The sequence below is a fragment of the Gopherus evgoodei genome, unplaced genomic scaffold, assembly GCF_007399415.2.
Source record: "Gopherus evgoodei ecotype Sinaloan lineage unplaced genomic scaffold, rGopEvg1_v1.p scaffold_34_arrow_ctg1, whole genome shotgun sequence".
Taxonomy (NCBI): Eukaryota; Metazoa; Chordata; order Testudines; family Testudinidae; genus Gopherus; species Gopherus evgoodei.
In genome coordinates, this window is record NW_022060016.1 from 1 (window position 1) to 59757 (window position 59757).

At 61.0% G+C, this 59757-nt stretch overlaps 3 protein-coding genes across 5 annotated transcripts; all 3 read right to left on the reverse strand.

The window, feature by feature from the left end:
• Positions 1 to 8394: 8394 nt before the first annotated feature.
• On the reverse strand, positions 8395 to 25627 carry DMAC2 (distal membrane arm assembly complex 2). Of its 2 annotated transcripts, none has more exons than XM_030544509.1 (6): positions 25153 to 25627; positions 16815 to 16981; positions 15218 to 15298; positions 14964 to 15103; positions 10265 to 10427; positions 8395 to 8839 (listed from the first exon to the last, which is right to left on the reverse strand). In XM_030544509.1, the coding sequence occupies exons 1-6, from the start codon at positions 25279 to 25281 to the stop codon at positions 8623 to 8625; spliced, it is 897 nt and encodes a 298-aa protein (XP_030400369.1). In that variant the 5' UTR covers positions 25282 to 25627; the 3' UTR covers positions 8395 to 8622. The 2 variants fall into 2 exon arrangements, with proteins under 2 accessions (XP_030400369.1, XP_030400368.1); XM_030544508.1 differs by lacking the exon at positions 25153 to 25627 and adding an exon at positions 22819 to 22896.
• An 879-nt stretch (positions 25628 to 26506) lies between these two features.
• Positions 26507 to 36788, reverse strand: PRSS16 (serine protease 16). Its single transcript, XM_030544507.1, has 12 exons — positions 36504 to 36788; positions 33292 to 33470; positions 32857 to 32956; positions 32112 to 32241; positions 31359 to 31482; positions 30594 to 30671; positions 30128 to 30175; positions 29314 to 29586; positions 28284 to 28425; positions 27741 to 27920; positions 27471 to 27616; positions 26507 to 26986 (listed from the first exon to the last, which is right to left on the reverse strand). Exons 1-12 carry the CDS (start codon positions 36565 to 36567, stop codon positions 26924 to 26926), a joined length of 1527 nt encoding a protein of 508 aa, XP_030400367.1. The 5' UTR covers positions 36568 to 36788; the 3' UTR covers positions 26507 to 26923.
• Positions 36789 to 50744: 13956 nt separating this feature from the next.
• CRX (cone-rod homeobox) lies at positions 50745 to 59453 on the reverse strand. Of its 2 annotated transcripts, XM_030544654.1 has the most exons (4): positions 59357 to 59453; positions 57150 to 57161; positions 53639 to 53844; positions 50745 to 51368 (listed from the first exon to the last, which is right to left on the reverse strand). In XM_030544654.1, exons 1-4 carry the CDS (start codon positions 59451 to 59453, stop codon positions 50745 to 50747), a joined length of 939 nt encoding a protein of 312 aa, XP_030400514.1. The 2 variants fall into 2 exon arrangements, with proteins under 2 accessions (XP_030400514.1, XP_030400515.1); XM_030544655.1 differs by lacking the exon at positions 57150 to 57161 and having other exon boundaries at positions 53639 to 53790.
• Between the last annotated feature and the right edge of the window lie 304 nt (positions 59454 to 59757).

The window sequence follows — 59757 nt, forward strand, 5'->3', positions numbered from 1 at the left end:
AACCGGGGCTGAGCCCGCTCCGAGCTGCGGGTAAGCGGGACCCTGGGAATAGCCACCGCGAAGGCGACGTGGCACCACAGAGGAACGAGCGACGGGCCCGAACGACACACGATCGGGCCCAGCCCCGGGGAACGTCGGAGCAGCTGCAGGCGGGCCCAGCCCGTGGGGACGGGCGGCTGCTGGAACCCGGGCCGGGCCGGGCCGGGCTGCGAGAGCGTCGCCGGGACCATCGTCACCAAGTGAGTTCAGCTGAATCGGTTATCAGCAAACTACCGACCCGCGATCCATTAGCCCTGGGTCGCTATTACCCGACCTAACGTGCTGGCCCCAAGGGCAGACGCTTTCGCCCGGCCACGCCCGGCGCAGGCAGCAGCCAGCCCGGTGTCTGCGGCAGCACCGTGGGTGGCGTCCACCTCCTCCAGGTCCTGCTGAGCAAGGCCCCGGGCAGCACCTCTAGCGAGGGCCCTCAGCCCCCCAGCCCTTCCCATGGGGCCGCGAGCTCCCCAGCCAGGACGCTGCCCCCTCCCCTTCCTCAGCCGGCCGGACAGCCAGCCCCCAGCCGGGCTTCCCGGGGGCAGAGCCGCTGTCCCGGGCTGCGGGGAGATGGGGGTCCCAGAGCCAGGACTTCCGGCTCCAGGGCCCTGGTGAGCGCCAGGAGCCTGAATCAGCATCCCCGGGCCGTGCCGCCCGCGTGGCCAGAGCGCCCGGTTGCCTGCCGGGCCCCGGCCCAGCCGCCAGCCACACCCCGCCGGGAGAGGAGGTTTGCAGCGCACTGGCCACCCCTTTGCTTCCCCCCCGGCGGGACCCTCACGGAAATTAGCAGCTTCATCAAGGCAAGCCCGGCCCGGCCCGGCCCCATCTAACCTGGCTCCTTTCCCAGCCCCGGGATCTTCCAGCCGCTCCTGGACCCACAGAACAACCCCGGAGCTTCCTGGCCGGCGCCTCGCAATGCAGCCGCGGTGGGTTGGGCTGAGATGGGGGGCTGAGAGATTCTCCCGCTATCAGCCCTATGGGAGCCCCCCACCCCCGGAGCGACTGGCAGCTCGGATTCCACCGCGCTGGCTCTGGGGGAGCTGGGAATAACGGCCCGGGCAGGGGCTGGCCAGACAGGGTCTCCGCCCCGGCCAGACCTGGCAGCCCGCGGGGGGAGCATCGCGGAGCAGAAACCCAGGTGCAATGGCCCTGGACTGGGACAATCCGTTCACTTCCGTGCGCGACTCAACACAGGGTTTCCTCCCCGCCTGGGGCGGGCCGCTCCCCTCGCTGGGCTAGGCCGGTCCCTGCGAATGGACAATCCCAGAGCAGCAGCCGGCCGCCCGACGCCTGCCTGGGAGCTCCCTTCGCCCGGCAGCGTCACAGCCCGGCAGCTCCCCGGGGAGCTGGGAGCTCGTTCTGGGGGAGCAGGACGGGCCGGGGGGGTCCCTTGGCCTCATCTCCGGAGAGCCAGCAGCACATCGCTGGTGGGACCTGCCTGGCCGAGAGAATCGGTCGGGAGAGCAGGGGCCACACGTTCATAGGCGCTGGCTCAGGACTGTATTCCTGCCAAATTCTGACCGGTGCTGAGCACACAGATGGGGCCAGTGAATAGAAACGCCCCCCCCTCCCCGGGTCAGACCAAAGGGTCCATCCAGCCCAGGGTCCTGCCGGTGCCAGGTGCCCCAGAGGGAATGAACAGAGCAGGGCGGCTATGGAGTGACCCACCCGTCGCCCCTTCCCAGCTTCTCTGGGACACAATCATCAATTTCATGGACTCGGGGGGGGGCAGTTTCCGTTTGTTCGGGAATTGGCCTGGCTACAACTGACCCTCTACGAAGTGGAGGCGTAAACCCAGCGGCTAGACAGAGCCTCAGCCCCACACTTTTGCCCTCCTCCTTCCTCTCAAACGTGGAACTAAAAAGCACCAACAAAAAGGTTTCAGTTAAAGTGTCAAGTTGCCCAACACTGGGGCAGGACGGGATCTCCTGCCATCTGACTCTCCAGCCTCCCTGACCTCTGGGCGGCTTTTCATGCCATCCACCACCACGTCCTTCCCAAGCGCCTGGGCCCCTTCGCTGGAGGCTCAGAGAACTGCCCCCCTTGGGTCTGCTGCTCCCAGCAGAGCCCCCCCTCCCAGCCCTGCAGCAGAGAAACCGGCGGCCAGGGAGTGGAGCCCTGGGTCCCCCCCGGGCTCCCCAGGACTGTGGAGAATCTGCCCTTTACTCTGTGTGCGCCTCAGTGCCCCATCTGTACAATGGGCACAACAGCCTGAAGGGCTGGGAGGGGAAATCGGTCCAGACACGCCGTGACGGGGCCCTGTAACTGCCATAGGCAGAGCGGGAACCTCCCTCCACGGCTGCTCGCGGGTGTGGCCCCGTTCTTTTCACCGACACCACCAAATCCCCCCTTTTCTGAACTAACCTTGGCTCAGGGGACTTGGCTGGATTTCCTCTATCTCCCCGCCCCCGATTCCTGTTTTACAGCCTCCAGAGCTGAATTTAACCCCACCCTTAATCTCAATCCCCTGCCCCAGGGCACAAGCTGGACGAGCCCCTCTCATGACCCCACTGGCCACCCCCAGGGCACAGGCCAGCAGAGCTCCTGTAGGAAACTGGGCCCCCCCCATAGCAGCCCTGAACTGCGCGTCCGGAGTGAGGGGCAACCGGCAGAGCTGGGGGGGAGCCCAGGGTTGGGGTAGCAGGGGCTGCAGGTTAGGAGTGAGGGCATCGGCAGAGCTGGGGGGGAGCCCAGGGTTGGGGTAGCAGGGGCGGCGGGTAGGGAGTGAGGGGCACCAGCAGAGCTGGGGGGGAGCCCAGGGTTGGGGTAGCAGGGGCTGGCGGGTTAGGAGTGAGGGGCATCGGCAGAGCTGGGGGGGTGCCAGGGTTGGGGTAGCAGGGGCTGCGGGTTAGGAGTGAGGGGCATCGGCAGAGCGGGGGGTGCCCAGAGTTGGGGTAGCAGGGGCTGCGGGGTTAGGAGTGAGGGGCATCGGCAGAGCGGGGGGGTGCCCAGAGTTGGGGTAGCAGGGGCTGCGGGTAGGGAGTGAGGGGCACCGGCAGAGCTGGGGGGGAGCCCAGGGCTGGGCTGGCAGGGGCTGCGGGTTAGGAGTGAGGGGCACCGGCAGAGCTGGGGGTGCCCAGGCTGGCTGGCAGGGGCTGCGGATTAGGAGTGAGGGGCAATCGGCAGAGCTGGGAGGGGCAGGGCTGGACTAGCAGGAGTTGTGGGTCAGGAGTGAGGGGCATCGGCAGAGCTGGGGGGGAGCCCAGAGTTGGGGTAGCAGGGGCTGCGGGTAGGGAGTGAGGGGCACCGGCAGGGCTGGGGGGGATCAGAGCTGGGCTAGCAGGGGCTGCAGGTGGGAGTGAGGGGCACCGGCAGAGCTGGGGGGGAGACCAGGGTTGGGGTAGCAGGGGCTGCGGTTAGGAGTGAGGGGCACCGGCAGAGCGGGGGGGGTGCCCAGGGTTGGGGTAGCAGGGGCTGCGGGTTAGGAGTGAGGGGCATCGGCAGAGCTGGGGGGGAGCCCAGGGCCGGGCTAGCAGGGGCTGCGGGTCGGGAGTGAGGGGATTGGCAGAGCTGGGGGGGGGGCTGTAGGGATGCTGATGCAGCCCTGGGGTGCCAGCACTGGTGGGGGCTGGGGAGCAGGTCTCAGCCCTCCCCCCCCCAGCAGGGCTAACCCAAGTCTGCTGCTCAGCTGGGCAAGTGGGGGGGAGTCCAAGGGAAGGTTTGGGGGGGGGCGGGGGGTTAGCGCCTCGCCCCGTCTCTCAAAGCGCACCGGCCTGTAGCCTGCGGCCGTCCCCGGGCCAAGCTCCCAGGCCCGGCCCGGGACAGGGCACGTCCCCGGCACCATGCGAGCGCCAGGCCTGCGGGCGGCGGGGAAAGGGGCTTGTTTCTGCCCCGCCAAAGGCCGCCAGGAGCCCACGGAGAGGGGCACAGGCGGGCCTCATTTTCCCTCCGGGTTGATCGATTCCCACCTGCGGCCCGGCCAGAGCCGCCGCCCGGCTCCGTCCCAGGCTGGCAGCCCCCGAGCTCCCGCCCGAGGAACCCGCCCTGGCTTCCCAGCAAGACGACGTTCTGAACGCCCGGCTGGGCCAACCTCTTCCCCGGGGGGCTCCAAGCCCTGGGCCAGCGGCCCAGGCCCCGCACCCGCGGCAGGAAGCAGCACCCGGTCCCCCGCTCACCTCGGGGCCATTCGCTCCTCCCGCGGGTTCTGCGCTGCCAGGCTCCCGGGCCGGGCCGAGCGACGCTCCCTCGGGCCCCAGTCCACGTGTGCGGGGATCCTGGCTGGTTCTGCTGCTCCAGACGCACCCGGCTCCCCTGGGAGTCACGTCCTAACCTCGGGGCTAAACCCGGCCCGGCCCCGGCCCCGCCGCCCGCGGGGAGCAAACGCGAAGCGACGCGCCAGCCCGCACGGACCGGCGGCCCTGCCCACGCGCAGGCAGCGGTGAGGGGCCTGTCAGCAAGCTCCCGCCGAGCTCATCTCCCATCAAATATTCATCGAGCTGCGGCGGCTCCAGCCCCTGCAGGAAACGCTCCGGCCCCGGCCGGCTCCGCCGAGCGCCAGAAACCACCCCGGGGCGCTGCCCCCACCCCGCCACGGGTTCCCGCCACACCCCGGCTCCGCCGAGCGCCAGAACCCACCCGGGGCGCTACCCCCACCCGCCACGCGGTTCCCGCCACACCCCGGCATCCGGCGAGCGCCAGAAACCCACCCGGTACGCTGCCCCCACCCGCCACGCGGTTCCCGCCACACCCCGGCTCCGGCGAGCGCCAGAAACCCACCCGGACTCTGCCCCCACCCGCCACGCGGTTCCCGCCACACCCCGGCTCCGGCGAGCGCCAGAAACCCACCCGGGACGCTGCCCCCACCCGCCACGCGGGTCCCGCCACACCCCGGCTCCGGCGAGCGCCAGAAACCCACCCGGGACGCTGCCCCCACCGCCACGCGGGTCCCGCCACACCCCGGCTCCGGCGAGCGCCAGAAACCCACCCGGGGACTCTGCCCCCACCCGCCACGCGGGTCCCGCCACACCCCGGCTCCGCCGAGCGCCAGAAACCCCCCGGGCGCTGCCCCCACCCGCCACGCGGGTCCCGCCACACCCCGGCTCCGGCGAGCGCCAGAAACCCACCCGGCGCCGCCCCCACCCGCCACGCGGGTCCCGCCACACCCCGGCTCCGGCGAGCGCCAGAAACCCACCCGGACGCTGCCCCCACCCGCCACGCGGGTCCCGCCACACCCCGGCTCCGCGAGCGCCAGAAACCCACCCGGGGCGCTGCCCCCACCCGCCACGCGGGTCCCGCCACACCCGGCTCTGCTGTTTGGGTCAGTGCTCTCAGCCCCCTCCCACTTCCAGCTCCCGAGCGAGGCGCCTGCCCGGGCAGGTCTGTGGCCACCGCCTGCCGCCCCTTTGTCTGAACACGTTCGGGCGGGGCGAGGAGAGATTCGGTTTGGCCATCCAGGGAGCCGGGAGAGTCTCCCGGGGGGCCGGGCCGGGCCGGGCGCAGCTCCCGGGCCCCGAGGCTGAGATTCCTGGGCCGAGTCCCGGCCGCTTGCGGGTTCTCGCCCGGCGTCCGTCCCCATCCCCGTGGCGTCAGGGCCCTCCCGTGTCAAAGCAACGGCAACGTTCCTGCTGGGTTTCTGCCTCTGGCCCCGCCTCTCTTCTGGGGTCAAAATCTAGCCTGGGCCTCGCCAAAGCACATGGCACAGGAGGAGCCTTGCTCCTGTGGGAAACTGAGGCAAGAAGCGAGGTGAGGGCTCGCTGAGGACGACAGAGCCCGGGCGCCTTCCAGCAGCTGTGAGGGCATCCGGGGCCAGGGGCAAGGGCGAAGTGGAACCAACTGGCTGCCACCGAGAGCCCCCCCGGCTACACAGCGGCTCCTGCCCCTGGCCCGTGCTGGCGCCCCATGGCCATGTGCGATCAGGAAGGCAGCCGGTGGGACTGATCCTCACCCAAGGAGCTGGGGAGGGAGGTGGGAGAAAGGGCTGTGAAATCACGGGGGCGGAGAAAGCGAGTAGGGATGTGTCACTTCGCCTGACACACCCACCGGCGTCACCCAGGGCCACAAACAGGCACCAGGTTGAAAAGAAACTGAAGGAAGGACAGAAACCTGTGGAACTCCTTGCTGGGGGATGCAGTGATGTAGAACTGGGTTCAAAAAAGAACAAGATCGGTCCCTGGAGGACAGATCCCTGAATGGCTCTTAGCCAAGCTGGTCAGGGCCACAGCCCCACACTCTGGGTGGCCCTAAGGTCAGACTGCCCCAGGCCGGCTGGATCATTGGGTAACTGCCCTGGTCTGTTCATTCCCTCTGGAGCAGCCAGCGCCGGCCACACTCAGAGACAGGACCCCAAGCCAGCTGGACCGTGGGTCTGACCCAGCCTGTTCCCCATCCCTTGAGGGCTTCAAATCCAGAGCTGGGGGAGACGCTTCAGCCAAACACCCGTCCTGCCAGAGGGGCCACTGGGCGAATGCCCCGACCCGTGTGACACAGCAGGTCCAGGCAGGGACAACCTGGTGGCCCACTTCCCCCCTGGGGCGGCGAGGCGAGGCTGGCTACCCCGGGGCCTCTTAGCCTGGTCACGGCGATGCAGCCAGCATCCCACAGGAAACCCCCCCTTCTTCCTAATGCAGCCTGCCCCCCCCCACCTGCCAAGCTGACCCAGGATCAGCCCCCAACCCACCTGCCTCGCCCCGGCCTCCGACAGCCTGCCAAGGCCACGAGAACTCACTGGCCGGGGGCCGGCTGGGCTGTCACCTCCCCCGCCCCCGCCCGAAACCCCCCAGGGCCCCACATTCGGGAGCCGGCAGCGCAGGGAGTTACGAGGCCTGTGGCTGAGGCACCCGGAGGGCAGCGTTCGCCCCAGCCTGGGTCACGGCCAGACAGGCGCAGGGAGGCGATAAGGGGGTTTGAACCAGGAATCTGCTGCTAAAAATAAACAGCCCGTCAGCACTTCCACTCCAGGAGCCAGCAGGGTCAAATTCTGGGCTTGCTGGTTAGCGCGGGGGGCTGGGCAGGAGGACTCCTGGGTTCCATCCCCAGCTCTGGGAGGGGAGTGCAGTCTAGTGGTTAGAGCAGGGGGGCTGGGAGCCAGGACTCCTGGGTCCTCTCCCCAGCTCCAGAAGAACAGTGGAGTCTAGTGGTTAGAGCGGGGGGGTGGGAGAGCAGGAGCCAGGACTTCTGGGTTCTGTCCCCTGCTTGCGAACGGACGCACTAGATGATTAGGAACAAATCACTCCTTGCTGGGCCCAGGGTTCCCCCCTCGCCCGTCTCGTGAGGGGTGTGGCTGGGTCGTACTGGTGAGGCTCAGACCCCACCACAGAACAAGCGGCAGGACCATGCCAGCCCCTTTCCCCCAGGCACGAGCTGCTGGACACGCTCCAGGCTCCTCCACTCAAACCCCAAACCACCAGCTGCAAAAGCACCCAAGGGCTTTCAAAACACACACCCAGGCCTGCGCCAGGCTCAGCACGCGGGCGCTGGGCACCCTGCAGCCTTCGCGGGCAGCTGGCGCCCGAGACAAGAGTTAACAGGGAACAAAAGCTTCCCCCAGCTAGCGGCCTCCCTTGGGGGCAGAGACACATGGACAGATCACTCGGCACCCACTGCAGCTGGCGCACAGCCCGGCACTGGGCAGGGGCAGGCGGGAGACGCCTCTCCCCAGGCTCCGTGCTGTCAGCGGCACCGTGCTGTCAGATGACATGTCCGGGCGACGGGCACCAGGGATCGGCGCCGTACCCGGCCGGAGGGACACGGAGGGGAGGTCAGAGCTGGTGGCAGACGCGCTTTGGAGTGAACACGGAGTTCTTCTGCGGGGCCCGTCCGGCGCCCCGGGAGGCTCCCAAGTGCCTCTCTCCCCCCAGCAGAAGTGGGTCCAATGAGCTGTCCCACATCCCAGGCCCCCCCAGCCCTCGCAAGTCTCGCTGGCAGAGGACCGCCAGGCAGGCCGGGAGGGAGGCGGCGTTGGGCCAGGCCTGCGGGCGGGAGAGGGGGAGACGCGGCCGCGACAGCCTCCCCCTAGGAATATGAAGGTGCATCCAGCTCTCTGCCCGCCCGCCCTCAAACAGGCAGGGGGGGTGGCAGCCGTCGCTTCTTCCCGGGATGAAGCTGGCCTGAACGGGGGGGGGAGGGACTGTTTGTTTTACGTTTCTTTCTGCTGTTTCCTGCCCGCTGCGGCGTGGGAAACATGCCACACGGTTGTGCTCTGAGAACTTTCTCAGCCCAACGCGAAAAATCTTCCCTTCTCCCAGGTCCCTTCGTGCCGCTCCAGGCTCCCGGCCGGCCCCGACGCCACCCAAACCAAACCACCCCAGCCAGGGGGTTCGCCTGCTGAGCTGCAAAGGCCCCTGGCCTCCCAGCCACTTCCAACCCGGTATCCCCACGTTCTTCTGGCGCTCGGGCCTCTCCCCACAAACAAGGAGATGGGAGCAGCACAGGGAGGGGTCTTTAATGACCACAGCGCGGTCCTGCTGATTGCAAGCCCTGTCCTAGGTGCAAGCAAAGCGGGAGGCCCGGACCGCCCAGCCACACCCACAAGTCTACGGCGACGCTGGGGTTCTTCATGGTCCGTGATCGGAGGGGAGCACGTCTTGCGGCCATCTCTTCCCACCCTCTTCCATCAGCATCGGGAAAAGCCAGGGGCAGGGCAGCCGGGCGTCAGGCAGGGATCTCGCCAGCTCTCCTGTCCTCACTGGGGACGCTGGGCTCCTCCCTTCCGTCCCTGCTCGTCTGGGCGCCAGAAACCGGGGCCAGTCCGTCCCCGGGGCCCAGCCCCACCACCTCGCACCGGGGCAGCATCTCCTCCACCAAGATGCGGATCAGCCCCGGGGTGGGCACCGAGGGCAGGTGCGAGAGGTCGAGGCGTCGCAGGTGCCTGGGGAGGGTGACGGGGAAAAGGGATAAGAACAAAATGCAGAGCAATGAGCAGCCTTGTGGCCAGGGCAACGCCGCTCATAAAAATTCCTCTGGGCCACAGACTGACTCAGCTAGAGAGGTTCCCCCCAGAGCTGGGATCCGAGCCAGATTCTCCACCCACCCAGCCCCCGGCGCCCCACCTCCTCTCTCCAAGCCCCGCAGGTCCATAAGCCGCGTCCTCCCCTCAAAGGATGCTCAACGCGAGAGAAGAGAGATTCCAGGGCTGGATTTTTGCCTTTCGGCTCCTCACTCCCACTGGAGATGCAATGGGAATCAGCTCCACCGGGAGACAGGCACCAGCGAACCTTTAAAAACCTGGCCCAGGCCCTGGCCCTTTGGCCTCAGGGGAAGGAGTGGTGTCTAGTGGTTAGAGCAGGGAGAAATGTGGTCCGGATGCCTGGGTTCTATTCCCAGGTAGCACAGACTCCAGCACCTCGCTACTCCCTGTCTGCACCTCAGTTTCCCTGCCGGGCAGATGGGGAGATTGGAAAGTGCTTTGATGCCTTGGGGCAAAGGGGACGGTCGGTGTCTGCAGGAGCACAGCTCCCCCAGGAGAGGCACCATGGAAGTGTCTTGGGTGGAAGAGGTGGGCACTGGTACAGTCCTTGGGGAGCCGGGAGGAAGGCGTCGTTTCCACACCTGGTAGGTGAGGACGAAGCAGGTTTCTCCGAGCCCCAGTAACGCTGCCTGGCCCTTGCGTCAGCTCCCCCGTGGGCAGGACACGCCGTTCTCCCCGGACAGGGGCAGCCGGGGCACAGCCACCCACCTTCACGGCACACGCTCGAGAGAGGCCCCTGCAGCCCTGCTGAGGAGGGAGAGAGGGGCCGGGATCTGCCCGCACCACACCCAGGCGATCCGTGGTGGCGCCTGCGTGCCAGTGTTCCCGAAGATGCCCACGGCTGAGCGCCGCCGGGGGATTTTACGTGAGTGCGACACGACGGATCCCCCGGCTGGCGCAGCTGCGCTGTCTGAGGGGCGGGGCAGGAATAACCATCACGCTCCTGGGCTCTTCCCGAGTGCCTCAAAGCCCTTTCTGGCTAATTAGCCGGACTGCTCAGCTCCCCCACAACGCCCCCGTCACAGAGAGAGGGAAACTGAGGCACAGAGCGATAGCAAAAGTGAGGGATAGCGCCCAGGAGTTCTGATTCTCCCCTGCTCTAACCACTAGACCTGGAACCCAGAACAGAACCCAGGAGTCCTGGCTCCTCTAACCACTATGCCCCACTCCCTTCCTAGAGCAGAGGGTAGAACCCAGGCCTCCTTGCTCCCAGCACCTCCTGCTCTAACCCCTAGCCCTCCCCTCCGTCCTAAAGCCAGCCTCTGAACCCAGGTGTCCCGATTCCCCGCCCCACGCTCTGACCACTGTGCCGCACTGCCCACTCACTCGAGCTGGTGGAGGCAAGCCAGGCCCCGCTCTGTGACCTGGGGGCACCCAGCCAGCGAGAGCTCCTCCAGGCTGTCCTTGAAGACATGCAGCCGGTTTAGGGTCCAGTCGTCAACATGGGGGCAGCGGCTCAGGTCCAGGGATTTCAGCGCCGTCAGCTTCACTGCAGGTGTGGAAAGGAAAAGGAGGGTGGAGCCACATGCCTCCAAGCCCGGTGGCAGCTGTCCAGCCCCAATCTCGGTACCCACCTGGAGTGAGAGCTTCCAAGGTGACCCCGGAACTTGAATTTTGTCTCCTCCCACAGGAGGTGGCGCTTGCCCACCTCCCTCTCGCCCGGCGCTCACACCCCAGTAATGTCTCTGGCAACGGCAGGCGCTCAGCCCCTCTGGAAACCTGCCCCTTTTCTCTGTGCCTAGCAGCGAATAGCTCCAGCGGCCGGGGATGCACGACTAGGCAGGGAGGGGTCTGAGCTACTACAGAGAATTCTTCCCCAGGTGTCTGGTGGGCGGGTCTCACCCACATGCTCCAGGTCTAACTGATCCCCAGATTTGGGGTCAGGAAGGAATCCACCACCACCAGGTCGGCTTGGCGGAGACCCTGGCAGGTTTTCCCTTCCTCAGCCAGAATGGGTGAGGGCCTGTGGCCTGCAATGTGCAGGAGGTCAGACTAGATGCTCCCTTCTGGCCTTGGTATCTCTGAGCCCACTACGTGCCCAGGTGAAGAAATGCCTGCCAAGGGTGGTAGAGGAGGTGGGCAATCGTAACTTGATGCAGCACAGGCCTCAAAGATCCTTCTGGCTGCTGCCAGCAACCTGAAAAATAATCTCTGCAAGGTTCAACATGGCCAGATAGTCAACATTCACAAGGAAAGGCCCCAATTCCTTCTCCCTCCTCCCGCAACTCCGGTCAGAGGCTGGGTCTCCTCACCGGGCTCCAGGGCAATAAAATACCAAACCCTCATTTTTAGGGGTGGCACAGAGAAGCGTGAGCCGGGGGGCTGGGTTCTATCTAGGGTTGGAAGAACTCGGCTTTGATCAGCACATGTGCTGAACGTCGATTTCTTGACAGGATGATGATCAACACCCAGAGCTAGACAACGTGTGAAAAGTGCTGCTTGAGCGTTCGATTTCAGGCGAGTGATTTTGCCTGTTTCGACACGTGATGCTGCCAATTTGTGATTTAACGGTTCTAAAGCGTTAACTTGAATCTCAGCATCTCCTGCCATTAAGTAACCATCGTCTGACCCCCCTTTGTCTGACCCCCCCGAGTTTCCCACAACAGTGAATATTCACATCCATTAAAAAAAAATAAAAATGCTTAAAATGACCAACCCTCCTCCATCAAACTGATCAAATAAAACCCGAGTCCCGCCTAGCTGAGTGACGTGAGACGCAGAACCGCCCAGCAACCATGGCCCCGGTGATGCAGAGCCAACGGTGGGAAGGACTGGCCTATCCCTGAGCTCCACTGAGGGACACAGAGACAGTACAAGTGATGCACCGAATTCCCCACCGCCTTCCAGCAGCCCGCAGCGGGGTGAAATGCCGTCCCCTGTGCCGTTCTGCTGCGACTACACGAGGCGCAGAGCGACTGAGAATCGGGCCCGGTGGCCGCGGGCGAGAACCAGAAACAAGCCGAGGGGTGGAGAAAATCCAACCCCCCCCCCCCCCCCCCCCGCAGCCAGAGACCAACCCAAACCTGGCTCCACTAACCAGAGACGCGCAGCGAGGTCAGGAACCAACCCCTGGAAATTAGGGGGCTGCGACAGCTGAAGGAAAAGGGGCAGCCTCCTCCTGCCTCTCTGTCTAGCAGCAGAGAAACCGAAAAATAACTGTAGACAAAGGGTCAAACTCCTCCCCGCTTCAAGCCTCGGCAAGTCAGAGCAGGGCTGATTTTGGCCCAGCGTGCTGTGCATTCCCTTACGAGGGAACCAGCTCTTCTAACTCGAGACGGGAGACCAGGGCGGGGAAACGAAGAGTCACTGACACAAACCGCTGGTTCCCAGGTGGCTTAGCACCATTGCAACCAGCGGCCATTCTGCCCTGTGTCCATAACAGCCACTGTTGCCCTGCCCTCTGGATGCTTTTAACTCCAAGTCCCCTGGCTAATGCTGGGTGGGCAAGGGGGCAAACCTCTCAAGAAGAGGGCTGTCTGGCTGCTGGGAGCCCAGAGCTGCAGTGGGCTTTCCAGGTTTGCTGTGCTGTTTTTAACCCCTCAGCGTGAGCCCAAGTCAGTCGACCCAGGCTCTGAGATTCAGCACCACGGGTTTTCCTTTGCAGTGTGGATACACCCTGAGGGGCCCATGGAATCACAGGACTCCAGGCACTGGGGCTTTAAAGACATCACCAAATCTTGCCAGACTCGCACTAAAATCCTGAGCTGGCAATGATGAGTCCTCAGCAAGATCAGACCAAAGCGACAGCTAAACACCAGACAACAGATCTCTGTGTAACCTGAGATCTGCTCTCAACAGATGGCAGCTTTATGTCTTTGGACACATCTGATTATTTCAGACTAACGCAGGCAGATGGATTAGGTTAATCAAATTATTGCCTGAGATAGCAGCTGCGTCCGACTGCCAGGAAACGGACATGCCGTCTCTCCAGCCGTGTGTTACGAAGGCTCTCACAGCGAGGAACACACCCCGCCAACACAGCCACCGGGAACTGCCCGTACGGCAAAAGCACCTGTAATTTACTAAAGGTAGCCGGCCACCCAGCCGCACACCAAGGCTCCCATCCTGCCTTTGGCTCCACCACGGAGATGCCGGGACCAACACGCACCAGCCGCGGGATCGTGGCGCTGGCCACTCACGGAAAAGACTGGTACAAAGTGAACACCAGGGGAGTCGGATTCTTAGACAAATGAGTCGGGGCTGGGATCGCTGGCACCCAAGTTGTACGCGCAGGAGAATGCTAAGCCAGACGCAGCAGTGACCTCCCCGGAGTTAGAGAAGAGAAAAGGGGTTGTCTCCCCACCTCTGCTCTCTGCGGTTTTGGCCAGTGACTCCGGCAGGCAGGTTACAGCCACTTCCCGTGGGAGATGATTTCTCAGCCTGATAAACCCTCAGCATGAGATTTTACCCAGATCCTCAGGCTCCACCTTCCTTGGCTCCCCCTTGCCCATTAAGAACGCGATGTCGCCATTGCGAACCCCGAGAGGAGCCCGCTACATTACTGCCTCCGACGGGCTCCCAGCCAGGGAACAGGATAAAATATTTAAAAGCACAGGAAGCAGGAAGGCAAAGGCCAAAGTGGATTTCAACAGCAAAAAATGGTGATGCTGAAATGGAGGAACAGATTGTAAGGCAGCACGTGAACAGCTGGCCTGATCTGTGTGCCACGGGCCAGAAAACAGCAGAGCTTTTAAACATACACACACAGGGCTGGAGAATCCACCCCGCCCTCCTTGGGAAACTGCTCTAGTAAATTACCCTCCCTGTGAACAATCCTCGCCTCAGTTCCAGTCTGAATTCGTCCTGCTTCAACTTCCAACCATGGGCTGGGTTCAACCTTCCTCAGCGAGACTGAAGAGCTTGGTATGAAATCGCTGCTTCCCGTATAGATACTTACAGACTAACCTCAACACCTCTGAACCCTCTTGGTGTTAAGCTTGATAGTCCGAGCTCTGTGAGTCTGTCACTCCAGGGCAGGTTTTCTAACCCTTCGATCATTCTCCTGGCTCCTTCGGGGACCCCCTCCCCTTGATCAACCTCCTTCCTGACTTGTGGGCACCAGAACTGGATGCCAGGTCCCCATAGCGGTCACACAGGGCCAGACACAGGGGGAAAATAACCCCTCTGCCCTGACGGGAGATTCCCTGGTTTGTGCCCAGGCCGGCGTTAGCCCTTGTGGCCCCAGCGTCACACTGGGCATCACGTCAGCAGATAAATAGATTGGTAGGTCCCTGAATCACCCAGCATCAGCACGGTCCCCTGGGATTAGTTAGTATGAAACCGGCCTGTCCTATCACTTCCCTGACACACGGCAGCTGTCTGAACCTTATAGCACCAGCCTTAAAGACAAGAAGGGACGGATGGTCTCTGAATCCAACTATCAATCCGCTCCTCCCAACACGGTCGATACATTAGACCATATGCTCTATGGGACAGAGATCGACTGTACAGCGCCTGGCACCCTGGGGCCTTGGGCCGCGGCAGGGGCACCTAAGCACTACTGTTGTATAAATTAATAATGAGAGCGCCCTGGGATTCCCAGAGGAGAGATGCATTGCTGCTGCTATTACAGTAAATGTCTAATCTTTTCTCAAACGTACTAATCTAGTTCTTCCAACAATATCCTGCAGCAGGGAGTTCCACAGGTTACCTGTTTGTGCCCTGAGAAACTCTCAATCCATGGAGGACTCCTGGGGACATTTAAGAGCTCTGGGACAAGGGAAATCAGCAAAACTTATCACCCCGGCTTCATCCTTTGAGCTCAAAGCTCTTTATAAAGGAGGTTGGGATCACGATTCCCATTTTACAGATGGGGAAATGGAGGCACAGAGTTGGGGACCACGCAGCAGCAGAGCTGGGAACAGAATTCAGATCTCCTGAGTCCCAGTCCAGGGCTCTATCCACTAGCCCGCACTGCCTCCTCCATAAGAAAAGCCAGTCTTGTGAGCCTGAGTGTTTCTGTGCCCCCAGCTGCACCAAAGATCCCCCAGACAAATGCCCTCTGCGGTGTCCATCGATTTCTCACCTAGGTTATCCAGCCCATCGTAGTTCAACACGGAGCCCGTGAGGTCGATGGCCACCACAGGCACGTCTCGGAGCTGCAGGAAATCGGAGCTGTACTTCCCGCGCTGGTCCACACAGAACCAGGTCTCCTGGCCTTGAAACCTGGAAGGAGAAATGCCAGCGTTAGGAGAACTGAGGCACCGGGAACCGGGACTCTGCCAAGGGGGTTCCCAGGTCAGACCCACGTCCCCAGGGCTTGGCCGAGAGCGTCAGTACCTCACTCTTCCTCTGTGGGACAGGACAAAGAAGGCAGCGGCAACGTTGTCTCCGTAGATGTCCTTGGTGTAACCGTAGTACCTGGCAAAAGGGGGTGGGGGGAAAAGGATCATAACACTTTTCAACACAAAAATGGTGCATTTCAAGGACTATTATTATGATGTAACCTCTGAACTGGAGCAGGGCCCTGGCGTGCTCGGAGCTGTACACACGCAGCCCTTGCTCCAAAGAGGTTATGATCTATTCGAAATTTTGCCCAGAAATATGCACATGGAGCCCGTTCGTTTCAATCCGTGCGGGTCTAAGGCGTGTAAATGGATAAGAGGAGCATGGATGGGTTTTTTTGCTCTGCGTTCGTGCAGCGCCTGGCACAGTGGGGCCCTGATCCACGACTGGGGCTCCCGGTGCTATGGTAACAACAAACAATATGATGTGGACTCAAATAACCGTCCTGAAGTTAAAAACCGCTGGAGAACAAAGTCCCAACAGCCAGGGCAGCTTCTCTCCCATACACTATGCCAGGACTAGAGCAACCCTGAGACTTAATGAGTCTTGTGAGCTGCTAGGAACTGGACGGAGACCCAGAAACCCCACTGACCGGGCCACCAGCTGGTAACAGCTTCTAGCCCTTGGGTGCAGGCGATGCCAGCTGCAAAGGGCTCCACAGCTCAGATGCAAGTCCCCTGTGCCTTGGGTCTCGAACCCAGGCCGAGAGTCACAGATGCAGCACGTTCCAACCCTCCTCCTGCCTGGTGTCCCGACCCAGCTCAGCTCCTGGCGCCTGACTTGTAGTTCCCAACCTCCAGTCTGTCTCCTGCCCCTGGTTCCCGACTCATGACTGCAGATGCTGGCTCCGACTACTAGGTCGCCCTGCCCATGACCCAGTCATAACAGCTGCGCCTTTGAGTTCGGCGCGCTCCTGAGAAGTGCCACATGAGGGCTGCGTATTCTTCTTTACAAGAGGGCCGGGCAGGAATGGTTTTCAGGCCCTGTGAGAATTTTCAAGATCTGGAAAACGTTTCTCAGACAGAATCGAGACAAAAGAGCAAAATCTCCAACACTTGTGAGTAGACAAACCGAACAGAAACATGCAGTTTGGCTCGGTGGAAACGTTTTCTGACTTCAGAGACATTTTGCTTCAGTTTTGACCTTTTTATTTTCTTTTAGTATCAATTAACTTTTGAATTGGCAAGACCAAATTTCCAGACCCAAAAGTTGCTTCCAAATGAAAAAAAAAATGAAACTTGCCAATTCAAAAGGTTTTCCCAGCATTTTTGTCCTGCTGGGAAATTCATCAAAACTGACCCTTTCCCACGAACAGCTTCGGTTAAAAAAAACAAACAAACGGCATTTTTCCACCCCAAAAAATACCGAACAATTCCCACCTAGCTCCGCTTTAGATCTCCCACGAGCGGTTGGTTCTGCACGTCTCCCCATAGGTACCTGGCAGTTCTTGGCTTCCATAACCAACCCATGTACAGTCACAGCTGCTCAGAAGTTTCTCTTTTCCAAGAAGTCAGTTGCTGAATCAAGTTCTAGCCATCTCCCCCCCCCCCCTTCTTGGTTCGGGAAAACCGGAGGCAAGGGCTGTACGTACGCGTTCTTCCTTCGCAGGTTTCTGAAGTGAAGCTTCGCGCTCCAGCCGACGAGGTATTCGATGTCATAGAACCGGTTACAGAGGTACTGAAGGATGCCGCCCTTTTGAGGGTCCGGGGAGGCGGCACTGCTGTACGGACGGCGGGCAAAGGCCCCGCATTGCCGGAGCTGCAAGACACACGGTTAATCACGTGAACTCCCAGACAGTCCATCGGATTTCTAAGGCCGGGGGTTTGGGGGCTGTCAATGCAAACAGCAGAATACAAAGAGAATCCTCTGCTAACAGACGCAGCCCAATTCCTCCCCATCCCCACCTCCCAGAGGGCTCTGCTGGTTCGAGGTTAACGGTGGCCTCTCTGCTCCCGAGGGGTCAGGGCAGCATGCTGACAGGTGACGGCCACACAGGAGACAGGGACACATCGTGTGTGATCGCACTGCACTGATTGGAAACTGGATTTCACACCTCGGATGGTGGCTCACAGTGTCACACCAGCAGACAGCTCAGCCACTGCGGAAACAGCTGGATTCCAGCCCGGGGGAGCACCTTGATACCTGCTTTTCATTTACAATGCTTTTTACATGGGGAGCGGGAGCCAGGACTCCTGGGTTCTAGTCCCTGCTCTGGGAGGGGAGTGTGTCTAGTGGTTAAAGCAGAGGTGGGACTAGGATTCAGGACTCCTGGGTTTCTTTCCCAGCTCTCCCACTTTGCCCTCTCCGTGCCTCGGTTTCCCCTGTGTATAAAGAGGATAATAAAGAGTCTGGGGGTCAAGAAACCAAGGTCCTATCCCCAGCTGGATCACCAATTGCTGCCAAATCGGGAGCAAATCTCTTCCCCAGTCTGTGCCTGTTTCCCTACAAGGAGACATTCACCTCCCAGCTTCATTCGCTAGCTGCAGAACCAGAAATTACACCTACAGGATTTTGGAAGCTTGAAGCATCTGTCTGCAGGAGAGACGCGAGTAAAGCAGCGCTCGCTACAGCAAAACACCTTCAACTCTCCCGCTGGAGATGCAGCCACGGCTCAGAGCAGCTGGCCCGAGCCAAGGAGACCTTCGCTCCAGCCCTTGCCAAGAAACATCCGCCCACACAGCAGCAGAGCAGCTCTGCCCCTCTGTGCATCTCCTGGGCTGAAGCCACAAATGGAGGGTCTAATGGGTCTGGGTTTGCAATACCATTCGCAAAAAGAGGAGGAGGGGAAAGGCCAGCAAAGAGCTTCAGTAAACCCAGGCAGCTGGGAAACTGGGCGAAGGGTGGGGAGACCGGATTTCCTTGTGCTGAACACGGGACACCTGGTCAAATCTCTCGCATTCGAGCGAGGTCGACGGCAATCGTCAGAACTAGGCAGGACAAATGTTCCAATTAACGTCGAGCTGACTGAGCCCCCGTGAAAAAATACTGCCTAGCTGGAGTCTTTAGTAACCTTAAGGCTTTACGGTTCACATGGGGATGGGTGACACACACAGGGAGAGGTGACACACACACACCCCTCTACCCCCCCACACACAGGGAGAGGTGACTGACACACACACACACACACCTAACCCCACACACACGCACACAGGGAGAGGTGACACACACACACACACACACACCTCTACCCCCCCACACACACACACAGGGAGAGGTGACACACACACACCCCTCTACCCCCCCCCACACACAGAGGTGACACACACACACCCCTCTACCCCCCCCCACACACACAGAGGTGACACACACACACCCCTCTACCCCCCACACACACACACAGGGAGAGGTGAAACACACACACACCCCTCTACCCCCCACACACACACAGAGGTGACACACACACACCCCTCTACCCCCCCACACACACACAGGGAGAGGTGACACACACACATCCCTCTACCCCCCCCCCACACACAGAGACGTGACACACACACACACCTACCCCCCCACACACACAGGGACAGGTGACACACACACACCCCTACCCCCCCACACACACACAGGGAGAGGTGAAACACACACACACACACACACACCCCACACATTCCTGTACATCTCTCTCACACAAGTGGGTGACCAACCGACCCGACCCTCCCTGCCAGACCCTCTCCGTCCTCCTCCCTTGTCTGGCTGGGCCCCCGGGACAGACCCGCCTCTCCTGCTACCACATCTTCCCGAGGCAACACATGGGGGGGCAGGCAGGGTCTCACATCCCCCCTCCCTAGATTTCTGCCAGGGGTCGCAGCAGAGCGTGAGCAGCAGCAGCCTTTCAGCACCATGCAGGAGGGAAGGGATGCGCGGGGCTGGGGGGAATGACCTGGCCCGTGTCTTGGCAGAGTTCATCTCCCGCCCCCCCCCCCCCCCCAAGCAGCTTGTCCCTTGCTGCCCGCAGTGTGGAAAGGCAGCTGACACCCCCAGGCTGCTGCGAGCTACCCACATAACCCAGCCACCTCCTGTCCCCCGGCCCCAGCGTGGGCAGGAAGGGGTTACGCCCTAGGAGCATTGTGCCCCAGGAACCTGTCTGCAGCGGAGCAGAGAGGTGGCTCAGCAGGGGAGGTGCCCGGGGACAGAGCAGCCCCACGGCAAGTGGGGAGGTGGCTGCCGCGGGAGCTGCTGTGGAGCCTGCAGGGTTGGGATGTGAATAGGTGGAAATCGCTTCCTCTCCCACCCCCCAACTCCAGAGCTGAGCTGAGGGGCGGAGAGGCTGCCCCATGCCAGCACTGTGTGGGGCTTTGGCACACACAGGGCTCGAGGGTTGTGGGCTTTCCAGGGCGCCGGCCCAGCCAGAGGCAGTGGGGGAAGGAAGGCGCCTGCCGACCAGGAGCTGGTTCTCCGCATGGCGCTGGGAGCGAGATGCGCCCGCTGGGGGGGACACGGAGGAGCAGCAGGGCTGGGGGGGTGAAGAGGCGAAGCAGAGAGAGGACAGGGCGGGGGGGGCACAAAAAGGGCTGATGAGTGGGCAGCAGAGGCACCACGTAACCGGCTGCTGCCTGGTGCCTGCCCGGGCTCACCAGCCACCGCAGCCAGTAGCGCACAGCCAGTGCCAGCTGGAGATGGGACGGGGGTGGGGGGGCTGCTAGCCGAGAGCCGGCACCCAGCGGGGGCTGCGCTGACTGAGCAGCAGGGGGAGCGGACGGTCCCACATGCTGCATCTTCGCCCCGACACCAGCCTTGCACCCCCACCCCATCATCGGCCACTACAGCCCATCCACTCACCACTGGCGGGGGGGGATCCAGCGGTGCCAACTCTGATGGGTTTAATCAGAGTCTCGCGCTATGTGGTGTTTGTCTTAATGTCCCAACTCCCGAAGCCAGGGGAATCTCAGCTTTCGTTTTCAAAAACACCTGCAGCTCCAGCCCTCCGGCCTGAGCACACCCCCGAGGCTCAAAAAACCCAATAAACCACCCAGCAGGTGAACCAGAGGAACTCCAAACTCGGGATTTTAAATGCCCTGATTCTTAAGCCAATCTCCCAATCTTTGGGAGATTTTTTAAATGCTTGAGGTTAGCGCTCCTGAGGCTCCCGCGTGGCTCGCAAACACCGAACACCTTTCCTTTATTCTTTGCCATTTTCACCTGTCCGGTTACTGTTTTACAGGTAACTGCAAAGTTAAGCAGGCGGCAAAGATTTCAGCCAAGAATCCACTTCTTCACCCGAGGACGTTAATGTCACAAGACCAAGATGAGGTCTGTCAAGGCTAGAGCATCCTTCACAGCATGACCAAGGTGTGTTTGCAGGGAGAGACAGCTCAGCTTGCCCAGGCGTTCAGTCACCTCGTACAGCTAACGTAACGCGGGGACCATCGAACTGGAGTTTTAGGTCACTACTGACCAGGGCTGAATCCAACCCTTTGACCCAGCCATGGAAAGCACCAGGGTTCCTCCGGAGCTTGTCCCAAAGAGATCGAGTGACATCTGCTGGCCAGTGCTCTCAGCTCCCTCTTCCCCTTTCGAATTCCAAATCCAATTTCCCAAACCCTTCTCCCTGAGCCTACCCTTCCTAGCAAAGGCTGCCATCAGCCACCACCCACATGCAGCCCAGCCGCTGTTTCAAAGGGAAACTGTCAAGGTGATATTTGGCCCCAAAAATATTGAAGGGGGAGGCGGTTCCTAAAAAGCCACTTTTATAAGCAATCCCAAAGGAGGCAATTTTAAACTAGGGTGACCAGATGTCCCTATTTTATAGGGACAGTTCTGATTTTTAGGTCTTTTTCTTATATAGGCTCCTATTACCCCCCACCCCCAGCCCAATTTTTCACACCTGCTGTCTGGTCAGCCTATTTTAACCAAAGGTTGCGTTTGCAGGGCCCTCCAGCCAGTCCACACCTCACTGCAACAGACCAGCCAGTAACAGCGGCTCTGCGGTGACACTGACTAGAAATCCACGTGCAATTGACACAACCCAGCGAAGAGCTGGATAACCTGAGCCACCCCGGGCGGGCGTGGAGGTTTCGCAGGCCGGCTGCCAGCGCTGGGAGCTGCTTCCCAAGGCCTGGCTCTGCCAATGAATCTACCGCATCGCACCAGTGAAAACTGGACATTCGGGCTGGTATCTGAGGTCGCAGGGACCACAGTCCTTTCCCAGATCCAGCATCTGGGGCCTTCTCCACGCTCTGCTACCATGGGTCTTTTGCACAACCTCTCACTGCTCGCCTGACCCCAAGGCAGGGTCACTCCCTAGCTCTGCGGATGGTATTGAGTAGCCTCGCACACGAGCGGTGTCCCGCGGTCACACGTGCGAGGCAGCCTCCCACCAGGCACCTTCGTTTAGCCAGGCAGGCTCGGGCGCCCTGCAGCATGTGCCCCCGGGCAATGTGGAACCAGCCCCCCAGTGTGTTCAGCCCCCGGCAGAACCAGAGGCGGCGAGAGCGGGAGGGTCCCGGACGCCGAGCCGGGCACGGCCGGAACAGAGTTTGCGGCGCGCTCTGACCAGGGACGCACTCAGGTGGAGCAGGTCTCGCCGAGGCTCCCACCCAGGTGCCACCGGCAGCAGTGGGGCAACGTGGGGGGGGCACTGTGGATCAGGGCGGGTTACTGGGGCCCTAGAAAGCAGCAGTGGGGACACCGGAGAGCAGGGACACAGGCTGGGGACCCTGGGGGGTTGTTATGGAGGTGGGGGGGCAGGACCCAGGCACTGGGGACCCGGGGGGGTGACATGGGGGTGGGGGGGCAGAGGAGGGGTTATGGGGGGCAGGATCCAGGCACTGGGGACCCCAGGGGGGTGACATGGGGGCGGAGGGGCAGAGAACGGGTTATGGGGGGGCAGGATCCAAGCACTGGGGACCCCGGAGGGTGACATGGTGGCGGGGGGGGGCAGAGGAGGGGTTATGGGAGCAGGAGGGGCAGGACCCAGGCAGTGAGGACCCCAGGTGGTACATGGGGGCGGGGGGGCAGGATCCAGGCACTGGGGACCCCGGGGGACATGGGGGCGGGGGGGCAGAGAAGGGGTTATGGGGGGCAGGATCCAGGCACTGGGGACCCGGGGGGGTGACATGGGGGCGGGGGGGGCAGAGAAGGGGTTATGGGGGGCAGGATCCAGGCACTGGGGACCCGGGGGGGTGACATGGGGGCGGGGGGGGGTTGAGAAGGGGTTATGGGGGGGCAGGATCCAGGCACTGGGGACCCCGGGGGACATGGGGGCGGGGGGGCAGAGAAGGGGTTATGGGGGGCAGGACCCATGCACTGGGGACCCCGGGGGGTGACATGGAGGCGGGGGTGCAGAGGGGGGGTTATGGGGGCGGGGGGGGCAGGATCCAGGCACTGGGGACCCGGGGGGGTGACATGGGGGTGGGGGGGCAGAGGAGGGGTTATGGGGGGGCAGGATCCAGGCACTGGGGACCCTGGGGGGGGGTGACATGGGGGCGGGGGGGCAGAGGAGGTGTTTTGGGGGCGGGGGGGCAGGACACAGGCACTGGGGACCCGGGAGGGTGACATGGGGGCGGGGGGGCCGTTAGGGGAGCGGGCGGGAACCTGCCCCCCCCGGGACGCTCTGCCGCGGCGGGGGCGCGCTGACATCCCCCCCCCCCGCTACCTACCGCCCTGGGCGCCGCCATCTTGGATCGGCCACGTGACTCAAGGCCCCGCCCGCCGAGCAGCCGGACCCTTCCCCCTCCGCTCTGCCCCGCCCCCTCCTCTAGCCCCGCCCCCTTGGTCCGCCTGTTACCCACCCCGCAGTGATCTGGTGGCTGGACGGGTGGGAGGAGCCTGGGAGCCAGGACTCCTGGGTTCCTGCCCTGGATGCGGGGGGGGGTGGAGCTGGGAGCCAGGACTCCTGGGTTCCTGCCCTGGCTGGGGGGGTGGAGCTGGGAGCCAGGACTCCTGGGTTCCTGCCCTGGCTGGGGGGGTGGAGCTGGGAGCCAGGACTCCTGGGTTCCTGCCCTGGCTGGGGGGGTGGAGCTGGGAGCCAGGACTCCTGGGTTCCTGCCCTGGATGGGAGGGGAGGGGCAGGATCCTGAGCGCTAGCTGCAGCTCTTACTCCTTGTGCGCCCCTGAGCCACTTGTGTCCCTGCTCTGTGCCTCAGTTTCCCCCACAGCTGCCTGTGGGAAGTGCGCCGTGCCATTGTCACGCAGCCCAGCTGCACCCGGCTGGTGGGTAACGGCCCCGCTGCCCAGCTCTCAAACAGGGGGAGCCCCCGGCGCCAACCCGCAGCTGGGCCCTCCACCTCACTGGGGGGAGGGCGCGTAGGGTGCAGTGGGTGACACACAGCATAGCTCCAGGCCACCACGTCTGTTTCCCCTCCAAGGTCCAGCATGGACCCCTGGGGCTGGACTCCAGCTCCCCAGCCAGTGCCGTGCGCAGGCAGGGGCCTGCATCTCACTCCTCTGAGCCGGGGGGTGTCCAAACCGTCCTCTGCATGAGCCCCAGCAAAGCCGCTCGAAGCAGCCCCACCTGCGCTCTCTTTGAGCCGCGCCATGTGCTTATGTGCCCCCTTCGTACAGCTTGGGGGTCCCAGGAGCAGGCACCGGGGTTTCCTGCCCAGGGCGTGTGGCCTTTCCCCTGGGAATTTCTGCTCGGACGGGAGGGAGTCGCTGGAAGGGGCAAGCCAGGTGGCCGCATGCCAAAGGGCGTGGGGACAGACTGCTTCGCCTGCAACCTTTGAGCCCACAGCTCCGCTGGATGCTTGGGAGCCTGGCACGTTTATTACCGTTGGCCAGGCAGCGCCCAGAGCCGCTCCCTGCACTGGAGGTCCAGGCTGGGCTCGGCAGCTCCATGGGACAGAGGGGAAGGGAATCGGCGCTGCAGCTTTCCTGGTGGCTCGGTAGTGCCCTCCCGCTCGCTCGGTAAGAAGGGTCCCTTCAACTGCCCCATCGTGCTGGGGAACGGCGCTCAAATGCCAGCTTGTCCTTCCGTCCCCTCCTCCCTCCCTTCCAACAATCAGTGGCGCAAGAGCCTTCTCCTTTGCAATCCCCTACCAAAGGCAACAGATGCCTGGTTTCTCCCTCTCGCCACGGCCACGCTCCCCCTACCCAGGCCCTTCGCCGGCTCAGCTCCCTCCCTGCACCATCCCAAGGGCTCTGCTCATGTTAGAGATGTGCTAGGAAAGACTCGGGCCACCCACCTCAATTCTCGGACGCAAGGAGGGGGTGGTCAGGAGGGATCAAAGGAGAAAAACTTTGGGGGGGAACATCTGAGAGGGGGGAATCGACCCCCTGTGCAAAAAGCCTGGGGTGACAGCCATAGTCCACATCTATGATAGGACCCTTCGGAGCATGACTGTTTCAGGGGGACTCTAACAGAGGTTTCCCTGACACCCCAGGCCAGCCTCAGGGACCCCGATGGCCAAGTGCTGCTGGATGGAGGAAGAGGGGTCTCTCTTCAAGGGGCTGCCCCCGCTGCCACCGGTGCTCTGCACCCCCCACACACATGGCCCTCTGGCGGCAGGGGAGCGCCAGGAGGCGCTGGAAGAGCGTGGGACAAGCAGCCAAAGGGACAGTGCTCCGGGCTCCAGCCTCCAGGTCGGGATCTCTTGGGTGCGGAAGGAGCTGGTGAGTTCAGACTGGTTTTTCAGAAGGGGTTTGGTGCTGGCCGGCGGGCCCTGGTGACGGACTCCTAAGGGGGGAACTGGCAGCAGTAGAAGGCCGTTATCTTTTCTGTGGACCTGCACTAGAGGGGGATGGAGACGCCCGCTTCGCCAGCGGGTTTCACCGCTAGCGATTGGCTTGACAGGAGCGGCCGCAATTCCCAGTCATGGAGGGGAGCAACCTCTCGTGGTTACAGGCCCTTCCTTTCCCTTCAACGCCAGCAGCCCGGTCAGGACAGGCTGGCGCCAGGGTTCATGGGTAACTCCCACCGCCCCGTGAAAGTCACCAGCCATAACTCACTCCCTCTCCTCCCATCCCCGTCCCAGCTCAGCCTGCAGGTGACCGACCTGGCGCTTCTCTGGCAACTGGACTCCATCGCCCAGGAGATCCAGGACCTGCGGGACCTGCAGCTGGACATGGAAGAGTTCTTTGCAGAACGGGAGCTGCTGGGACCAGCCGCCTCCTCCCACTGGCATCTCTGCCCCTTGAAGCTGAGCGGTGGGATGGAGGGGAAGGCCTTATAAACCAAGCGGGTGAAAGAGCTGATTGGCTAGATGACCTGTCAATAGTCTAGATGCAGGGGAGGGACTTCCTTTCTCTGCAAAGGGTTCTGGGTAGGGAAGCCCTTTATATAACCCCTGCTGGGCCTGCCTGGGGAGTGGGCATTGCTGGGCTGGACAGGACCTGTAGGATGGAAGGTCCTGGGCCTGTTATGTGCTATCCGGGGACTTTGGACGGATGGGATGAGACGGAGAAGGAGCCCGTCGTGTTCTTTGGTTTGGGGTTTTGATCCCTCCCCTACCACCGCCACTTTAAAATAAAATGTGTTCGGCCTTTTCCTTTCTTCTTGCTGCAAGTCCTCTGAACTGGGCCCTGCGGATTTGTTTGGAGGCTCTGGTGCCTGCGTCCTGCCCACCCGGTCCCGCCCCGGGAACTGAGTGGACAAGAGAGAATCGAACCTGCTACTTCCTGCATGGCATTTCTGCCGTCGCCTTTCTCACGAGTCACGTGCAGCGAAGAGAAATCAATGGCGGTCACAGGGCATTGTCCTGCCATGTAAAGGGGGCAGAGGAGAGAGATTTTTTTTCGGGGGGGCATGCTGTCTCTCCCTATGGGGGAGGCCACAGCCCCTTCCTCCTGGGGGGAGACCTGATTCTGGAATGAGCTCTGCCCTCCTGTTGCAGGGGGAGAGCCCCCGGTCCCCAGCTTCACCGTTGTGCCCAGAGAGGTAGGTGCGAGAAACTGGGTGTGATTCTCAGTCACGCCTGGGCCCCTCTGCACCCCTCTTGCAGCATAGTGGGGCAGAAACAGCCTGAGAATCCCCACACGCATGGGGCTCCCCCAGCTGGGGTGGAGTTGGGGTGATGGTCCTGAATGCACCCTGCTCCCAGGCCTGGCAGAGAGGGTGGACCTGCAGTGTGGCCGGAGCGCACTGTGCCATGGCTATTCTCTGCCCCCCAGGGCCCACAGTGGCCAGAGTTCAAGTTAGAGCAGCCCCAAGGCTGCTGTAACTGATGCAGGGTCCAGAATACAAGGAGCGCAAAGGAGGTTTAAGAGCAGGCCCCACGCTGGTCACCTGGTCCATACTGAAGCAGCGAGAACCTGCCCTGTGGGGTATCGCTAAGGGCTCCGCACACCCTGGTCCTGATCCTGGCGATTGGAGCCTCGTCAAACAATACGATTTACACAATCAGACCCAGCAACAGGCTGATCCTGCTTCATTCGCCTTGGTCGCTGCCATGAAGGAGCTAACGGCTTCACAGAAACGTCCAGAAAAACCATCTTTCATTGGATAAAAGAATGAAAGGACCCAAACCAACGCAGCAGGGGGAATGAAGCTGTCCCCAGAAAATCCCCAGGGGTTTGGCTGGCCCCAGCGCAGCAGATTTCTCAGCGCCCCTTTGGTCCTGTGGATCATGATTTGTTGTGTGTCGCGGCAGCAGCTGGGAGCCCCCATCGCGGAGCCGTTGCGCTGGTTGCTGGAGGAATGCCGAGCAGAAAGCTGGTCCCTGCCCCGATGAGCTGGCAATCAAAGTAAATCTCTGCTGGAAGGAAGATCTCGCTGCGGCCCTCCGCGGGCAAAGTCCGCACAGCGTCAGAGGGCGAACGGCTGGAGACTCAGGGGGCTGAAGGCGCCTTCCTTGCCAAGCTCAACCAGTTGCCAATGTGGTAGTCGATCCGCTGCAGAAGCAGGGAGGGGGACACAGGGAACGAGCTGGATGGACCCCGCCAGGATACGGAGATCCCACCCCACTGGGCTCCTCGTGCTGCCGAGGGGCTTCAGGGGACACTCAGCTGAGAGCCTGGCCACCACATAAGCCCAGGTCATGCACGTCGAGGGGCACTTCACCCAAAGGGCTCGATCTTCAGTCATGCTCAGCTGTGGGACCAGCCCCTTGAGAACCCCCCACGCAGGGACCACCCCACCCCCCAGCTGGCACAACGGCTCTGCACCCACTGGCATAGGGACAGATCGAGGGCATGGCTGGAGCCCACTTGCTCTGGCTGTTCCCTGCCCCCTGGGTCCTTCACAGGGTAGAGCATGCATTAGAGCAGCCCTGAGGCCGCGGGGAGTCACTGGAACTTAGCAAGAGGTTCTGGGGTTCACATCTGGGTCGGTTCCGATTCCGTCCCCACCGGGTCGGGCTTCCCGGCGGGCTCTTACCTGCCGGGCCGAGACGAGGGGCAGGGGGTCGGAGGGCCTGGAGGGGTTCATGTTGGCACAGTGGGAGGTCCCGTTGATGAGGATGGCCAGCTCCGAGCGTGACTGGTTTTTCAGGACGCTCAGGGCGTGCCAGGGGTCGATGTCGCCTGGGCAGGGGCGAGAGGAAAGGGTGCTTAGCTCCGGCGTGGCACAGGAAGGCGATGCCAGGCCTGGCCCGCAGGTCCAATCTCACGACTGCCCCCTCCCCAGCTGCCGCCCCCCCACCCGTACCATTCACAAAGAGGATCCTGCTGGCCTTGGGGTGGTCGGCCCCGTAGTATTCATTGGTGAAGGTCACCGCCTCCTGCACGCGCTCGGGGCCGATGCCGAACACCTGGGAGCAGAGGTCGAGCTGGGCCGACAGCGTCAGAAGCCGGGAGAAGGGGCAGGTGGCATCTTCGCAGGTCTGGTCTGGAGGAGGGGGGACAGCGGGAGATGTCAGCACCGCAGTTCTTTGGGGTGCCCACCCCCGAGATGGACAAAGAAACGGGGTGATCGGGGGGAGAGGGTGCTCCAGGGCCGGGGGGAAGAGGAAGGGGGTTCCTCTCGAGGCTGCGAGACGCAGCCAGACCCCGCGGTTGCTCTGCATCTCAACCTTCCCCGCTTGGCGCCCCCATTTCCAGTCGCCCTGTCTTGGGGCAGGGACTGAGAGGGGCTATAAGCCCCATTTGCTCTCCCTAGACTCTGCCCCGGCCCGTAGGGTGGGGGTAGAGGATGCCTGGAGGTGGGGGATCGCATGGGGGGCAGCAGGCAGGACCCACGCAGTCAGCTTACAGTATCCGAATTCGGTGCAGGTCTGGAAGTACCACTGCCGCTCGCCCACGCCGCTGAGGGTCAGGTTGGCACTGCGCAGCTCGGCCAGGGCACGCTGGCGCGAGTTCTCCACGCAGGGCAGCGCCATGCTCTCCAGGAACCCCTGCCACGGGAGGAGACGCATGGGACAGTCAGCCAGGGCCACCCCCGCCCCTCGGGGACCCATCTGGCTCCGTCTCCAGCGGCTCTGGCACATGGGATTGAGAGGAGGGGGTGCCCACAGCACACTGGCGAGGGGGCAGGACCCCTCCACTCATAGCTGACCGGAGAGAAACTGGGCTCCCCCCTTCCTTTAGCCTGTCGGGACTGCTGTACCCCCCGCCAGGGTGCATCATGGGAGGTGTAGTTCCAGTGCTTCATTCTTTGTGGTCTAGGCTTCCCAGCAGGACTTCATCTCCCATGATTCACAGTGGTCACTGCCTCACCTCCCAAGACTGCAGTGCCTCATGGGAGACATAGGTCCAGTGCACCATACCCTCCCCCTACTAGTTGGGCTTCCCAGCTGGACTTCATCTCCCACGATGCACTGCAGCTACCACCTGCCCACCCTTCCCCCATCCACAGTGCATCATGGGAGATGTAGTTCTGGTGCCTTGTTCTTTACTGGCTGGACTTCCCAGCTGAACTTCATTTCCCATGATGCACAGAGGTGACTGCCATGAGGCACCGCCTTCCTCCTCCCTCAGATTGTGGGGCATAATGGGAAATGTTCCAGTGCCTCATGCCCCCACTCTTCTCTATAGGTCAGCCTTCCCAGCCAGACCTCATCTCCCATGATGCACTGCAGCCATCACCTCTCCGCCGCAAGACTGTGGTGCATCATGGGCGATGTAGTCCAAGCAGGAAGCCTGGCCCACAGAGGAGAACAGGAGCTGGAGGCCACCTGAACTACGACCCGGCTCAGCAGTGACGGTCCCTGGCCCCTGTGTGCAGCGGGTGCTGGGTCTCAGCCGGGCTGGATCCAGACCGCCCCCGCCCCCACCAGCCTTACATTATTGACGGCGATGAGTCTCTGGTAGGCGGACCCCAGGCCCGTGTCGTTCATGATGCTGCACAGCTTGGCCACGGTGCCACCCTGGAACCCCTCATCGTTGTACTGCACGGCGCCCATGAAGATGTCGGCCAGGTTGCTGGCGAGCTCCCCGCGGTCGTCGGGCTCTGTCAGGGGCCCACAGGAGCGGAAATCCTTCTCCAGCTCGGCCAGCCGCCCGGCATGCAGCCTCTGGTCCACTGCGGAGAAGGCCTTGGCCACGGCCTCGCGGCACTGCAGGGGGGGAAAGGAGAGGCACTCGCCTGCCAGGGCGTTCGCGGCTGCGGGAGATTTTGCCTGGTGCGTTAGATGTGGGGACTGGGAGCCAGGACGCCTGGGTTCTCTCCTCAGATCTGGGAGGGGAGTGGGGTCTAGTGGTGGAAGCAGGGGGCTGAGAGCCAGGACTCCTGGGTTCTCTTCCCAGCTCTGGGAGGGGAGTGGGATCTAGTGGTGAGACGGGGCTGAGAGCCAGGACTCCTGGGTTCTCTCCCTGGCTGTGGGAGGGCACAGGGCCTAATTCTCCTCTCATTGACACTGGTGCCGGTTAGGAGCAGCTCCTCACATGCCAACGGAAGGACACTGGTGTGAGCGGGCCCAGTGGGGCCGGGTGTCAGAGCTGTGGGGCAGAGAGTCCTAGATGTCAGAGATGGGCCCTACATACCAGCTCTCTCGGAGCATCCCACCCAATGCTGGGGGCGGGGAGGGGACGGGACCCACAAATCTCTGGGATTTCCCCCCGCAGGACCCTGGAACCCGCCCCGAGCCATTCACCCACCTGGGCAGAGCCCCCCACCACCGGGTCCGACAGACTCGCTGCCACCACCTGGAGGAAAGACAGATGCGCCGCGCGGGGTTAATGAAGGCACTGAAAGGGTTAACTAGGAGTCACTGGGTCCCTCCCCGTCCCGGGGCCATCCTGCAGCCCCCCAGCCCCCTCTGCAAGAAGGTGCCCGAGAGCGACAGGAGCCTGGGAGTGCCCCCTGCAGCCCCCAGTCACTTCCATGCCGGCGGAGCTCAGGGCAGGATTTCGGGGGCAGCGCAGGCTGGGGAGCCCGGGAGAACCCCAGAGACACCCCCCCGCTTCTGCTCCCCCAAGCTCTTCGCTGCCCAGATCCAAAGTCAGGAGGCCACAGGGGGTACAGCTGTTGGGGGCGAAGGGAGAGCTGCACCGAGGACATTCCCCTCCCGCAGGTGAAAGGGGGGTATGGATGCTGCCCCCCCCGTGGGCGTTGCCCACTCACCTGGTTGTAGCCGGTGAAGTCCAGCTGGGCCTGCACCGGGGCGGAGGACGCGATGGCGGCAAAGACCAGGTGGGGGAACTAGGAAAGCAGAGAGAGGAGGGGGAGATGGAGAGAAACCAGCCCCACCGTCGCTCTGTCTGCCTGGCAGGAAATCCACCCCCCCTTCCCACGACCCCATAGGAGCAGGGGGGATGTGTGGGGGATGGGCTCCCCTGCAGTGAAGGGGTTCTGGGGTGGACCCCAGAACTGACTCAGTCCCCCCTGCTGAGTCCTCCCCCCTCAAACACTCTAGACCCCACATCCCTGCCACAGCTGGGAATAGAACCCAGGAGTCCGGATCCCCAGCCTCCCCCCGAGTTCTACCCCACTAGACCCCCTCCTGTCCCCTCCCTGGCTCCCAGCCCCCCTGCTCTAACCACTAGACTCCACCCCACTCCCAGAGCCAGAGAGAGAACCCAGGCGTCCGGGCTCCCAGCCCCCCTGCTCTAACCACTAGACTCCACCCCACTCCCAGAGCCAGGGAGAGAACCCAGGCGTCCGGGCTCCCAGCCCCCTGCTCTCACCGCTAGACCCCGGGCTATCACCACCTGGCTCCGTGTCCCCCTCTCGTGGCTGGATCGTGTATCGACTCTCATGGGCCAGGTCCCGGCTCTACGCCAGCGAAGCGGCACAGGTCTGTGCTTTCAGATCCCGAGGTTGTGGGTTCGATGCTGGCGAGGGGTCCAGCAGAGCCCCACAGCCCCCCAGTGCGCCCCAGGCCGATACCTTAAGCCTGAACCAGGCAGCGAGGGAGCTGGGGTAGGAGCCCCCGAAGCAGATCCAGGTGTTGTTCCGTGTCAGGTTATACTTCTGAGTGACGAAGAGGTGGAAGGAGGCCAGGTCAGCCAGGCTGCGACAGGACCGAGGGGGAGATACCGAGAGAAAATCCCACACCGGTGAGCTGAGCACAGAGCTGGGACCCCGGGGTTCCCCCAACTCATGTGACTTGCTGTCAGACCCCTGGAGGGAGTCAGTGTAATCATTCCCATTTCACAGAGGGGAAACTGAGGCAGAGAGTGGGGCCATGGCTTGCCTGAGGTCATAGATCAAGCCACTGGCACAGCTGGGATAGAACCCAGGCGTCCTGGCTCCCAGCCCCCCCTGCTCTAACTACTAGACACCACTCCCCTCCCAGAGCCAGGGAGAGAACCCAGGAGTCCTGGCTCCCAGCCCCCCCTGTTCTAACCACTAGACCCCACTCCCCTCCCAGAGCCAGGAAGAGAACCCAGGCGTCCTGGCTCCCAGCCCCCCCTGCTCTAACCACCAGCCCCCACTGCCCTCCCAGAGCCAGGGAGAGAACCCAGGAGTCCTGGCTCCCAGCCCCCCCTGCTCTAACCACTAGACACCACTCCCCTCCCAGAGCCAGGGAGAGAACCCAGGAGTCCTGGCTCCCAGTCCCCCCCCTCGGCTCTAACCGTGTGGGCACCCCCCCGATACTGAGCATAGCGTGCCCAGGGCCCGCCCTGCCCAGGGACTCACGCCTGCTGGCTGGACAGGAACCGGAGGTTGGCGTCCCGCAGGCCATCGGGGTTGATGCTGGCGCCGTAGAAGCGATGCTCCAGGGCCACGGCCAGCGCGCCGTATTTCTGAGCCAGCTCCATGTGGTGCCCTGGCACCAATGCCAGCGTTAGGGCACGGGAGCCGGGCAGGTGCTGAGCCCTTCCCTCCCGTCAGCCCGTTGTGGGCACCAGGTCCTTCCCCGCCCTGGGGCTGGATGGGAGCCAGCACCCCCTAGAGGGGACAGGCCCCTGCCCCATTCTCACCCCCGTGAGCCAGCCAGTCCCCACCCTGGGGCTGGATCAGGGCCAGCACCCCCTAGAGGGGACAGGCCCCTGCCCCATTCCCACCCCCCTGAGCCAGCCAGTCCCCACCCTGGGGCTGGATCAGGGCCAGCGCCCCCTAGCGGGATGGGCCACAGGCCCCATTCCCTGCCCCCCAAGCCAGCCACTCCCTGCCCTGGGGCTGGATCAGGGCCAGCGCCCCCTAGCGGGATGGGCCCCAGGCCCCATTCCCTGCCCCCCAAGCCAGCCAGTCCCCACCCTGGGGCTGGATCGGGGCCAGCGCCCCCTAGAGGGGACAGGCCCCTGCCCCATTCCCTGCCCCCCAAGCCAGCCAGTCCCCACCCTGGGGCTGGATCGGGGCCAGTGCCCCCTAGAGGGGACAGGCCCCTGCCCCATTCCCCATCCCCCCTGAGCCAGCCAGTCCCCGCCCTGGCCCCACTTACCCGCCAGCACAGCGAACTGCGACAGGGAGCTCTCACCCCCGATGTACAGGAAGACGGGCCCAGCTGGGCGGTGCCAGAACTCCTCATTGATCCAGAACCTCTGCGGGGGGAGAACGGGCCGGTGGGTACGAGGTAGGGGGCCCCTGCCCAGGGGCAGCTCGGGGGCTCGGGGGGCCCCTGCCCGGGGGCAGCTCGGGGGCTCGGGGGGCCCCTGCCCTGGGGCAGCTCGGGATCGGGGGGCCCCTGCCCTGGGGCAGCTCGGGGGCTCGGGGGGCCCCAGCCGGTAGCGGGGTCAGTGCATGGGGCAGGTGCGTGCGTTTCACGGGGGGGTGTGCACACCTGTGCACCTCTGGGCGGCGGCACCGCCCCGGCAAGGCTGGGGGGATCCGGGGGGGTCGCCGGGCTGGGCCGGTGACAGGGCTCAGCCAGTCTCACCTGGTTAAAGCCCCGCCCCTCCTGCCGATCGAAGTGGTCGAGGGGCTGGCGCAGGGCGCCCTCGCTGGGGGCACGCCAGGGTGCCGGGTGCGGGAGCCGCCTCCGGGAGAGCGTCTCCTTCATGGCCTGCACCTCACGCGCCCGCAGCACCTGCTGCCTCAGCAGCCGAAAGTTGCGCCCTGGGGAGGCAAAGGGAGGCGGAGGTGGGGGCCAGTTCTGATCCAGCCCCCCAGCCCCGGGCAGGGTGGACCCAGTGCCACTCCCCGGCTGGCAGGGAGTGGCTGGGCCTCGGCCCCCTGGGTCAAAGGAGCAAAACCCATCGGCCAGGCCGGCATCGACCAGCCCTGAATGGGTTCGGGGCACTGAGCCGCCCCCTAGAACGGAGTCTGTGCAGGGTGGGGGAGGCGCGAGGGGGGGGTGTCCCTGTGTGTGTTTGGGGGGGGAGGGGATCTTTGCCCAGTCCCTCTCCTTGGGCACAGGCGAAGGGATCTAGTCTCCAGGGGTCGCCGTCCGTCCGTCCGTCAGGCTAAAATTGCATTTGAAGAAGTGAAACCATTTCACTCAGCAGAAGTGGGGGGGGGGGGGGAGAGACAGGTCTCGCCCCACTTCCTTTGGGTCACATGCAGCCCGGGCGAGAAACGCTCCCACCGCTGCTTCGAAGAAGCCAGGCTCAGCAGAAAGCTTCCCGCAACGCGCTGGCTACAGAACCCGCTCTGCTTCAGAGCTGGAAATGGGACCCAGGAGTCCTGGCCCCCAGCCCCCTGCTCCAATCACTAGCCCCTACTCCCCTCCCAGAGCCAGGGAGAAAACCCAGGAGTCCTGGCCCCCAGCTCCCACCACTAGACCCCACTCCCCTCCCAGAGCTGGGGAGAGAACCCAGGAGTCCTGGCCCCCAGCCCCCCCTGCTCTAAGCACTAGGCCTGGCTCTCTAGCAGGTTGGGATCCCAGCAGGGAGGGACAGGCCCGAACAGGAATGCAGGGTTTCCAAACTCTTGCCTCCAGGCTGCTAAACAAGGGAGATCCGACCTGCCCCTCCCCGCACTTCACCTCAATTGGGTGTGAACGCCAGAGCCTAACTACTGGGACCATTAACCACAGATCTCATGGGCTGCTTGGCCTCGCTGAGTCCTCCCTGCAAGCCCCCAGCTGCTCCCCCTCCCGCTTTGCAGGGGCCCATTTCTCCCTGAAGGACCCAGCGCACTTTACAGACCCTGCATGCACTCAATTCGCTTAGCTCGGCGTCAAAACGCAGCCATCTCTGGGGTGAGGCCCAGCGGCTGTTAACACTCCCCTCTGAGACAAAACATGGCCCCCGTTTAAATAGGGATCCCTCACTCGGCACAGACATGCAGCCATCTCTGGGGTGAGGCCCAGCGGCTGTTAACACTCCCCTCTGAGACAAAACATGGCCCCCGTTTAAACAGGGATCCCTCACTTGGCACAGACATGCAGCCACCTCTGGGGTGAGGCCCAGCGGCTGTTAACACTCGCCTCTGAGACAAAACATGGCCCCCGTTTAAACAGGGATCCCTCACTCGGCACAGACATGCAGCCATCTCTGGGGTGAGGCCCAGCGGCTGTTAACACTCGCCTCTAAGGCCATGTCTACATCTAAAATTTTGCAGCGCTGGTTGTTACAGCTGTATTAGTACAGCTGTATAGGGCCAGCGCTGCAGAGTGGCCACACTTACAGCAACCAGCGCTGCAAGTGGTGTTAGATGTGGCCACACTGCAGCGCTGTTGGGCGGCTTCAAGGGGGGTTCCGGGACGAGAGAGCAAACCGGGAAAGGAAACCAGCTTCGCCGCGGTTTGCTCTCTCGGTCCCGGAGCCAGCCAGCAAACCGCAGGGAAGGAGACCTGCTTGCTCGGGGTTCCGGGACCGAGAGAGCAAACCGGGAACGCCGCGGTTTGCTCTCTCGGTCCCGGAGCCACCCAGCAAACCGCAGGGAAGGAGACCTGCTTGCTCGGGGTTCCGGGACCGAGAGAGCAAACCGGAACGCCGCGGTTTGCTCTCTCGGTCCCGGAGCCACCCAGCAAACCGCAGGGAAGGAGACCTGCTTGCTCGGGGTTCCGGGACCGAGAGAGCAAACCGGGAACGCCGCGGTTTGCTCTCTCGGTCCCGGAGCCACCCAGCAAACCGCAGGGAAGGAGACCTGCTTGCTCGGGGTTCCGGGACCGAGAGAGCAAACCGGGAACGCCGCGGTTTGCTCTCTCGGTCCCGGAGCCAGCCAGCAAACCGCAGGGAAGGAGACCTGCTTGCTCGGGGTTCCGGGACCGAGAGAGCAAACCGGGAACGCTGCGGTTTGCTCTCGCGTTTCCGGAGCCACCCAGCAAACCGCAGGGAAGGAGACCTGCTTGCTCGGGGTTCCGGGACCGAGAGAGCAAACCGCGGCGAAGCTAGGTTCCTTTCCCGGTTTGCTCTCTCGGTCCCGGAACTCTCCGGTCCCGGAACCCCGAGCAAGCAGGTCTCCTTCCCTGCGGTTTGCTGGGTGGCTCCGGGACCGAGAGAGCAAACCGGGAAAGGAAACCAGCTTGATTACCAGAGGCTTCCTCCTTCCACGGAGGTCAAGAAAAGCGCTGGTAAGTGTCTATACTTGATTACCAGCGCTGGATCACCAGCGCTGGATCCTCTACACCCGAGACAAAACGGGAGTACGGCCAGCGCTGCAAACAGGGAGTTGCAGCGCTGGTGGTGCCCTGCAGATGTGTACACCTTCAAAGTTGCAGCGCTGTAACTCCCTCACCAGCGCTGCACCTTTCTGATGTAGACAAGCCCTAAGACAAAACATGGCCCCTGTTTAAACAGGGATCCCTCATTCGGCACAGACATGCAGCCACCTTTGGAGGCTGGGATGCAGCAGCTATTTATACAGGGATCCCCCAGCATCGAGATGCAGCCACCTCTGTGGTGGAGCATGGGGGTTCTTTATACAGGGACTGCTTGCCTGGTGCCGAGATGCAGCCACCTCTGGGCTGAAGCACAGGGGGGCCGTTAAACAGGAACCCCACAGGATGAATTTAGGGAAGCAGAACATTATCCTAAGCAGGCCACTGAGGTGACATCCCCCCGTGCCGAAGCAGCCCTGACTCGGCTTTCCCATCCCACCGGGCAGATTGTAAACACGGCTCTCCCTGCGGCCTGTACAGCACCTAGCGCCATGGTGCCCAGCTGCTCACGGGACTACGTCCAGCCGGATCATTAACCAGCTTACCTGCCTCGGCTCCAATCAGCAGTGACAGGAGCAAACCCAGGGCCCAGGGAACTGGCCGCCCCATCTTCAGCCCAGCTCTCAGGCAGCTTCCTGGTGGCCTAGCCTGAAAACTTCCTGCTGGAGGCCGGGGGCCGTACACAGAGCTGGCAGAGAGACTGGCTGCTCCCTCCCTTCCCCAGCTAGCCCCACAGTCACTAAACCCGCTTCTCCCCTGGCCCCTCACATGACCCACTGCTCTTGCCCCTGGCCTGGCCCCACAATGAGTCAAGGGGTGGGGCCAGGGAAGAGGGTGTGAACTTTCACTTTGCGGGCTGAGATGATCGAAAAGCAGCACCCGCCCCCTCTGGTGCAAGGGCCGGCCCCTCTGTATCTGAGAGCCCCAGGGTACCCGGCCACACTCTGGGCAGGGGCTGCTGGAGGTGTTTCGGGGAACTGAACCCCAATCCACCCCCCTGCTCTAGGCACGAGACCCCCCTTCACAAAACAGGGCATAGAACCCAGGAGTCCTGGTGCCTGTTCCCTCACCCCCACCCCCCCATGTAACCATCAGACCCTGCCCAGAGCTGGGCAGAAAGCCAGGAGTTTCTTCAAATCTGGCCCAGGCCCAGGATTTCAGTGGATTTTACTGACGTGGGAAGTTTGTGGAATCTGCTTTTTCCCATCATAAGGGTCACTCAGGACAAAGCGCCAGAGGCTAAATTGCTTCCCAGACCCACTTTCTAACGGCGTTGGGCTCATACCCTTAGTGGTGGCTTTGGTATGAATTCCCAGAAAGCGCCCGTGGCGTCCGGACAGCAAGTCCTGGCTGCTTGGGGCCACCGGGCTGCGTTTCTCATCCACGGAGGCCGAGTGGAAGCTGTAACGTCTCAGCAGAAATCAGCCCTTAGCCCACTGAGCAGGGCCTGGGGCGTTCAGAGGAAGCCACACAATTAGATACATCATTAATTGTCCTTAAATATTCACACTACTCAGTCTTTTAGTGTGAGTCATTAATCGCTCCGCTTCGTTACCAGCAAACACAGCCCATGCCTGAGATTTTAATGAGTTTTACCCGCACAGGAACTCTGAGCAATGCGTGCCATTCTACCGCTCAGATCCTTCAGACTGCGAGGAGACGTTTCGTAAGGGGCCCATTTCAACCGACTCAGTTGTAACCTGCAAACTGCTGACCCGATTTATTTGTGAATTCTCCGAATACTCCAGCCGGTGGCCAAAGAGGAACTGCTGGGAGCTGCAGAGGGACAGGAGGTACATGGAGCTTTCCACACACACCGCAGAGGGCAGCTCTCTCCTGGAAGTGCCAACGGCTGCACCCCGGACAAAATTCCACTTCGAAACAAGGCCCAGATTTTTACCGGGGGGTGTGGTTACCTTTGGAACAACTTAGCACGGCATTCGCCATCTGGTGATTTCTTCAGACACTTTAGTGGGAGCGACACAAGGTCTGGACTCAGCTCCGGGGTGACGGTGACTCTCTGGCCTGGACGGGAGGTCAGACAAGAGGAGCTCAGGACCCTTCTGCCTTAAATATGTTAAAATGCAAGAACCGAACTGGAGGCTGGCGCTTCTTTCATATTTTCACTGGTCAGTCAACCCTGGCGCCAGGTTTTACACAAACCCAGGGAGACCCGGAGCCGCTGGGACGGGCGCGGGGTCTCCGAAACCTCAAATACCAGCCCAAATGTCCAGCTTTCATTGGTGCCGTTGGGCAGCTTTTCGGCCCACAGGCCTTGTTGCCAGAGCCAGGTCTCAGGAAGCAGCTCCCAGTGCTGGCAGCCGGCCTGCGAGACCTTCTCCACGCCCGCCCGGGGTTGGCCCAGGTGCCAGGTTTATCCAGCTCTCTGCTGGGTTGTGTCAATTGCACGTGGGTTCTAGTCAGTGTCACCGCAGAGCCGCTGTTACTGGCTGGTCTGTTGCAGTGAGGTGTGGACTGGCCCGAGGGCCCCGCAAACGCAACCTTTGGTTAAAATTGCCTCCTTTGGAATCATTTATAAAAGTGGATTTTTAGGAATTCCCCTAATTCGGGGCCAAATTTCACCTTGACAGTTTCCCTTTGAAACAGCGGCTGTTTTCCAGCCCAGAGGGGGCTGCATGTCATCGGTGGGTGACGTGCATCCCTGGAACCATTCTGGCAGCCCTTGCTGGGACAGGAAGAGTCAGTTTGAAACATGACTTGGGTTTATTTTATAGTCACTCCAGGGGGATTGGGAGCTGGGAGCGCCGGCCAGTAGATGTCCCCAGATCTCTTCGGGAGAAGCCGCAGAACTGTGGGGCGAGATCACAGCCTGCCTGGCCGGCTGCGCATCCAGAACGAGACCTGATGCTTTTCAGCGCTGGGTCAAAGGGCTGATCCCGCCCAGATCGGCAAATAAACCCCAGTGCCGAGCCGATGGCCTCTCTGTGAAACGAGTTTGCTTGGCCTCAGCCCATGGCCAGGCAACAGCAGCACGTCTCTGTCCAGCCAGTGAAGCTGCCACTCTGACAGGCAGGAGCTGGGGGACGGAAGAATTCGTCTGCTGCCCTGGCCATGTCCACACCAGGGATTTGGTGGATCTAATTTTTAAGTGTCGGCCTTGTCTCCAAATACCCCTCTGCTGTCCCAGTGCTCCCAGAAGACCCTACAATAACAAGCATGCTCAGCCCCAGGGCTCACAGGCAGCCTTTCCATAATAAACACAGTGCAAAAACAAGAGCGCTCACAGGCAACCCTACAAAACAAGCTCACGTACCCAGCCTTGCCAGGCGACCCTACAAAAACAAGCCCACGTACCCAGCCCTGCCAGGCGACCCTACGAGAACAAGCCCACGTACCCAGCCCTGCCAGGCGACCCTACGAGAACAAGCCCACGTACCCAGCCCTGCCAGGCGACCCTACGAGAACAAGCCCACGTACCCAGCCCTGCCAGGCGACCCTACGAGAACAAGCCCACGTACCCAGCCCTGCCAGGCGACCCTACGAGAACAAGCCCACGTACCCAGCCCTGCCAGGCGACCCTACGAGAACAAGCCCACGTACCCAGCCCTGCCAGGCGACCCTACGAGAACAAGCCCACGTACCCAGCCCTGCCAGGCGACCCTACGAGAACAAGCCCACGTACCCAGCCCTGCCAGGCGACCCTACGAGAACAAGCCCACGTACCCAGCCCTGCCAGGCGACCCTACGAGAACAAGCCCACGTACCCAGCCCTGCCAGGCGACCCTACGAGAACAAGCCCACGTACCCAGCCCTGCCAGGCGACCCTACGAGAACAAGCCCACGTACCCAGCCCTGCCAGGCGACCCTACGAGAACAAGCCCACGTACCCAGCCCTGCCAGGCGACCCTACGAGAACAAGCCCACGTACCCAGCCCTGCCAGGCGACCCTACGAGAACAAGCCCACGTACCCAGCCCTGCCAGGCGACCCTACGAGAACAAGCCCACGTACCCAGCCCTGCCAGGCGACCCTACGAGAACAAGCCCACGTACCCAGCCCTGCCAGGCGACCCTACGAGAACAAGCCCACGTACCCAGCCCTGCCAGGCGACCCTACGAGAACAAGCCCACGTACCCAGCCCTGCCAGGCGACCCTACGAGAACAAGCCCACGTACCCAGCCTTGCCAGGCGACCCTACAAAAACAAGCCCACGTACCCAGCCCTGCCAGGCGACCCTACGAGAACAAGCCCACGTACCCAGCCTTGCCAGGCGACCCTACAAAAACAAGCCCACGTACCCAGCCCTGCCAGGCGACCCTACGAGAACAAGCCCACGTACCCAGCCCTGCCAGGCGACCCTACGAGAACAAGCCCACGTACCCAGCCCTGCCAGGCGACCCTACGAGAACAAGCCCACGTACCCAGCCCTGCCAGGCGACCCTACGAGAACAAGCCCACGTACCCAGCCCTGCCAGGCGACCCTACGAGAACAAGCTCATGTTCCCAGCCCTGGCAGGCGACCCTACGAGAACAAGCCCACGTACCCAGCCCTGCCAGGCAACCCTACATAAACAAACCCCAATACACAGCCTGCACTCTCCCCACCCAGCCCACAATAACAAACAAGCCCCTGCACACAACCCCCTCCGCCGGTCTCGGGCCTACCCTGGGGTATGGGGACTGGTACCGGCGCTCAGCCGTTCACAATCCCTGTGCCAGGGTGGCGGATACGGGGGATTTACACTCTTGCCGCAGGCTTCTGGGCTTAGGGTGACCAGCCAGCAAGTGTGAAAAATCGGGACGGGGGTGGGTGATAATAGGAGCCTATGTAAGAAAAAGACCCAAAAATTGGGACATCTGGTCACCCTAGGTGGGCTTAGCTTTGCAGCAAAGCATTGTGGGTGACGTACACCTTCCCTGCGGCTCAGCAAGGATCCCCACACAGAGCATGCTGGGTAACAGAACCTGCACAGTGACCCTCAGGGGTTTTGCTTTGCAGCCTGTTCTCTTCACCCAGGCACCTGGGCGGCTGCTCGGAAGCAGCTCGGTCTCAGGTGGGGCAAAGGCCACGAGGAAACGCCCCTGGTGGGAGAGCCCAGACTGCGCCCGTCCGTCCACGCATCTCTTCCGAAAGCAGCGGCCTGTCTCTTTAAGAGATTTAAAGGGGCAGCTCACAGACGACCCAAATGGACTGTCAAATGCATGCGGCTGAGGCTGCCAAGGGCCCTTTGATCCAAACTCGATCAGAGCGGCCCCACGTGGGTCCCGCTCCAGGGGTCCCCGACTCTGCCTCAGGGTCCCAGCTGAGAATGACCCCCAGCTCCCAGCCAGCCCAGCCTCAGGCACCCCCCACCCCCCAGCTCTGCCGGTGCCCCTCACTCCTGACTCGCAGCCCCTTCCAGCCCAGCCGTGCCCCCCCCCCCCGCCTTGCCGGTGCCCCTCACTCCCGACCCGCAGCCCCTGCTAGCCCAGTTCTGCCAGTGCCGCTCACTCCCGACCCGCAGCCCCTGCTAGCCCAGTTCTGCCAGTGCCGCTCACTCCCGACCCGCAGCCCCCTACCATCCACCACAGCACAGGCTGGGCAGGGGGGTCTCCTTTGTTTCCAGGCCTGGCAGCCCATGGCTCACTCACCCTCCTTATCCACTTTATTAGGAATTTTAAACCAAGCTTAACCTTCTTTCCCTCATCCGTCCCCTATCTCCCCCCGCCATTGACCGACCCCCGTTCCTTGGTTCAGCTTTGCAAGGTTTCCAGCTTGGGCATCGTCTCCTCCCATCTGTCCCCGGGGATCAGGGCAGATTAGGGTCCAATCTGTCTGTCTAGTTTGCTGCTTTAAAACCTGCTGACAGGTTCAGAGATTAAATTTACCAACCTCCCTCCCCGCCCCGCGTGCTCCTTCCCTCCCCACTCCCGGCCTCCGCCCGCCCGGGATCATGGGATGAACCTGTGTGGGATGGAGGGGGGGGACATGCAGCTTCTTTTGGGGTCACCCTGGGGCCCCTGTTGCTTTAAGGAACCCATGCTGCTGCAGGGAGTATGAGGCCCTAGCAGAGCTCGCGGGGAGGGGAGTGGGGGGCTCTGTGCATGTGTCTGTCTGTCCCCTGGCAGAGCCAGGGTGCCTGTATATCCTCATCGGGGGGGGGGTGCCGACATACATCACTTTTGGTTGTGCCTCAGTTTCCCTTTCTTGGCACCATTCAGGTTGTGCCTCAGTTTCCCTGCTCCCAGTAGAGTTCTGGCTCCCAGTGTCCCCTAGCTGTACTAGGCATCTCTGCTCCCAGCAGGATTTAAATTTGGCTACAGACTCCCGCCGCACTGACTCGGTTTCCCCAGTCAGGGCAGACAGCGCGCTCGCCCCCTTGGCCCTGGGTTTGAGCTTAGTGGGTTTGCATGTGAGCCCTTTGGGTTCAACCCTGTGACATCAAGGGACGTAACTTCACTCCCATCCCCACCCCTGGGTCCCTGACCCTCACTCCCCACCCCACAGCAACCTCTCCCCGCTTCAGCGCAGCTCAGCTGGTCCAGCCCTCAGCCTCCCTGAGGGGAACTATTGGTGCCGACGGTGCCGGGCGCTCCTGGGCCATGGGACTGGGCTGAGACCTGGCAAACTCGCTTCATGCAGGGGCACCAAAAGACTGGCATTAATAGGCGTCACATGGGGCGCCCGCCTGGTGTCTGCCAGGCCCGGCTGTGTGGGGAGCAGCCTTCTCTGGGCTGGCAGGACGCCCCAGGGGCAATTCACACCATTCACAATTCTCGGACCAGCTACCCCAGTGTAACCCAGCACCCTCCCTGGGGACTGCTGCCAAGCGGCCTCCTGCTCTGAGCTCCAGTAACGCACGGGCCCACCTAGACCCCAGAAATCCACCGGCTCTTTGTGGTGGTCAGCGGGGGTGTGTCTGGGGCCCCAACCTGGGATCAGGCCCAGCCTGTGCCAGGTGCTGTACAAATAACCCAAGCGCTTCCCCTGCTCCAAACAGCTCCCGGTCTAGAAACCCCCTGCTTGTCTGTGCAGCACCTGGCGCAACGGGGCCCTGATCTTGGCCAGGGTCTGGGCAGCGCCCGGCCCGACGGGTCCCTGATCTCGGTCTGTGTCTGTGCAGCGCCTGGTGCGATGGTGCCCCGATCTCAGCCGGGGTCTGGGCTGCACCCAGCACAATGGATCTGAATCTGCTTCCTGTTGGAGCGCATCATCTGCTAATCCCCTCCAAGCCCCCCAGTCTTGGGACGAGCGTGACATGCCCTGGATGCAGGTTTCCGAGGGATTGGGGGTACCCCCCATGTGCAGATCTCCTGGAGGTTGGGGGTGCAGCTGTCCTGGGGTTCCCGGAGGTCCCGGAGGAGGCCGGGCGCGTCCGCGGGGGATTTGCCAGGCATGACCCACATTGTCCCAGCGCCCCCAGGCCTGGCGCAGGTCACATGGGCGCTGCCATCACCAGCTTAGAGCCGAGTGGATTTGCAATGTCATCTGAGGGCGGATTTAGGGGTTAAAGGGAAATGAATTTTTTCAAAACACAACATTCATTACAGGGGGAATTAAAGATCCTCTGGGAGCAGAGCAGGGGCCAGGCGGGAGGCGACTCCACCCACCCCTCACCCGCCCCCCTCCCACCCAGCCGGCTGCAGTGCCGGGACCTGGGCTGGCAGCTCCTGGCGGGGAGACCATGTGCTCTGGCCCTGGCACTCTCCTGCTCCTCCACACAAGCACAGAGGTGGGGCTGGGAGCCAGGACTCCTGGGTTCTCTCCCAGCCCTCGGAGGGGAGTGGGGGCTAGTGGTTAGAGCAGGGGGGCTGGGAGCCAGGACTCCTGAGTCTCCTAGAACTTAGCCAGTCTTAGCCAGTTGGGAACTACAGAGGCTCTGCCACACATGGAATCATTTCTAGGCCAGCAGAGCCTGGAGGCCCCAGCCGAGATCAGGGCCCCATTGCGCTAGGGGCTGCCCAGACCCCAGCCGAGATCAGGGCCCCAGCGCGCCGGGTGCTGCCCAGACCCCAGCTGATATCAGGGCCCTGTCGCGCCGGGTGCTGCCCAGACCCCAGATGAGATCAGGGCCCCGTCGCGCCGGGCGCTGCCCAGACCCCAGCTGAGATCAGGGCCCCGTCAGGCTGGGTGCTGCCCAAACCCCGACTGAGATCAGGGCCCCATCGCGCCGGGTGCTGCCCAAACCCCGACTGAGATCAGGGCCCCATCACGCCGGGTGCTGCCCAAACCCCAGCCGAGATCAGGGCCCTGTCAGGCCGGTTGATGCCCAGACCCCGGCCGAGATCAGGGCCCTCTCAGGCCGATTGCTGCCCAGATCCTAGCCGAGATCAGGGCCCCATCGCGCCGGGTGCTGCCCAGACCCCGGCCGAGATCAGGGCCCCAGCGCGCCGGGTGCTGCCCAGACCCCAGCTGAGATCAAGGTCCCAGCGCACCGGGTGCTGCCCAGACCCCGGCCGAGATCAGGGCCCCAGCGCGCCGGGTGCTGCCCAGACCCCAGCTGAGATCAAGGTCCCAGCGCACCGGGTGCTGCCCAGACCCCGGCCGAGATCAGGGCCCTGTCACGCCGGGTGCCGCCCAGACCCCAGCTGAGATCAGGGCCCCGTCCCGCCGGGCGCCGCCCAGACCCCGGCCGAGATCAGGGCCCCGTCGCGCCGGGCGCTGCCCAGACCCCAACCGAGATCAGAGCCCCGTCGCGCCGGGCGCCGCCCAGACCCCAACTGAGATCAGGGCCCCGTCGCGCCGGGTGCTGCCCAGACCCCGACCGAGATCAGGGCCCCATCGCGCCGGGCACTGCCCAGACCCCGGCCAAGATCAGGGCCCCATCGCGCCGGGTGCTGCCCAGACCCCGGGCGAGATCAGGGCCCCGTCACGCCGGGCGCTGCCCAGACCCCAGCCGAGATCAGGGCCCCATCGCGCTGGGCACCGCCCAGACCCCGGCCGAGATCAGGGCCCCATCGCGCTGGGTGCTGCCCATACCCCGGCCGAGATCAGGGCCCCGTCGCGCCGGGCGCTGCCCAGACCCCAGCTGAGCTCAGGGCCCCGTCGTGCCGGGTGCTGCATGGACACTGAGACAAACTGACCCTGCCCCAAACAGGTCACAGTCATAACAGACAAAAAGGATCATTATCCCCATATTATGGATGGGGAAACTGAGGCCCAGAGCAGGGCAGTGACTTGCCCAAGGAGCCAGTGACAGAGCTGGGAATTTAACCCAGATCTCCCGAGATCCAGGACAGCCTCAACCACGATCTTCTGGGAGCAGGACTCCTGGGTTCTCTCCCTGGTTCCACCACTGACTCCCTGGCACAACCCTTCGGGAAAAGAGCCCTTGAGTCTTTAACCACCGTCTCCCTGTGGCCCAGCGAGGGCCAGTCTCTCTTTAACTAAAGCCGGTTCCCCAGGGTGCCCCGCGCCCAGGCACCGGTGGCAGCTGTCAGCCGGCATCGCGGAACCAATTTGTCATCTCTCCTGGGCTCCCTAATCCGCTAATTCAGTTACCCAGCTGCGCAGGGGGCAGCGGCCTTAAGCCGATTGGGACATTTGCTAAATTAGATCAGTAAAAATAACAAATTGTGTGTGGGTGTGCGGCAGGCGGGCAGGGCGCTCAGCCTGGCCCTGGGGAGATGGCAGAGGGGGGCCAAGACGGGAAAGGTGACGAGACCCCGGCAGGAACCGTCTGGGGCAGCCCAAGCAGAGTCTCCAGGAGTGATGCAGGATCGGGGGGGGGGGGGGGCTCACCCAGTGCAATGTGGGTCCCCCAAGTGTACAGTGGTAGACTGGGGGGTCAGAACTCTGCTGGACCCCTGCTGTCTGCCCACAGTGCAGGGGAGAACCCAGGAGTCCTGGCTCCCAGCCCCTGGCTCTAACCACTAGACCCCACTGCCTTCTCAGAGCTGGGAGAGAACCCAGGAGTCCTGGCTCCCAGTCCCCCTGCTCTAACCGCCAGCCCCTACTCCTCCCCCAGAGCCAGGGAGAGAACCCAGGAGTCCTGGCCCCCACTCTCCACTGGCTGGCTGGCCAGGCCGTTTCTCAGGGTTCAGGGCTGTAATGGGGCTGATTGGGGTGGGACAGGAGCCAGAGTTTGGGGCTGGGGGGCTGGGAGGTCCGTCCTGTCCCACCTGCTCGCTCCCTTGGGCTGTGGGGGATGGAGGCAAGCCTAGCAGTGTGGCAGGGGGGTGGGAGAAGGGGCTAGTTGGTGAGAGAGGCAGGGGCGGCTGCTCTCCAGGGCCCGGACGTGAAGCAGGGCTGGAGGGGCCGTGCCAGGCAGCACAGCCTAGTGGTTAAGGCTCCATCTGGGAGTCACCTTCTCTCCAGGCCTCTGTGAAACGGGGCCAATTGTCCTTCCTTTCCTCCATCTGAGGGCTCGACAGCGCACGAAGCATCTTCCCCGCTGCGCTCAATATGGTGGGGGGCCTGAGCATGGAAGGGTGGAAGGGGAAACTGAGGCACCAAGAGGGGGAAGTTACTGGCCTAAGTCCCCCCAGCTCTGGGTAGGAGGGAGCTGGAAGCCAGGACACCTTGGTCTTATTCCTGGCTCTGAGAAGGGACTGGGATCTAGTGGTTAGAGCAGGGGGGCTGGGAGCCAGGACTCCTGGGTTCTCCTCCCCCGTGGGAGGGGAGTGGGGTCTAGTAGTTAGAGCAGGGAGACTCCTGGGTTTCATGGGAGGATGCAGACAACAATGGAAGGACACCCCTTCGCCCCCAGTCCTGTGCTATCTGGGGCCGATCCAGCTTGGGCCCTGCCCTGGGATAGGGGAACCCAGCCGGGAGGGCGTGTCTGGGACACGGGGCTCAGAGTTATGGCCTGACAAGGGTGAGGGCACCAGAGCAACGAGAAGGAGGGAAAAGCGCATGACAGAAGCTGGGGATTTTCTCAGGAACGTCAGTCCCCCAAATTCCAGTGGGATTCAGGCACCTTTGGGTCCCTTGGAAACCCCAGTCTGAGCTCAGGGCCCGACCCTGCTCCCATGAGAGTCTAGTCAGTGGTTCGGGATCAGCTCCCATTTCCGATATCCACACACCCACAGCCACTGGGCCTGCCTCAGTTTCCCCCAGTGCATTGAAGGCAATGGGGGAGGGGACAGGGGTCAAGCTCCTGGAGGGGCGATGGGGAGGGTGACACTGAGGATCTGAGGGTGACATTGTGGCCCCATTGAGATGGGGGGGCGCCCCGAGCAGAGGCTGGTGATTTCGTGACACAAGTGACTCCAGGTTCACTCGCAGCTGGGCCCTGGGGGCCGGGCCAAGCCGTTCCTGTGGCTAACGGCAGGATTACCTCATGAACCGACGCGGCTGCCTGTCGCGGAGACCTCTGGTGCCTGCCCCCCCAAATCAGCAGGAACGGGGGACTCCAGACAGAGCTGAGACGGGCGTTGATGCACAGCGGAGAGCACTCACTGCGGGCGGGTACCCCCGTCCTCACCAGCCCCCCCCGCCTCAGGGCATCCCACCGGCCCCACCGCCCCCCTGGAGCAGCCAGGAGACGTTCACCGGCTAATTCGACTGAAGACCCTCAGCCCTGACCAGTAGCCACCACGGCTAGCCCAGCCCTGGGCTTCCCCTTCCCCCACCAGTGCCCCTCACTCCCGACCTGTAGCCCCTGCTAGCCCAGCCCTGGGCTCCCCCCAGCCCTGCTGGCACCCCTCACTCCCGACCCGCAGCCCCTGCTCCCCCAGCTCTGCCGGTGCCCCTCACTCCCAACCCGCAGCCCCTGCTCCCCCAGCTCTGCCGGTGCTCCTCACTCCCGACCCGCAGCCCCTGCTAGCCCAGCCCTGCCCCCCCCCCAGCTCTGCCAGTGCCCCTCACTCCCGACCCACAGCCCCTGCTAGCCCAGCCCCGGCAGTGCCTCTCAATCCTGCCCTACGCCATTAGCTTCTATCAGAGTCCTCACCTGAGGGAAGTGACCCAGGTGTGCGAGCATTTTGCAGGATCGCAGCTTAAATTAGCAACTGCAAGAACCAATAAAGCCAGCCCAGGACTCAGACTCCTTTGCACGTTTTTTATTTATTTATTTTTTTTTTCCAAATCTTTTTAAACCACCAAAACCTGGGGGCTGGTGCAGGAAATGCCTCTCGCTAAAACAATAAATATCAAGTCATCAAAAATAGTTTGCATTGAAATTCTGTTTCTCCTACAGACACTGGAGTTTGACACCTAACAAAACTAGTCTAAACCCCCCCTACATCAACTTACAAAACAGACGGCTTGGCTTTAAGTCAGTACTTTAGTGCACACAAAACACAATCAAATTCTTTACAGATATTTATTGTCTCTGATTGTCATTTTTAAAATTTTTTTTGCCCCGTTTCTTTAAAAATAACACCCGACTGGAGCAAGCCTATGGCTAGGAAACAGCAAAAAATTAAACATTTCCACCGACAGAGGCGTGAAAATACAACCGGCCCGTCGGAGGCCGTGGAGACGTGAGCTCCTAACGCCGAGGGATGTGGCCACGTAGCAGCTCCGTCGTTGGGTGCTTCTCTGCAAAGGGAAGAGCAGCAGGACTGAAACCCACTGAGGTGTCCAGCCGAGAACTGAAGGAAAATGGCCTTTGTCGGGGACAGTAGTAACGAACAAAGAACCACAGAACCGCCCTAAACGAACCTCCCAGCGTCTCAGGTTTTATTTACACACAAACATTCGAAACGCGGCCAGTCAGCGCCCCAGACCTCTCGTCAGCTTCCCCGCTGCAAAGTGCTACCACAGCCGCAGTGTTTTGCACGGGGGGACGTGATTGCACGAGGCCACCGGAGACGTCGGGCCCCACAAGGAGCTGGGAGGTGGCTGGTTTAAATGCAAGCCCCCGGCAAGGAGATGTGCATGGCGAGGTCCCCAGAGCAGACGGCCACTCCAGGTCAGACCTCTGGGAGCTGGGCCCAGGCGGATCTCAGCAGGTCTGCCTCAGGCAGAGACAGACCTGAATCCGAATCCGCTACATCTCTGGGGAGCGTCTCTGCAGCCAGCTCTGGGGAAGGGCAGCTGTCCAAGTGGTCTGATTAGAAAAGGAAGAGCTGGGTTCTCCATTGTCTTGCACCCAGCAGTGCAGAACACATGTGGACAGATCCGGTTTCACACTTCTGCACTAGTGTAAATGCGTGTGCAAGGCAACGGGGAAACCGGGCTGCAAAGCGTCCCCAATTCTCCCCCTCCCCCAACGAGGGGGGAGGGAAAGCGCCATGTGAATGCAAAGGGTCAGGTCCGCGCTGCTGGGCTCCGACCCCTGCCCCACAACGTGGCTGGAAATGAGGCTGATTCGGGTAAAGAGAGCAGGGATCCGGGCCGAGCTCCCCCACCTCCTGGCTAGTCCCCATCTCAGCTCTCCCCCCGCACAAGCCACGGCAGACCCAATCCTGTTCCCCTCTTGGGGAGTTCTACCACCAGGGTCCGAGAGCAGCAGGGTCCGAACCCAGCTCGACAGCACCGGGGCATGTGCCAGGGGCCTCCAGGATCGGGGCCTCCGGGTGGGAAGTTGTGCTTTGCCCCAGACCCTCCAAGGTATTTCAGAGCCTAACTCCCATGGGAGAGAGAATTTCCAGCCCTGCAAAGAGCCCGAAGGCCTGGTCGCTTGCGACGGGCTGCAGCGAGGCCAGAGCATTCAAAATCAACGTGTTCCAGTGGATTGGGGGAGGTCGAACATTTGTCATCACTTTCAAGTTAACCCCCCCAAAAAAAGGGGGTTTGCACCCAAAATATCCAGGGGGGACGGGAAATGGAGACTAGAATAAAAAGCACCCCCTCCCTGCAAACAGCCAGGCAGGCCTTGATCCTGGCTTGTGACGCCGGCCTCCCAGCATAGATCTCTCCCCGCGAACTCGCCAAGTGCGACCCGGTCCCCTGCCCCGCTTGCCACCTCTGGGGCAGAGCTCAGCGGCCGGCGTCCCAGCCGGGCAGCGCGGGGAAAGCAGGGCAGAGCCCCCCTCTGGCAGGACGTGGCCGGCGAGGTCGCCAGCCAGAGATGGGACCTCAGTTTCAGACGACTGGACTGTGGGCAGCTGAACCTGCAGCTGATTGAAAGCCAATACTGCCTAAGCCTCGCTGGGCTGTGACCTCGGCACACGCCCTTCGCCCTGGCTCTCAGCCTTGCCAAGCACAGAGCTGTCCAGCCCCAGATCCCCGGCCCCTGCAAAGGGAGGGCAGGACAGAAGGGGAAACCGAGGCATGGGGTGGCACATCTGACACCCAATTATTGGCAGGGCTGGAAATAAAGCCGAGGAGAACTGACTCCCAGGGCCCACTTCTCTAAACCTCGCTCCCCTCCCAGCACCGGAAATAGAACCCAGGAGTCCTGGCAGCGCATGGCTTGACCAAACTGCTCCACCCCAGGCCCTATTTCATTCTTCGCTCAGACCCCGCCCCCCATTTGAAGGATCAGGCCAGGACTAGAGAGAAACTGTGAAAGACAGAACCTGGGGCCCCCCTCTCCCACATGTGCAAGGGGCAGGGGGGCTACTTCCCACCTCCACAGCTCGCCCCGAGGAAATCAGCAGGCCGGGATCCCAGCTGAGACGCCTTGACAGATTTCGTGTCCGAGGCTCGGGCGGCAAGAAAACCCCGCGGTGCTGCCCAGCGCGAGGGGCCCCTGTGGCCATGCGGGGTGAGGTTCTCAGCCACTGAACGACCAACCAGGGGAAGTTTCCGGCTGCTCACCAAGGAAGGGCAAATCCCTGCCGTGGTCCCGGGAAAGGGAGACTCCCCCCTCACTCAGATCCCCGATGCCGGGTGCAATCTCAGTCCAACAACGGACACAGGTCGGAGCCAAGGTGCTTCGAGGAGGGTGGCAGTGGGGAGGGGAGGGACGGGCCTTTGGGGGGAGGGGACAATGGATGGGGGCATCTCCCATCACTTCACAACACCTGGAACTTCCAGGAGCTCTGATCTTTGTAATCCAAGCAGTCCGTGGCGTTGAAGTTGAGTTTCCAAGAGGCCGTCTGATCCTTGTAGTCTAAGCAATCCACCGAGCCGAAGCTCAGGCCGGCCGTGCCGAAGCCCTGGCTGGACAAGGAGGCCGGGGACTGGCTGAGGTGGCTGCCCATGGCCGGGGTGGCGATGGGGCTCAGGGCGGCGCCGGGGGCGGAGAGCTGCGGGTGCATGGGCGAGAGGTAGGAGCCGCAGTCCAGGCCGGTGAAGTAGGAGGACGAGCCGGCGTAGCTCTGGGGGTAGCCGGCGGCCTGGGTGTAGGTCATGGGGTAGGCGGCGGAGCGCTGCATGCAGGGGGTGGCCGAGGAGGCCAGGGGGTCGGGGATGGGGGAGATGGAGGCCGGGCTCCAGATGGAGACGGTGGCACTGGCCGTGGAGCTGGGGGTGCCCGAGGTGCCGGCGGGCGGGGGGCTGTACTGCCCATTGGTGCTGGTTTCTGAGCTGGTCTCCCGGGCCGGCGAGCTCTTCTTCTTGGCCGGGCGCACCTTGGCCTGGCCGCTGCTCTGCTGCTGCTGCTGGCGGCACTTGGCCCGTCGGTTCTTGAACCAAACCTGCCGGGAGAGGCGGGAGGTGAGTCACGGAGCTGGGGGGGTCCCTTTGCCCCAGCCATGGCTCGGCTGTAACAGCCACCACTGTCCACCTCCGCCACCTCCACAATTCCCCTCACCACCACCCTCCTCCCGCCCGCCCTGAGAGCTAGGGCGGAACAGAGCCAGCTGCTACTGGCATTATCCCCAGAGCAGAGAGGGAAACTGAGACTGCAGGGCGAGGCTCTAGAACCCCCCCATAATATCAGGACCCTGAGAGCGTCGAGGGCTGGGGATTTCCTGGCGGGAGCAGGGTAGAACTCAGAGGCTCCTCATCCAAAAGTCACCCACACCCACACCCCACACACCCCTCCCGGCCTGCAATCTTGGCCGAACCTTAGCAGTATAGGGCCTAGGATACAGAGTGGCACATTGCTGAGTCCGTCCAGCAGACGGCAGTGGTGCACACACACCCACACCCACACACGCACGTGTACACACACACACACACACGCTGGCTCATTGCCTTACACCCAGCCTCGAATTTGTCCTCCCCCCGACCTGGTGATGTTTCTCTCCGGTTCTTGGGCAACCTCCGCTCCCAGGACTCGTCCCTTCCCAGCGTGACTCACAGCCATTAAGGCTGGAGCCAACCCATTCTGGGTCCCTCCATCTGCTGCCTGCCCAGTCTAGTCCCAGACAGCTCAGCGGCCGGATGCCAGGGAGACAATTCCACCAGGCCCCCACATGGGCATCAGCAGGAGGTGGCTATTTTCTGTATCCCTCCGAAAATGGCTGCAGAGGTGCAACCCCAGGATCCAGGTCTTTATTTCCAGCATTAGCAGGCACAGGGCAGATGTCAAAGATTAACTTCTCCCGCTCCCTGGGAAGTTGACCCAAGTCTAAGAGACGGGAAAGCGACTTCTAAATCCTGCCAGGGCTGTAAACTCTGCATTCTGGGCTTTGCCCTGTGCTGTCATGTCAGGGGGTGAACTCGCCCCATAAACGTCTCCTGAGAAACCCGGACCGTTTCCTGTACGACGCAGACAGAGGGTGGCCAATTATCGGGAGATCTCACATGGCAAATTTTAAAACAGTCCAAATTTTACTGATTTCTAATTTTAAAAAAAAATGGCATGATTTCTAAGCCAAATCTTGGGATCTGTTAACACTCAGGGTTGGTGAGGTGGTGGGGCATTCTGGGCAGCTGTTGAGTCGGCTCCGAGCTCCGGGCAGCCAGGCTCTGTCTACATGGGAAAGCTAAACTGATTTAGCTTAAACCGGTTTATTTAACCCAACACCAGAGGCCGGGGAGAACGCTCCGGTTTCGGTTGAAAAACGGCTCGTTGGGGTGTAAACGTTGGGCTGAAGCAAAAGCTGACCTCCACACACGGATTTTGTCCCCGTAGAACCGAGTCAGCGGGGGGGATACTTTTCCGGGACAGCCGTACTGGTCCGACCCCTCATGCAGAGGCAGTTTTACTGGAATTAAAGCGTCTTAAACTGGGGGTGACCCACTTTGTAGTTTCTATCAGTCAACCGTATTGCCCCCGCCCATGGGCTGTTGGCAGGGAGTGGGCTGGGGCACAGCAGGAGGCGCTCTCCCAGGCAGTCAGTGCTGACCCCAATGCCATAGGGCAGCGCTAGGGGGTGCTGTGCAGCAGGGACTGGGGTGGGGGGCTCAGTATGGGGCGCTCTCCCCTCCCAGGCAGGGCTGGCCCCGATGCCATGGTCCAGCAGAGACAAACACCACGGACCTGCCCTCCCGTGGCCAGCTTACGAAGAGTCCAGGTGTTTACTCACGCGCCCAGCTGGGAGAACCACATTCATCCTCCCAAATCCCCGACAGCTTCCCTGGACTTCGGCTCCTATCCAGCCCTGCAAGGTTCATAGCACAGCCCCCGGCTCCTCTCCAGAGGTGGCCGCCTTTCTGGGCTGGACAAACACTCCCCTCTTGATATCACACGCATTGGGTTACATTTGTGGGGCCCCACAGGGGATGTAAAATCTTGTTCCATTGTGACCTAGGATTTCCCCAGCGGCTGCTGGGAGCTGCACACAGAACTCAACCTGCTCCCAAACCCCAGCATACTGCTAAAGGAGGATTCCCATCGGCTGTCAGCAGTATAGGGCTTATGACACCCAGGTGAGCAGTTCCAATTCCACCCAGCAGAAGGCAGCAGTCAGCCATGTGTACTCACACACTTCCCAGAAGGGGGCAGTAGTATATACACACACACATGCACACGCGCACCCCCGTCCGGCCAGGGGTCAGTCTGGGCTCCCATCCTCACCTGCACGCGGGACTCCGGCAGGTTGATCTTGAGCGCTACCTCCTCTCGCATGAAGATGTCGGGGTAGCGGGTCTTAGCGAAAAGTGCCTCCAGAATGTCCAGCTGGGCCCGCGTGAAAGTCGTCCGCTCGCGCCGCTGCTTCCGCGGGGTGGCTGGGGGGGAGGGGAGATGGTTACACCCGCTGTCCTCAGGGTGGGGCGGACAAGCTGAGGGGGTTGTCCCCGGAGTGGGGAGCTGGAGGAGTAGCAAGAAGCACTCCCCCCAGGCATCTGCCTCGCCCTGCCCTTCCGCGACCCCCTGGACCCTGCAGGGCACGGAGAGGGGGGCAGGCAGCTTGTGCCACTGCATTACCATCATACATCTAATAAATAACGTACAGCGCCTTGCACTAGGGGGTCCTGGGCCACAACTGAGGCACCACCGTAATACACCTAATATATTACATACAGCGCCTAGCACCAGGGGGGCCTGCTCTGTGACTGGGGTGCTACCGTAATACACCTAATAAATAATGTACAGCGCCTAGTGCTGGGGGGGTCTGGCCCACTACCGTAATACACCTAATGAATAATGTACAGTGCCTAGCGCCAGGGGGGCCTGGCCCACAACCTGGCGCTGAGGCGCTACCGAAATACATCTACCAAATAATCGTAATCACTCAGCCCTGGGATTTCTGGGCCACTCCACAGCTCTGAGCAATTTGTTACCAGCAAAAGAGACCTTGGCTAAGGCAAAGCCATTTGTAGCTCAGAAGGCAGGAGAGTCTAGTGGTTAGACCATCAGGCTCAGGATCAGTGACCTTGGTGGAACTGGGCCGCCGTCGCTCTATGCCTCAGTTTCCCACCCGCCAGTGGAGATGAGGGCTCCACCCATCGCGTGGCAGGGGGAGGGTGGGCCATTATTTTGGCACTTTTGTTTCAGCATTACGAGGGGTGGGTGGGTCTGTAAACTCCCCCCAAAAACCCGGTGTGTGATTTACGGAAGCCCTGCTAGGGCCTGGCCAGGCTGTGTTACAGCCTGTGAGGGGCTCGGATGCTCCGAGGAGGGTCAGAGCCACCCGTGTCTGTCAGTGCGAAGGCCGCGGCAGCCTTTCCCGTGGCTCTGTCCTGCAGATCAGCTTTTCCTTTCCGGTCCAGTCGTCGGCCTGGCTGCATGCAGAGCAGGGCCAGAGGGTGCACGGAGGGGGCTGTGGAGGATGCCAGAGGGACCCTGGCTGCCCGGAGAGGTGATTTAATTTCGCCATTTGGGCTCAGCGCTGCTTTCGTTTGCACAAGTTGCCATGTGGCCGTTTGCATCAGGGAGGGCAAAATGCCATCATGAGAGGGTCACTCTTGGGGCGAGTGGATGTGAAAGGGGCAGTGCACGGCACTGGACTGGGCGTACAAGGGCTGGTGCACGGCACTGGGCTGGGCGTGCAAGGAGCTGTGCACGGCACTGGGCTGGGCGTGCAAGGGGCCGTGCATGGCACTGGGCTGGGCATGCAAGGGGCCATGGACGGCACTGGGCTGGGCGTTTAGTGCAGCTACTCCTGATTCACACCCATTGCAATGGGGACTCAGAGCCCGTGGAGAGTGAGGCCACAGGGGTTTAATGGCTAGTGACTTTAGACCCCTCCTTATTTTGAGTCTCCACCTGCCTTTCGGGGTGCAGCCAGGGGGAGGTGGTTAGCACTGCGTGAAAATCAGATCTTTCAGGAGTCTCAGGGTTGGGCCATCTAATCCCAAGTCACTTTTGAAACTCACGACCGTGTGGCCACGCATCGCACGTGACGCACACCCAGACTGCTGGGGGTGCGTGTGCATTGGGACGCGGGGTCGAGATTAGAGGAACCCTGCACTAGGTCACACATTTGCTCAGCATTTGTCCTGCATCCATGCTTAGAGCTGGGAGATCCTATAGCTGAGAACCCAGAAATCCCCCACAACGTTGGGCCAAGCTTGGTTCTGAACTTTCTCGCCGGCGTCATCTCTGAGAAACACATTCAGCTTCTCAGTTTGCAGCCTGTGCTGCCATCTGCACCCAGGCACCGCTGAGTGGAACACCCCAGGGAACCGGAATGAGAGCCCTTTGCACTCACATCGCACAGAGCTGGCTCATCTCTCGCCAAAGTTTAATTAGCTTTAGGAAAACCAAATCAATATGCACAGACATGTCACAATCATTGCAATTTATTTCTTGCTAGCTGGTAAAACTGCTGTGACAAGTGATATTAACGAGTATCACTCCTCATAGCAGACTTACTCAGCCCTACCAAGCCTGGGGGCAAATTAAGCCCTGTGGCTGCAAGAAAAGCCCCTGGTGGCCGCATATGAGAAACACTGTTACAGCTACAAAGCGTGGAATTGTCTCTAATGCGCACACTAGCTGCATCTGGTAGCTCAAACAGGGTTTGTCTTATGTAAGGGAAAGAGATCCTATTCTAACCCCAAAGGGGCTCAGAACCACCAACCCCAAACATTCAAAAATCATGGGACAGGTTCCCCAAAAACCATGAGATTGACTTAAAAACCATGAGATTTTAGGGGGGGAAATAATAAACGTTGGGTTCTTTTTATTTGCCTTCTGCTTTTCCAGCCTTCATGATTTCCAGTGAAACTTTTAGGACTTTAATTAATATAGCAATAAAAAAATAAAATTCATAAGAGTATATTTAATTAACATGATTCTATTAATATTTCTAAAGCTTTTAGAGTTTACTGAATATACTTTTAATAAAATAATATTGAAATTAATAGTATTCTGATTAAATAGCTCAACTTTTTAGGGGTTTAATGAATATAGAATTAATAAAATAAATAATAAAATAATATTTGAATTAATATCATGCTGATTAAATGTCCCAAACATTTGGGGCTTTAGTATATTAATATTAAAATGAAATGCTATTGTAATGAATAACATTCTGATTCAACTTCTAAAGCTTCTAGGACTTTCTTATGCTTTTGTATTTGTTGTGACAATTATGTACATTAGGTGAGGGGAAGGGAATCTTTAAAAATGTGAGGACATTTTGAGCAACAAAAACCAGGAACAAAATGAATTTACATCTTACAAAAACAATCCAAGTGACGTTTGCCAGAAGTACAAAGTGCATCGCAACCGTGCCTTGATGTTGAATCAAAAGCAAATAGGGAATAGAAGGGCTTCTTTTTAAAAAGGGGTCGAATTTTCTAAACTTTTCCTCTTCCAAAAATGTTTTCCAACAATTAATCCAATTGCTTTATAGAAGGGTCCAACTCTGCGAGGTTCAGTGAACACTCACTTCCACAGCCTAAATTCTGGCTTCAGTGAAGATTTACCCGTAAGCTCTGACTGCAGGACTGCGGCCCTGTTCGGATCAGTTGCGTATATCTGGATTTTACTCAAGTTTTGAACTGAGAATACCATACATCAGGGGTTCTCAACCTTGTTCTTTCTGAGGCCCCCTAACATGCTATAAAAACTCCAGGGCTCAGCTGTTTTTCTGCATATAAAAGCCAGAGCCAGCGTTAGGGTGTAGCAAGCAGGGCACTTGCCCAGGGCCCTACGCCACAGAGGGCACTTAGAATCGAAGTTGTTCAATTTTTGGCTTCAGCCCTGGGTGATGGGGCGTGGGGCTCCAGGCTGCAATTCTGCACAGCTTTGGCTTTCTGCCCTGGGCCCTAGTGAGTCTAATGCCTGCCAGGCTTGGCGGACCCACTGAAACCTGCCCACAGCCCCCCAGGGGACCCGGGACTCCTGGTTGAGAACTACCCTGCACACCACTAGGGCCTCGTTGCTGGTTTTAGAAGACGGTAGATTTACTAAGATCCATTTACTGTTCAGATTGTGTTTTCTTCCAATCCCACAATTCACTCTAGCGATTAGTTTTTCTCTTGGCACGTTCAGACACTGAACCCGGCGTCAATTCTCTTTGATTTTCACATCTGGGGTCCCTACCTTTGCCTTCCACTCTCTACTGCTATTTAGATATTTTATTTATATCAGTCTATTTAGATATCAAGAAAGATGTGGAGAAATTGGAGAGGGTCCAGAGAAGAGCAACAAGAATGATTAAAGGTCTTGAGAACATGACCTATGAAGGAAGGCTGAAGGAATTGGGTTTGTTTAGTTTGGAAAAGAGAAGACTGAGAGGGGACATGATAGCAGTTTTCAGGTATCTAAAAGGGTGTCATCAGGAGGAGGGAGAAAACTTGTTCACCTTAGCCTCCAATGAGAGAACAAGAAGCAATGGGCTTAAACTGCAGCAAGGGAGATTTAGGTTGGACATTAGGAAAAAGTTCCTAACTGTCAGGGTAGTTAAACACTGGAATAGATTGCCTAGGGAAGTTGTGGTATCTCCATCGCTGGAGATATTTAAGAGTAGGTTAGATAAATGTCTATCAGGGATGGTCTAGACAGTATTTGGTCCTGCCATGAGGGCAGGGGACTGGACTCGATGACCTCTCGAGGTCCCTTCCAGTCCTAGAGTCTATGAGTCTATGAGCATGTTGATGTTTTGTTTCCTCCGATAATGTGAAAATACCATGCGGCCCACAGCGCACGAGCCGACTGATCCGCACGACTTTAAGTTGTGTTGGGCGGCTGGCCAGAGAACAGCAAGGAGATTTGGGGACGTAAATCATTTCACATAAACAATGGCAGTAAGCCCCTATCCTGAGGAAAGAATCCATGGCCAGGAGACCGGGCTATCCGGCTTTTTAGCGGTTGATTTCTACTGATGATGCAGCTTGAAGTTTGTAAACAAGTGAACGGCTGAGTTTCCATTTCCACCTCAGCTTGCGTACTGCTGACTTTAAAACTTTAATAAAGCCCAAATGACAATAAACTGCTTGCAGGCCAGCGTTCAGTAAGAGGGCGACAGGAATGCAAGGACAGCAGAAAGCCACTGATCACAGATTCCCACAGTCAACCCTGGGCTCTCAGGGGACCTCTGTCAAAGTATCCCTGAATGATGTTCTACGAATCAAACCCGTCTCTTCTAGGTGACTGTTTCTCTCTGACAACTGGTCACTCTCCAATAATCATAATGAAAAGGGAAAATAAATGGATCACAGAGAGTGGATGAAATAAACCTAACTCGTTTAAGTGAAATAAACCAATTATTATCCAGTGAGCCAAACACTCTCTAGAATAACTGGTTGATCTCAGTCGCTAGAGAATAACTGGGCTAGCTGACTCGGCCAGTCTCAAGGTACCTGGTTTATTTAGCTGTAGTTATAATAACCAGTTGACTTTGCTTTCTTTCTCTAGAATTATAACAACAGCTGTTTGCTTTTTCCAGTGCCTGCAGAATAACTAGTCTCCTTCACTCACGCGAGATAAAGTTCCGGACAACGCTAACAGAGAATAATGAATTCCTTTGACATGTGATCATTGTAACTGGCCTATTTCACACACTCGATTGAACAAAAACTGGTGCCCTCAGCTCTGTGTGATAAGAACCGGGCCTTTTGCTGGCTAGGGAATAGTAACTAGCTTATTTCCCTCGCTCTACAACAATTGGTTTCTTTCCTCCAACAACCACAACAGGGTGACCAGATGTCCCGATATTCGGGACTTGGACTTATATAGGATTCTATTACTCACCACTGATTTTTCACACTTGCTCTCTGCTCACCCTAACCCACAACCCACTCCCCAGAAATTGACAGATCTGAAATTGACGGCAGGTCCTTCTGTGGCCTCTGGGACCCTAGTCTCTGAGTGCCCATAGGGGAATCGTGGAAAGGCACTTACTTGGGTATCCCACGGCGGAGTGGAGCAGGTCCATACCCGGTCCCGCTAGGGTTAACCCATTGACTGCGTAATGAGGCTGCTTCATATAGGACATCATGCTCAGGAACTGGCGATCCCGAAGGGCTCCTTCTCCGGGGACTGGGACGCTAGGTTATTCCAATCCGCTCAGCTGCCCAGGCTCGCTGCAGAGTGGGGAGAGGAAAAGACACACCCGGAAATTGAGGGCACCCTCCTCTAAAAGCGGCCAGGGGGAGCTCAGGGAACGGCTCATCCAATGGTGAGAAGGCAGCACAGGGACTTCACACCTTCAAGGACCAGGGTTGAAGGAGACTTTGGTTAACCCTTTAATCCACACTTCCCTTCCCATTAACTCAATCAAGCCCAGCAAACCTCCCCGCCCT

Coding starts and splice junctions, on each gene's coding strand:
- PRSS16 (XM_030544507.1), bottom strand. CDS start 36,567: ATGGGGCGGCCAGTTCCCTGGGCCCTGGGTTTGCTCCTGTCACTGCTG. Junction 29,587..30,127: donor TGGTGGGGGGCTCTGCCCAG/GTGGGTGAATGG, acceptor CCCCCCCTGCAG/TGCCGCGAGGCCGTGGCCAA. Junction 27,617..27,740: donor CAGGATCCTCTTTGTGAATG/GTACGGGTGGGG, acceptor GCCCCTGCCCAG/GCGACATCGACCCCTGGCAC.
- CRX (XM_030544654.1), bottom strand. CDS start 59,453: ATGATGTCCTATATGAAGCAGCCTCATTACGCAGTCAATGGGTTAACC. Junction 51,369..53,638: donor TGCCGGAGTCCCGCGTGCAG/GTGAGGATGGGA, acceptor CTCTCCCGGCAG/GTTTGGTTCAAGAACCGACG.
- DMAC2 (XM_030544509.1), bottom strand. CDS start 25,281: ATGCCAGTGGGAGGAGGCGGCTGGTCCCAGCAGCTCCCGTTCTGCAAA. Junction 15,299..16,814: donor AACCTGCGAAGGAAGAACGC/GTACGTACAGCC, acceptor CCCTTTTGCCAG/GTACTACGGTTACACCAAGG. Junction 8,840..10,264: donor GCTTGCCTCCACCAGCTCGA/GTGAGTGGGCAG, acceptor CACCCTCCCCAG/GCACCTGCGACGCCTCGACC.